At 45.0% G+C, this 71,846-nt stretch overlaps 3 protein-coding genes across 6 annotated transcripts; 1 reads left to right on the top strand and 2 right to left on the bottom strand.

Moving 5' to 3' along the window:
* Positions 1 to 16,557: 16,557 nt before the first annotated feature.
* Positions 16,558 to 20,219, bottom strand: Ubi-p63e (Polyubiquitin-63E). The gene is made up of 2 exons (XM_071780596.1): positions 20,056 to 20,219; positions 16,558 to 19,245 (listed from the first exon to the last, which is right to left on the bottom strand). The coding sequence occupies exon 2, from the start codon at positions 19,237 to 19,239 to the stop codon at positions 16,723 to 16,725; it is 2,517 nt and encodes an 838-aa protein (XP_071636697.1). The 5' UTR covers positions 19,240 to 19,245; positions 20,056 to 20,219; the 3' UTR covers positions 16,558 to 16,722.
* Positions 20,220 to 21,689: 1,470 nt separating this feature from the next.
* Positions 21,690 to 30,157, bottom strand: Zn72d (Zinc-finger protein 72D). Of its 2 annotated transcripts, none has more exons than XM_071780583.1 (11): positions 29,999 to 30,157; positions 29,477 to 29,640; positions 28,542 to 28,883; positions 27,580 to 28,146; positions 26,751 to 27,464; positions 26,384 to 26,678; positions 26,106 to 26,293; positions 24,907 to 25,055; positions 23,460 to 23,555; positions 23,260 to 23,380; positions 21,690 to 22,995 (listed from the first exon to the last, which is right to left on the bottom strand). In XM_071780583.1, exons 1-11 carry the CDS (start codon positions 30,046 to 30,048, stop codon positions 22,712 to 22,714), a joined length of 2,970 nt encoding a protein of 989 aa, XP_071636684.1. In that variant the 5' UTR covers positions 30,049 to 30,157; the 3' UTR covers positions 21,690 to 22,711. The 2 variants fall into 2 exon arrangements, with proteins under 2 accessions (XP_071636684.1, XP_071636685.1); XM_071780584.1 differs by having other exon boundaries at positions 27,580 to 28,035.
* A 139-nt stretch (positions 30,158 to 30,296) lies between these two features.
* Positions 30,297 to 64,083, top strand: LOC139814379 (N-acetylglucosamine-6-sulfatase). 3 transcript variants are annotated; one of them, XM_071780602.1, is made up of 10 exons: positions 30,297 to 31,304; positions 31,554 to 31,613; positions 31,693 to 31,899; positions 32,192 to 32,353; positions 32,655 to 32,825; positions 33,320 to 33,521; positions 33,950 to 34,248; positions 34,326 to 34,442; positions 34,523 to 34,676; positions 63,834 to 64,083. In XM_071780602.1, the coding sequence occupies exons 1-10, from the start codon at positions 31,185 to 31,187 to the stop codon at positions 63,926 to 63,928; spliced, it is 1,587 nt and encodes a 528-aa protein (XP_071636703.1). In that variant the 5' UTR covers positions 30,297 to 31,184; the 3' UTR covers positions 63,929 to 64,083. The 3 variants fall into 3 exon arrangements, with proteins under 3 accessions (XP_071636703.1, XP_071636702.1, XP_071636701.1); XM_071780601.1 differs by lacking the exon at positions 63,834 to 64,083 and adding an exon at positions 60,436 to 61,426; XM_071780600.1 differs by lacking the exon at positions 63,834 to 64,083 and adding an exon at positions 37,759 to 38,057.
* Positions 64,084 to 71,846: the final 7,763 nt, after the last annotated feature.

Genomic DNA, 71,846 nt, shown 5'->3' with positions numbered 1-71,846 from the left:
AAATGTATACAGATATTAGCTTTTATACATTTATAAATATCTCTTTCCCTCTATATATAAACGTTAAATATTGTAAATCACAGTCTGCGATTACGAGAGTTAAATTTTCTATTTGCTCTTTCACGTTCCACATATACCATCGGTATCGCAATGCGATCGCGCCCGCACAAGTACCGTACACCCTGACAATGCACGTACTCCGGCAGCCAAGTCCCGCCGCGTGAAAGGGGAAAAGACGTGTGTCAAGCACATGGGGGATCTCGCGCAAGCACGGTGTGTGGGACGCGCGCGGGATTAAAATTGAATAATTCCACAATATAATATACGGTCACGTCGCGACGTCCAGCGTGTGTCTGTGGTGTGCGGGGCGCGTTTCCGCCGCAAAATTTTTACCGTACCGGACCGCCGCCGGACGCATGGCGATGCGATGGCCGTCAACGGAGAGAACGAACGTGGCTGGCGTAAAATAAATCGTCCTGGCGCGGGGCGTCTCGCGAAAGCGGATGACTTTTCGTTTTGCTCGCGTGGGAAGATTGCCTCGGGCCTATCGAGAACTGCTACACTTTAGCGTCTGCAATGAATTCCGAGCCGATTATATTTTCTCGCGAAAAAAATCTCCAATTTTCGCGTTTTTAATTACGGAGACATTTTAGCCACGAAGGATTTTTAAGCGCAATCAATGATCTACAAAAGAGCTTCGCGCGATATACCATTTTTTGCAGATGTAGACGGATGATAAAGAGCTTCGTTTTATTGCCCTTTACGTAACAGAATTTCCACGTTTTATTCTCGGCAACAAAATTTCCGGGGAAAATTAAAAATTCTCGGTGAGAGAAATATAAATTTTCAAAAGTCCGGTCTCTCTAAAATATCTCTCGGTTCCTCCATAACTTTCATTGTCGGGCCTCTCGCACAGTCTATCGACCGTAGTGATAAAATGACCAGTAGTAAAACTTCGGGCAACTTGCGGTTTACCTGTCTGTCTCTCTCTCTCCCGCCATTACAAAGTGCATCGTAAATTGATGTAAACATACTGCCAACGTAGCGCGTCAGGACTTTAATTTTCTCTTATATTTAAATATACATTTAAGTTCTCTCATTAATTTATCCCTACCACGAGCAAGCTTGCTTTTGATACAGCGACGGCGACAACAAGCGACAAATTCTTAATCGAATGACCTGAATCTCTCGATTCGAGCTGAAATTTAAATCAATTGAATTAAATTGTTCGTTTTTATCCCTCTTAAGAAGCTTAGATGCGACTTTACGACGTAAATCGGATACTTCGTTAAATAAGGAGCGCAAATTCCATTTCCGAGTTTTAACGTTGAAGTATTCAGCAATATTCTTTGCCTCGGACCCTCATTGGATGGGGGCCCTCCCCCCCCCGCCCCTCTTATCTTCAAACGCGTTAAATCGCGCGGAGATCCAGTCGCTGTCGAAATGCCAACTTTCGCAAGGGTTACAAAACGTGACGCGGCTTTCCGCGGGATTAAGCGAAGAATTAAACGCTTAATTAAAGTAACTCGCGGGGCCTCCAATTTACGTAATTGACTGCCGGCGAGTGTGAGTCAGTTTCCAAGTTACCGCGTATGGGAACGGGCGGCGGAATAATTCCAAGTCACTTCGAGATTATTGGATTACCTCTCTGATTTGCATAGATCGGTAAATCAAAGGCTATACGCGAGTAACGCGAGGCCAAACAGCGCTAGATCAGCGCGCTGCCCGTCCTTGAACCAAGTCGAGGATCAATGAAACTTTACATTTCGTAATCTCGCACCTCTCGAGCGTTTTGACGCCGCGCACGGACAAAGGAGTAAAATACCGCGGCAAAATGAAATTTGTTCCCTAATTCGTCCTAAATTAAGCGAAACCTGCTCGACACGATATCGTCAGTCGTAACACAGGAGCGAAGCAACGTATCGCAATTTATACGTTTCGATTCTCGACCCTCTTCCGTTTACTTCGCACGTTTTTTCGCGCCTTTCCTTTTTCTTCTTTTTTTTCGTTTTTATTCACGTCTATGTCCATTGGTCTGCCTCATATTGATCTTTCCTCTCCCGAAACATCCTTCGGCACAGAGCCGCTTTCTTATTCGAATAGCTCTCGGTACCTATAGGCGTATGTGCCATGCGAACGACGCGCGCGATCAATGATCTCGACTCCTCCGGTGTCAACGACTTTGACAACCGCGCGCCGCGCCGCACCGCGCGAGGTAAAGGACGGTTAGTCACGCGCGTCCATTAAGGCCCCGTCACGATCGAAATCGCAGATTCGACGTATGTCTGCCTCTTTAACGATGTCCAACCTCGTGGCCGATACCGCCGGCCGTCCACCGTCCGGCACCGTCATGCCCCGCGAACACAATCGTTGCGGACGTCGGGCGGAAGAAGAAAAGCTCATCGAGACGTTCCGGCATAGAAGCGCGCGCCGGATATACTTTAAATAAAGAATCGACGTGCGCCTCGACGCGCACCCCTCGGGAAAGTTTTATCAAACGCGCTCCCTATATTCGGCACAGTCAGCCACTGAAATAATATACGAGCGCGCGACCGGACGGGAGAGCTGCTGCTCTTAACGTCCGACAGAAGTATGTGCAGGAATATATAACTGTCCGAAAGAGAGAGAGAGAGAGAGAGAGAGAGAGAGAGAGAGAGAGAGAGAGAGAGAGAGAGAGCGGAAACCGCGCACGCTACACACAATTCGATCTCGTCCTTTTACTTATTCAAAGCACTTGTCTTGTATTTTGAAATTTTCTCGCCGCTGGAAATTTAGATATCGACGCTCGGACACATAGTTGCTTTCCATTTACATCAAAACTCAGATAATTCTCACTTGTGATGTCATTCTGTCTTTATTATTCATTAATTCCCAAAAAGGATAGAACGACGTCACAAGTGAGACGTAGCTGAGTTTTGATGTAAATGGAAAGCACCTAATGCGCCTGGTGTGGAATTAAAATTGATTCGTTATTCATCGTCTATACATTCTCGCGATATTTCGTATGGAAATGCGTGCTTCAAATCGAATGCGCACGCGTGCTCTCGTGTTTGCGGTATTTATCGCGGTACTTGCTTTGGTAAATAAAAATAAACGCGTTTACTGCATATTTCATCGACCACGATTCGCTTATTAAAAGCCCGATGCGGCGCACAGAAGAGAAGTAATTAATTTTCGTAACTCGCTCGCATAAAAATCGATCCCTATCTCTCCTCCGGCAGCGGCCTCCCTTCGATTCGCCCTTCCACGGTCGTTCGCGAAAAAAAATAAGGGGAGGAAAAAAGAAAGGGAAAAGAAAAGAGAATAGAATACCTCCCGGTCTAAATTATTCGCGGCTTCCGTAAACAGCGATCTTTTTTTTTTCCCCCCCGAGGGAGATGGGCTTCCAGACGACGACGGAAGGAGATATCGGTCACGTCGATTTATTTGCGGCGCGCACTTTCTCGCGCCTTCGGACGACCGGACTGACGTCCTCGGTCGGCGGCAATCTCCGCCGCAACAGGAACAACGTTTTCCCATTTGGCAGTCCGAAACCGAAGACAGCGCGCGACGCCGCCGTCGTGTTCCTTTCCCCGTGAATTTTTCACCCGATAAATCTGTCGTCACCAGGCTCCGCGCTACGCGCGGGAATAAGTAATGACGCTCGCGGAGAAGAAAAGCGGCTTCGGGGAGAGGGCTTCTCTCTCCCCTGTCCCCTCCCCATCCCCCTCTCGGCTCGCTTATATACGCCGAGAACCGCGTGCCTAAGTTTCACGCTTGTAATGCCATGGATTTTCTATCGGCGCTTTCCACGAATCTCCCGATATCTTTTAAAACTTCGGCAATTATGCGGGAGATGGGCCCTATAAAGAAATGTCCGTCGCTACACCGCGATAAATAGTTTCGCGTTTCTCCTTCCTTTTTTATTCGTACATTTTACGCGACGTGAAATTTCAAAGAACTTTAGCGGAAGTCTAAAGTGAGCTTCAGATAATCTATTATTCGGGTCAGATTTCAAGAGGACAGAATTCCATTTATAATTTCATGTCGTATATTTTATTGCCTTTTGTGCTAAATGTATTTCGCGATTGTCAAACGTTTCTCTATTGTACAGCATGTCAAATTGTAAATAGAGAATTCTATCCTAAATATTAATTAATAATAATTAATTAATAATTAATAATTCGAGATACAAATTATGGATATCGCCTAACGTGAGTTTTAGGCTCGCGCGACCAAACGTCGTGATACAATTATTTCCTTTCTATCAACGAACGCTTTTGCACAATAATTTCCTAAACGCTTATTAAGATCCAGATTTTAGTTTTACGCTCTAAAAAAAAAGGGAGGAAAGAAATTGTGCAATTTTTCTCCGGTACGGAAAAGTTGCTATATCAGTACGTCCGATCTTCGCGACGCCCGTCAACCGCGGGACGGATCCCGCTCGGGGAGGAAGAGAACGATACAGTTCTCCGCGTATTTCATATACGAAGAGAGACTTTTTCCAGAAACGACGACGATGACGACGACGACGTCTACTCTTCCAGAAACTGCTTTTAAGACGGCACGAAGTTTTCCCCGCTGCGAGACGGGCACTGACACAGTTCTATCGAATTACTTATCAAAGCCGCAGAGAAGGCTCGCTTCGACCCAGCGACCGCGCCGCGACACGATCGAGCGTCGAGAGCCCGGGAGTACGACCCGATCGGGGAACTCGCGGGGAACCGACTCGCATATCAGGTTCGCGTGCCGCACGCACCGTTCGCCGTTTTATTATAACGGATATTAGCGACCGCAAACGCGCGACGTGTCTCTCTCGCTCGCCTCCTCGCGTCGCGAACGTGTCACGTCTTCGTGATCGCTGACATCCCGACAGATCCGCTCTCTCGGATCCCTGCAATCTGGACACCTCGATAATCGGCCTTTCGATCGGTTCATATTATGCAGTTCGCGGGATATTATAATAACCGCCTTCCGAGACATGCGCGCTGCGTGAAGACGCGAGATTACTCCTGAAATTACCGCCGCTGCAAAAAGCGATAAACAACCCTTCCCCAATCTTCCCATCATCCGGGATCGATTCCGATCTCGCGACGACCGACCGGGGGGAAAAGAGAAACAAATCGGCACGATGATTACAGGCGGTCGAGGAGATCGACGCTTTTAGTAATGGGCGTTCGAATCCTCCTCCTGAAAGTTTCTCCAACAATTCGATCGTATAAAGATTCCGATTGCTTCAAATATTATCGGAAAGCGGAGGTTCTGAAATTCTTGAGAGTCTCAAGTGTCTAGAAAATCTTTCCGTAAGAGTGTTTGCATATCTAAAACGTTCGAAATACTTGAAATAAAATTGTTATTCGTGCCCGTAGAATAAGGGACTGAATAAAGGGATTGAAACAATAACGTTAAGTGTTATAAAACGAAGGGATGCAGTTTCGAGATATTGAAGAGACTTTCGAGACTTTTAAAAGATATTATACTTACAAGTTTCGATTAATATGCAGAACAAATTGAGATTTCCATCACATGCTCGAAGAAATTCGCTCCTTGCGTCCCGCCGTAGCTAATCAAGAGACACGGTATAGTGTCTCGCGCCAAGTACGCGCGGGGCGAGACGCACCGTGACTTTTTTACGCGAACGCACGAGTTGCGAGTACCCGAGATTTTGAGATAATTACGTACCAGAAACTAAAGGCGTCTTTCATTGGGGGAAAAAACTCACTGGCACTCACAGTGTCTCAGTTTTTTGAATTTTTCAGAAACATTCTCACTAATTCTACCAATGAAATACGCTTCAAGCACTCAGTGCTGCCAGTGCCAGTGAGTTTTCTTTCCAATGGAAAACGCTACGAGTCATCATTAAGTTATGGGGCTCTGACGAAACACACGCGAGACAGTCGGGTCACGGCAAGAGGAAGCCGACTTGGCTCTGGATCGTTACACAATTTACGCACGGTGTTTATGGAACACGATGAGAGGACGGCAAATGAAAATAAGTCAGCTGCTCCGGTCCGCGACGCGAAGGAGTTCCGGATACGGAGCTCTGATTTAATAATCGCCCGGAGTCATCGGCGATTCTAAAAGTCTCGCCGTGATTGTGACTTCGAGTCCCGACCGTAATTTCACGGCTAATTTTGATCTTCGACACGCTACGGCGCACGCGAGCCGCGATACGTAATCTATATCCCGTCAATGTTGTTTACAACGATGTTATCACATTTTTTGATGAATTTAAAACGGTAACGACGCCTTTTTCATACGTGTATTAAATTTTTGAAGAGATTCTGAGGAAGGGGAAAAGGGGGAGAGGATCAAAATACATTTCCATGATTTAATTATCGAATTGCATTCCGTGTAAATATGGGAAATGTCGAAAAATAAATAACAAACGAAATATTGCCGGTGGGATAAAATGGGATAAAATCGCTCCTGCGATGCGCGCATTCGCATAAAACTTTATCGAAACAACAAACTATTGTTGACAGCAATAAATACTCTCTCGCGTCGGTATTGTTAAAAACCGTTTTATTGCGCGCGACGGGTCGCAAACGCGAATTTCTCAGAAAATTCGCGCAAAATGGAACTTCTTCCTGGGAAATATGCAACTGCGACGCACGACGATGAGACGCGAATTTTACTACACGCGATAAATTTAGCGAAATGTCGCCGAGCACGGAAATTAATTAATACACCGTTTCACACGTACCGGTTACAGCCATAAATAACGTAAGGCGTTCGAGCTATTATCATACCCCGCAGCGGCGGGGTATATAGTTCGGATTTCTGATATAAATTGGCGACTCTCTCTCTCCCCGTGAACAATGGTGGCCTAAAGCATTTTCGTGTTCGGTATTTGTGTTCGGGCAACAATGTAAAAGGGCTTCGGGTGAAAATGAAATACGCGTGCACGTCGGTATACCGAAAGTGCACGCATCCATCCAGGTTGCTGGTGCATGCATATGGAAATGCATCTCGCCGTGTACTCGCACATGTACTCGCATATATATATATATATATAATATATATATAACCGCATTGGTTTGTTCGATTGCAAAGTCATAAAATCGTGCATTGATCAGAAATGCAAATTTGATTTAACAAATACGAACACGAGTTCAAATGAAACGAAATCGATGGCAATTGAGAACCTTGGATCAGAATAGCGAAAATTATTAGCGCGTTACTACTGATTGTCAGTCGGAAAAAATAAGAATTACGTGCTCTTCAGTCCCTCGTATCCTCTACTTTAATGAGCTGAAATAAATAATATAAATAGTTATCTCAAAATCTTCCCTTTTATCTACTATTCTATCATTAATAAAAAATAATTAAAAAAAATTGATTTTATGTCATTTTTTGTTTGAAATATATAAAAATGTTCCAATAATCCATCGATAAAATGAGAGTTATAATCCCTATCAAACAATTCTTCACATGAGAAACAAAATAAATAAAAAACGATATTTCAATGTATCAAAAAAGTCCATCATATTAGATTTACCATATTAAATTTTAAAAATTGCGCGTGATTTTCAAAATTAGCATTCTATAAATCTCTTTGAAAAACGGACACATCGAGTTTTGAAAAAGGTAGTGATTTTTACGTCTGTCACATTCACTGTATTGTGCCTGCAATTTTTAATATTAAAATTTTAATATTAATGCCTCAAAATAATCACCCTTAAAAGCCCTTCGATCTGTGTTAATTTTACTTTCATATGAGCTTATGTATACTTAGAGGCAACCCTTTATATATAATTACCTCCTTTCAAGAACGATGCTGATTAAAAGTTATTTCACGTAATAAATATAATAGAAAAGACCTTATTTAGTATGAATGAAAAAATCCTTCATAAATTTTCAGCACATGTTCCGAGTATTTATATATTTACATTTTTCATGCGATTTTTTACGATTTCCACAGGAACGAAAATGAGTTTTCAAGAGGACAGAATATTTTTTAACATATCACAACATAAACTTTTTTAATATATCACCTCAACACACATTCCTGAACGAAATTTTTTAGATTATAAATGATACATATATATCTACCATCACGGACACAAAGGATTAACAAAAAATTATAAAAAATTGTTAGAAATGTAGTATTTATCTCCAACTAGCTGACGAGTTATTTGTCGCATTGTCGTATGTGAATGGCGGGGGTCTTCTCAAGAATTTATACAGTCGCACCGCGCGCGCACCCGGTGCGGTGCGGCGATTGCACTCGTCCGTGTCGCCGCGGGGGGGAATCGTAGACGAAACGAGAGATCGAATTTCGAGAGAGGGATACTTACCGACGTATCGCGGACACGCGTGCAATTACCCGCGAGTTTCAGCGGTGATATATCGCCCGTACGTTTCCGTTAAAGCAAACAGGGCGTGCACACGCGCGCGCGCGCGCGCCCGAACCGGCGTACACGCCCGAGTTACAAAACTCATTAGCATACGTAATGGACGCATGGAATTGTGCGGAAAAATAGGTCCGGGGTCGAGGAAAAATTCGAATAAAAATCCCGGCTGGATCAATTTGCGGGGTATCCGCGGGTATGCGCAAATTGCTCCGCTTGCCCGGCCCTCTCCCCGTTACCGCGGGGCACGTTTTATCCATTCGATCGTGCGCCACAAGCATTTTCGGATTGTACGCGCGTGCATTCCAGTGACTCGTAACCCGATTCCGAAGAAAAAAATAACAGGTTAACGGGCGCGCCGACGCCGCGAGTGAAAAAACATAGGGTCCACAATCGAAAATAATCACCGATAATTATATCAACTTCTGTCGCGTCGATAAGGAACGGGCCGAGAGGAAAGAGACGTCGTCGCTGATGAGTTATCTCGTCGGGGAGTCAAGCAATTATTACACTGAAAAAAGGAATATTCTTGATACGAAAAGATCTTGAGTTTCAACGTGGAAATCTGGAAATGAGATTATATTGCGTTAAAGAAAACTTGTTTAAATGAAGTCATTTTGTATAATTCGATCAAGATAAAAAGTTGAAATAAAAAGTTAAAATTCTTATATAAGATTATAGATTGTTACGTATATACGAAACAATATATGAACGCGTTAATATTTAGTTATTGAATGTATAAGTTTTGATTTGACACTTTTTTTCTGCGTACGAATCGATTGGTTCTTAAACTACTGATAAATTCGTCTTTGCAATCGTCTCGCAAGATATTTTTGCGATAATTATATTTGATTGAATTTCTTCTTCCATAATTTAATTACATAATTATAGAACTATATCTTTCGATCCAAGTATTTCCGAGAATTAAATGTGTCATGGGAAGAATCTTAAACTATTGATACGTTCGTTCATGCGACCGTCTTGCCTCAGGGATATTTTTGCGATAATTATATTTCAACCTCTTTTCCATAACTTAATAACATAATCATAGAACTGTCTATCTTTCGATCCGAGTCTCTGCGAGAGTTCAACGTGCCATCATGGGAAGAGCATCGTTATTATCTTAAATGTTTCACTACTGCCGTCTCTTTGCAGAAAAGATTCTACAAGAAAGGTACACTCCTAAAGATGAAACTGTCGCAAAAAGCGTCGAATTTTTAAACGGGCTCTCCACTTCCGTCCCGTCGCTCGTTACGCGGAGCGATCCAGTAAACTCGATGCTCTTACATTTCTTCCGTCGCGTGTCGCGGGAGGATTTTCTTCCGTCTCTCGGCGCCGCGACGACGCGGACGGCGCGGGCGGGCGGCCCGATAATCGCGAGTGAAGAGGCGCTTAAGGAGAACGACGGAAGAGAGGCGCGTGGAGTCTTTCGACGTGAGTCCTTTCTACTTAAAGGACGGCAATCGGCAACGGTGGGTGCTTCCGAGCTTGCACAAGCTCCCGCCGCGCCAGCTCGTGCAGTCAATGTCGGGCAGGAGAGAAACTGCTATGACAGTAGAGAACAGCGAAGCGGAATTTGGGGAATGGAGTCCGCCCGGAACAGCCGGTCCATGGAAGGAGCCAATGTACCGTGAGAAAGCGAACCCAGTCGAAACGACAGAAATGCCGATGGTGATTCCGGGAGGAGGGGGGAGCGAAACGAGAATTGCGGGTACGTTGCGGGAAAACGTACGATCGTGACGAGGATCTATAAGTACGTACGTATATTTTTCTTTTTACCCTAATTATCTATCATTTTCGAATTGATGTAAAAGAATAATGGAGAGACTCGCGCGGAAGTAATGTGCCGGTTTCCAAGATCGCGGAGCGGAGGGTCGCGTCGTAATTGAAGGAAAAATGGCGGAATAATTGGCAATAATGACAAAGAATGCGGAAAAGCGATAGTACATATATAGGGTATCGCGCGTTAATAACCGGTTCTTTGAACAAATTAAAAGCTAATTTTCTCCCCAACTGTAGCGCCGAGGCAGCAATTGTTCTCGCTTCGATGAAATTACGAAGGGGAATTAAAGTTCCTCTTATTTTTCCCCGAAAGTCCGCGATCGGTTTCCGAAATAACAGATCCTATTTCGGTCTGCGCGCTCCGCTCGCTCCGCACGCGGCACGGCGGCGCGGTACATACGTGCCCGAGGAGCAAGGTAATGTGTCCCGGAAAAGCCGCGCGGGAAAATTTAATAAATCTTCACCGCGTCCCAATTCCATGCCCGCGGAGTTGTGGCCGCGTGCGCGCGCCTGCCTCGAAGCCGAGTTTCTGCGTCTCGCGATCTTCTCCTCTATACGACTTCGTCTCGACCCTCGTCCGCTAATAGCGACAAGTTACTTCTGACCCGTCAGCGGGACAGACCCTTGCGACGCCTCTATATTTAGACCGGGTCGAACCACCAGAACGGCGAGAAAACACAAAAGAAAGCACGCGAACGCGAGAGCGCGTCCGCTCCGCGTCGCCGGCCGAGATGAAGACGAGAGAGAAAGAGATAGAGAGACGAAACGCGAGGAAGGATCGTTTCCGACGGCGATGTCTCGACGTCGAAAGAAATCGGATTATGTCCTCCTCGTGGACCTCGCGACTTCTGGCTAGCAGCTGCGTCACGGAGACGATCGCAAAAACGCTGTCATACTTAAAGAGCCCGCCGCTGCATCTTCGCTGTCCTCTCGACGTTCAACAATAATGCACAGGAGACAAAAAGTCTGTCAGCTTCTCGATCAGCTTCGAAGTTGACTCCCGGCAACTTTGAAACTGAGCGAGAAGACACCACGCGAGAAGAAGAGCGTGACGATTTTCAATTAATTAAACGTCAAGCGTGCGACGATGACGTAAAATCTTAATTTCACATTTTAACGTTGGCTTTAATTTTAATTTCGTTGAAAATATCGAAGATGAGAAAATATAGAGAAAAAAAATGTCGGTACTTTTATTATAACGGACATCGGACTGACCGGAGGAATTAATGGACGAAGGCCGGTGTGTTGTTGGACATCGCGGGGCTCGTGTGGTTCGTATTCGTTGCTCCGCGTATATACGGGAATCGGCTGTGGTAAGGTCGACGGCTGTATATTACAGTCAGACAATATGCGGCAAAGAAAAAGAACAGCGAATTTATGAAAGCGAGTTGAACACGACGCAGAAGCGTATTTAACGATTCATGAACCGTTTTTGTTCCTATATCTGGAGTTTAATTTCTGCACCGGTCCTTCGTCGGTAAAAGGTTTCGGTATAGAACGTACATACTCGCGGGCAAAGTCCGATAATTTGCTGATTTATTGATACTTTGACTTTCGTACATGCATTTTTTATATTTATTAAGAGTGGACATACCTATAATTTTCACGAACGTTTTCAATTAAAGAAACCGAGTGAGAGAGAGAGAGAGAGAGAGAGAGAGAGAGAGAGGAAAGGAGAACATGTTAAAATACAAATTCTATTCTAATATCGATAAAATTCTTTTAAATTACAGATTCGATTGTTATCTAAATATCTATTTGTTCTTTTTTTAGAAATAAAATTAATTTTATTTTCGACATAAAGTCGTTCTGCGTCAAATGTGCTCGTTATATATATATATATATATATATATATATATATATATATTTGTACGTTTATTTTGATGATTCTGCTGATGGCGCTTAATAGAAAATTGAGTTTCCCATTTTACCATCTGGTCAACCGTAATTGATAACAATCAAATAACGACGAGCGGCAGCTGCGAAAATTTATCTTTATGCGAGAGAACGCGAAATAAAGTCATCTCCAATATCTTAAGTTTCCTCGAATAAGTTTCCTTCGCGAAGAGAGAACATTGTTTCCAACTGTTAATACAATTTATACACTTAAAAGCGAAGAATATACTTCTTCGAAACTGTCGATTGAAAAAAATGTATCCCTTCGCGCAGTCTCTTTCTTCAGATACCTATGTACGTAAAACTTAAGAAATCGATCTTTGTCGAATACAAAATTCGACATTGACTCATTTTTGTATGATTAAATTCGTGTTTCAATCGACATTTTCCCCGTGTTCTAAACTCTCGACCGCGCATAATGCTTTCTCAGAATAATAGCAGACTCGCAATAATCTTCACGAGATGCTGCAGCGCGCGATTCGCTTCAGAACTCGAGGTGTTAAAGGTTTTCCCATCTCCGGTTAATAGGCATTTCTGACCTATCTCGCAACTTACCCGGCACCGTCGAGAGGAGTATCAAACAAACCGCCAGGCCGCTCATCTCCAGATGATGGATCTGTTGTCTCGCGCAACACCAGCTCGCTTCAATCTCCGTATCGGCGATCCTTCAACCTTCCCACCGTTTCATGCTTTATCAGCCCGAGTTGGTGGAAAAAGAAGCCGGATTTCCTTTCCAGCGCTTTCCTGGACCTCTAGATTACTAATTTGCCTTTTGTCTCCCTATTGATTTCGAGTACGAGCCGTTAAATAACGCGGGAACATAAGTCATTGGGTAAAAATGCTTACACGCAGATTTTTTTCCACGTCATTTCGACGACGTAAATTTGGACATTTCTTTTTATAGCGTCGTAACGGTGAAATAGAGTTGAACGGCCGCTAACGTATTACGTATTTCTAAAGTCTATTCTTCGGAGTAAGTATAGAAAATGACGGAATAAATTTAGTGTGCAAATTTACGTATTTCTGCATTTTACCTACAAAGTTACTTTACAATATTAAACACTGTAAAATATTAATGGACGCAATTCAAACTAATACCTTGAGTTAAATAACGTTTTTTAACTTTTAACTGCCATATGTATGTCGAAATTTATTATTTTAATTCTATTGGTTTAGTTAAGTTAACGACATATAGTAGTGTCAAATTATATTCAATTTGAGTCATTTTTAATCACTGCTCGATATATATCGTTAATTTAACTAAAACAATATAAATTTAACTAAACCAATAGAGTTAAAATAATACTGTTCGATGTGAAAATAAATTTCGACACACATGGCAATTTAAAATAACAAAATATTATTTAATTCAAGGTATTGATTTAAATTTCATCTTTTAATATTTAACAGCGTAATGTGATAAAAATTTAGGTTTTTTCCCCTCGCGGTTTTCCCTCCACCGAGGGATTATAAATGAGAAGCTCGACTATCTGTCTCCGTGGAGGGCCGCTTTAGCGAAATGACGCGCGGAGTGCGGATCTTGTGTATACCACTGTTGTGCCCAACGGCGTCGGGGGAGGCTTTATCTCGCGTCGTCAGGGAAGCGCACCGCGGCGGTGAAGTACCACGCGGCGGATGCTGTGACTGACGCCCGTCACGCTGCCACGCCAAGCACACGGGACCGCCGAGTTCGAGGACCGAGTTAGACTGAACGCAAGAGTCCGCGGTTCTCTCTTCGAGTTCTCTCAGCCCTACCTAAGGTACAAGGCGTACTGGGTATGGTACACACGGAGTTGTGCGGCACGCCCGTCTTTCTCTCTCCCCGTGTGGATAAGACGTTTTCTTCCATCATTAGCCGTACGCATAAAGACACACGCGCGCGCGCGCGCGCGCACACGCGTGACAGCTATACACGCTCACGCGTGAACGGATGATCGATGTGTGTCGCGTGTGTCCCGCGCCGAAAGCGGGATGATCGTCAAAGCGAAAATGAAATCGTCGGTAGAACGACCGTCGGGCTTGATTCGTTGAAGCTTTATTGGGAGATGAAATTGGGGAGTGTAATATTCCGTGAAGAGCGTCGTCCTCCAGGAGCTTCGTAGATCTGGAAAATTATAATTGAAACAGTCAACTTATATTTTATGTTCTCAATGTAATATTAACTCTTTCAAAATTACTTTTAGAAGAAAAAACTAGAAGATATTTCAAAGTTTCTCATCTCTGTGTTTATTGATTCGTATGTTAATTGCCCCAATTTTCTCGGAAACGCAACAGAAAATAATTCTTTATGAAATAACCAGGTCTTTTACAAATCGTGTTATGTGGTTTTATATCTGAATTCTTCAACGTGTATCTGAAAGAGGTAGAAATTCTTATTTTCTGGAAAAAAAAGATCGACACAAGATACATCCGCGAAAAGCATTAACATGATTCTATTATTTTTAGAATAAAGCTTATTCTAAAAACTAAGTTATTATACATATGCTATCGAATTTATCCAATAAATTATTACCGTACATTATATTTTGCACGCTGATTTTTATGCTAATTTAAATTATTTTGCCTTATTATCGTTTAAATTATTTTACATTAATTCTTTTATGTAGGTATGTATAGCTACATATGATTATACACAAATAATAATACAGAATTTTATTAATATCATTCTCACAAAATATATTTTTACTTATAATATAAAAAGATTTATAATAGAAGGAATAGAAGAAGTTTTTGCACATAGAAAGACGATAGTTCCTCTTATTGTTAGATAAATTGTTAGATAAAACCATTATTCAGTAACATTGTAATATAAAAAGCCTTCATAGAAGAAAACCTTAATATTTATTTTTTTTGCTTACAACCGTAATTTCAACATCGACACAAAATAATTAATTAACACGAGTAAAACAGCACGAGTAAATAATTAGCACGAGTACAAAAATAATTTAGTTGTCTTCTAACTTGAGATTTTTCGCGATAGTTAAAACATGCAACTATTTTTTTCACAATACTGAATAGGATGGCAGGCAGGAGTGATAGAAAAATATGTTATCGGTAAAGTTAGTAGTTACGTATGTTTTTCGCAGCGGGTGGTTATTGAATTCCGCGATGAAAAAAAATAGTTTCGCATCTCGCTGCCGTGGGAAAATTTTAATTCACTACTCGCCGCATCCGAATACGTTGCGCGCCCGTAAATAATAATAGTGAAACGCGCAACAACAGCACCGCTAACAATTACATGACGACCGTTTTTATTTCGCCCATCGGAAATACGAGATCTATAGCGATAACGACGAATCTTCGGATTTTTCGAAAGTAAAACTTATTTTTATTTTCTATTAATGGCTTTTTGTGTCACGGATATGAATAATTTTTGTGCAGTTAAAATCACCGTCCTTTTATCTATGAAAAGATTCTTTTTATTGCAAGCAAAAATATAAAAACTCAGATGTTCTTCTATGAAAGCTTTTCATACTATATTATTGAATGGTTTCATGTCAGAGAAATTATCGTCTTTTTATGCAAAAAAAGATTTCATCTATTATAAATAAAAATGTACCTATTTGTAAAAATTATATTAATAAAACATTGTCTTCAACACCTGGCTTTTTATATCCCGGTATTATTGAACAGTTTTTATGCAAGAGAAATTATTTGTCCTCTTTCACGAATAAACATTCTTGTTATAAATAAACACGTATACAAATTAAACTGTTAATTTTCTTCTACGAATGGTCTTGCAGATCACGAAATTATTGAGTAATTTTATGAAAAAAAGACCATTGATTTTCTATTAAAAACATTTCTTTCATTAAAATTAAAAGTATATTTATAAAAGTAAAATTTGCTAAAATCTTCGGAAAAAGAGATGTAATAAGAATTTGCGTTGCAATTTACCATAAATTTTGTAAAAATCAGGTTTAAAGAAATTACTGATTACTTTTTTGTAAAGTATATAGCTTTCTAATTTTTAAACTCTTATACATCAGATAAATTTATTTAAAAATACTATACCTACTAAATGTTTTATATTTGTCAGAGAAAAGCAATCAAGAAAAGACCTAGTGGCGCCATCAATTAATAATAAAGAAAAGTTTCTATCAAAATGTCTGGCCATTACTAACAATATCTTCAAGCGGTATATTCGTATAGTTCGATCTTAATTTATCCAAAATCATATCACGTATATAAATTAAAACATCGATATTTATTTCAAAACGTAGAATAAACAATCAACCATTCATCATGATAAAAACAAGATATAAGTGTTACACTACTTTCTGAAATAATTAGTTATTTACTCGTTCATGTTCTTTCTTGAAGTATTAAAAAACATACAGCTTATGTAAAAAAAACTCACTAGAAAAAATATACATTAGATATCATTAAACATTTGCACAAAGTTCAATTTGTATAAATATTATGAAGCAAATTTAATAAACTTTAATTTTTTCATTTTATTTATTAAATAATTGGGATATCTGTAACATTTTCTCATTCAAGGGGATCAAAGTATTAGGATAAGAAGGTTCTAAGAGACGAGACATTTTATTACAGTATGCAAAATTAAATTCCTTTATTCATCAAAACTCGGTACGCAAGATTTCCATGTGCGAATAAATAAAATTAAAAACTCCGGTAATAGAATTTATTATAAAAAAATAATTAAATAGTCTAATACAACGCGAATGCAGAAATCACAATTGCAGAATCAGACATCTCCGCCCCTAAGTCGAAGTACAAGGTGAAGTGTCGATTCTTTCTGGATATTGTAATCGGACAAAGTCCGTCCGTCCTCGAGTTGCTTGCCCGCGAAAATTAACCTTTGTTGATCGGGAGGAATGCCCTCTTTGTCTTGAATCTTAGCCTTGACGTTCTCGATCGTGTCCGAAGCCTCGACCTCCAGTGTGATTGTTTTACCGGTGAGAGTTTTGACGAAAATCTGCATACCGCCGCGAAGCCTCAAGACCAAATGCAGGGTGGATTCTTTTTGAATGTTATAATCTGAAAGCGTGCGGCCGTCCTCGAGTTGCTTCCCGGCAAAGATCAACCTCTGCTGATCGGGAGGGATTCCTTCCTTGTCCTGAATTTTGGCCTTGACATTCTCGATCGTGTCCGAAGCCTCGACCTCCAGTGTGATTGTTTTACCGGTGAGAGTTTTGACGAAAATCTGCATACCGCCGCGAAGCCTCAAGACCAAATGCAGGGTGGATTCTTTCTGAATGTTATAATCTGAAAGCGTGCGGCCGTCCTCGAGTTGCTTTCCAGCGAAAATTAACCTCTGCTGATCCGGGGGGATTCCTTCCTTGTCCTGAATTTTAGCTTTGACATTCTCGATCGTGTCGGATGCCTCGACTTCCAGTGTGATGGTCTTTCCTGTCAAAGTTTTTACGAAAATCTGCATACCACCACGTAGACGGAGAACCAAATGCAAAGTTGATTCTTTCTGGATATTGTAATCGGAAAGTGTGCGACCGTCTTCGAGCTGCTTTCCGGCGAAGATTAACCTCTGCTGATCGGGAGGGATTCCTTCCTTGTCCTGAATTTTGGCCTTGACATTCTCGATCGTGTCGGAAGCCTCGACTTCCAGTGTGATTGTTTTACCGGTGAGAGTTTTGACGAAAATCTGCATACCGCCGCGAAGCCTCAAGACCAAATGCAGGGTGGATTCTTTCTGAATGTTATAATCTGAAAGCGTGCGGCCGTCCTCGAGTTGCTTTCCAGCGAAAATTAACCTCTGCTGATCGGGAGGGATTCCTTCCTTGTCCTGAATTTTGGCCTTGACATTCTCGATCGTGTCGGAAGCCTCGACTTCCAGTGTGATGGTCTTCCCTGTCAAAGTTTTTACAAAAATCTGCATACCACCACGCAGACGAAGAACCAAATGCAAAGTTGATTCCTTCTGAATGTTGTAATCAGAAAGTGTGCGACCGTCTTCGAGCTGTTTTCCGGCGAAGATCAACCTCTGTTGATCCGGAGGGATTCCTTCCTTGTCTTGAATTTTGGCCTTGACGTTCTCGATCGTATCTGATGCTTCGACTTCCAATGTGATCGTTTTACCGGTGAGCGTCTTGACAAAAATTTGCATACCACCACGTAGACGAAGAACCAAATGCAACGTGGATTCCTTCTGAATATTGTAATCGGAGAGTGTGCGACCGTCTTCGAGCTGCTTTCCGGCGAAGATCAACCTCTGCTGATCGGGAGGGATTCCTTCCTTGTCCTGAATTTTGGCCTTGACGTTCTCGATTGTGTCAGAAGCTTCAACTTCTAATGTGATAGTCTTTCCCGTCAGAGTTTTAACGAAAATCTGCATTCCACCACGTAGACGAAGAACCAAATGCAAGGTCGATTCCTTCTGAATGTTATAGTCGGAGAGTGTACGGCCGTCTTCAAGCTGCTTTCCGGCGAAGATCAACCTCTGCTGATCCGGGGGGATTCCTTCCTTGTCCTGAATTTTAGCTTTGACATTCTCGATCGTGTCGGATGCCTCGACTTCCAGTGTGATGGTCTTTCCTGTCAAGGTTTTTACGAAAATTTGCATACCACCACGTAGACGGAGAACCAAATGCAAAGTTGATTCTTTCTGGATGTTGTAATCGGATAGTGTGCGACCATCTTCGAGCTGCTTTCCGGCGAAGATTAACCTCTGCTGATCGGGAGGGATACCTTCCTTGTCCTGAATCTTCGCCTTGACATTCTCGATCGTGTCCGAAGCCTCGACCTCCAAAGTGATGGTCTTTCCCGTCAGGGTTTTGACGAAGATCTGCATCCCACCACGCAGTCTGAGAACCAAGTGGAGAGTGGATTCCTTCTGGATATTGTAGTCGGACAAGGTGCGTCCGTCCTCGAGCTGCTTTCCAGCGAAGATCAAGCGCTGCTGGTCAGGCGGGATGCCTTCCTTATCCTGAATCTTCGCCTTGACATTCTCGATCGTGTCCGAAGCCTCGACCTCCAAAGTGATGGTCTTTCCCGTCAGAGTTTTGACGAAGATCTGCATCCCACCACGCAGTCTGAGAACCAAGTGGAGAGTGGATTCCTTCTGGATATTGTAGTCGGACAAGGTGCGTCCGTCTTCAAGCTGCTTTCCAGCGAAGATCAAACGCTGCTGGTCAGGCGGGATACCTTCCTTATCCTGAATCTTCGCCTTCACGTTCTCGATGGTGTCGGAAGCCTCGACCTCGAGAGTGATGGTCTTTCCGGTCAACGTCTTTACGAAGATCTGCATGGTGCTCTGTAATAAAAATTTCGCGTTAGAAGGTTGTCTCTTGAATATCATATACGAAAATAAAACCTTTGAATCAGTTCGATTCTAGTTATTTACGAAGTATAGACACGGACAAAGTCAAATCACAGACCCAGACAGGCCTAATAGGGGATGAACCGTGTTCACCTTCGTGGATAAGAAACCGTACAAAAAAAATATATAAAGCGGAGAAAATGGCCTGCTATATATATATATATATATATATATATATATATATATATATATATATATATATATATATATATATATATATATATAACAGCTTACATGATGCAGTGAAATCAACGGCCGCCATTTTATCGGTCGTCTGGATTGCCAGGGATTAACGAGCACTCGACGCCATGTTTCGTACCATTTTACAGTTTGGCAAAAACGCGTAATAAACAGGTAATATTGGAATGATCTGAAGGTTTTTCACGCGTTTTCTACATTTCTTCTGACGCCGATGTAGATATTACTCGACTATTCGACCGAATCTCCGAAATATACCGTTCAATAAAATATGCTAATTGAAGTGATCCCACAATCCACTCCGCCTAGCAACAGGCCCGAAACAACGATCGATATTGCGCACACCTGGAAATGACTCATTCGTGGCGAAAGCGTGACTCTTGTTAAACGCGGCGTATCGACGGCTCGTCGAGAATATTCCACGATGATTATTAATATTATTATCTATACTCCGTTTGCGCTAATAAAGAATACTGAATTCTTGGTTATGAGCGAAGATTCGAGAGCTAAGAATTTGTATCGGCGAGTATGAAAAAAAAAGCGTACCTTTTGTTTGAAAGCTTCTCGCTTGTCTTTCTCGTCTGTATTTCACGTAGGACGACTTGAGAAGAACAGTCTTGGAAACACGAATTTCTTCACTCTAGCTCACAGAAACTAATGGAGCGGCGAGCGATGCGCACCTCGCTTTTATACCAAGCGTGTGACGCGCGTGACGTATGACTCAATCCGCGCGCCCGATTGGCCGAGCTCCGTTGAAGACGCCGCCGATTGGCTCGTCGGTCGCGCACGTCACCGGTCGGCGTGACGTGCATTTTGCGGATCTCGTATCGACTTGGTAACAAAGAACGCTCCAGAACGTTCTGCCGTGATGCTCGTGCTATATATGCATGCATACAGAGCGTGATAAAATTAATCGCCTTATTACTCATTTCGAGTGGCGAATATATTTTTTACAAAATATGAAAGAATTCGTATATTTAAAATGAATGTACATATGTAGTACATCAGAAATAATAATTCGATCATTAAATAAAAATAATTTAATTATTGATATGCAAATTTTACTGATAATTTAGAAAGGTTTTGGCTGCGCGCATAATTCTAAGATTGATTCGATTTAATACTTCGAGGATCCAGATGCTCGTATGAGATGAGCGCGAACGAATTGCTACGTGAATTAATATAGCACGTGTAAGAAAATGCTGAGAGCAAGAATTTGCGACCGCTTGTCAGATACAATATTTCTGATAATTTAGACAATTTTAATTAGTAGCTGTTTATAATTTGTGTTCTTACTCCAATCAATTTTCAAGATGGATTCACGAAGGAAATGAGGCGACTAATTTTGCGACATCCTGTACACGCATGTGCTCCCATTTATCGAAACCGTTATAATTTCCTGCTTGAGCTCAGCTTTCCAAAACTATTCTCAGATTCATCCTCAACGATGTACCTCTCAACACCGTAAATAAGACCGTTATATAAATCACGCGAAATGATGCAATTCTTTAAATATTGTATAAGCTGATTATATAAAAATAAGTCCTTGATTGAGAAGTCATTTGCAACTGAATATGATAAATTATTCCTTTGACGATAATGCTCAGGAAGTTTCGATGAATTCCGGGATGTTCGTTGAATGTTCGTGCTGTTTTGGCTGCTTCATCGGGGGAGGGGAGGGTATTTTCGGTTTTCACTTTATAACATCGGACGTGTTGGTCATGAGGTCGCAAACAGACGTCGCAAAATTAAATTCGCAGAACTGCCGAGTCACAAGCGCAACGTCGCAGTTCCAATGACTCGCAAACTGACGCAACACTATCGCGCACGGAAATAAGATAGATAACGCGTTAATCGATCATATGTATATCATTCTCTTCGGAGAACGTGCCTATCATTGTTTCGAAGATAAAAAAAATGCGTCTCAAGCAATTTTCCTTTCTTTTCTAATGAAATTATCGTATGACGATCAGCGGAGAACATAAAAGCGCGTATACTTAAAGATACTTCAGGTTCGAAAAATATCTGATAAATCGCGGATATGTTGACCTTTATTCTTAAACTTAGATTACTCATTGCTTGAATTTTTCGTAAACAAAACATCGAAGTTGGAAAGGAAAGGAATACCAAGGAAACTGGTATGTTAATTCTTGCAGGCAGAAGTATCGGTAAGCTCACAGTTGCGCCGTACACATGTTCGTTTTATTCAATGATCAAAAATATAGAACAGAAAATCTACACAAGTCAGAAGAAATTCATGGAGGGACAGTTGTCTGACAAGTTGAAAGATTCAAGTCTCAACTCGACTGGGGTCGCTTAAAATTCTGCAAATAAAACCAACTGATTTAGTTTGTTAAGAAAAGAAAAAAAAAAGAACGTTAACACGTGCACTTGTTCCGCGTCGGGTATCATCATCAAAGCGTCCAAATTGTCGAGTTATAAATATCTTCGTCGCTATTTTCTGCGTGAGTCACGTACGTGACAATAGCATACATCGTAATGCATCGTAAATGGTTGTCACTTTGTGCAGAAGTGAGAAAGAGAGAATAAGGATATAGTATTTTCTACACGTACTTACTACACACACAACATACACACGAAATCTCAATACGATCTATTGCCTACGCTTAAACTTCAAACTTATAAATGTTCGTCGTATTTTACCACTCGTTCGCTCAGATTCTTCCTGCTCGTATATCCGCCGTAACCGAGATGTGAATCTGGCGAACCATCCAGATTCAGTAAACGCGTCCGTCAGTTTCATCGATACAAATCTAATATCAGAACTAATCGCGCATCACATTCGTCTGAGAAAATTAGCCAAGTCAATCGAAGCATTGTCTAATATAGCACTATCTTCTTTTTGTGACACGCTTATTACATGATGTTGAATACATCGTGAGGGGAAAAAAAAACGATTATCATTGCCATGAAGTAAATAATTCGCTATAGAGACATAGAGACAAATAGCGCCCGTTACTCGACAAACGTGTCTCAAGTAATCTGCATATAACTTTTTCTTTCCCAGATTACGCGTATTCCTAAAAGTCATGACAAGCATCAGCCTAGCGTTGTCCTTATCCGAAGATGTCTCTCCTCCTAAACAAGCAACTGACACGGCGGGGAAAAAACTGCTTCCTTATGCCTAGATAAGTTAATAGATAAATTCGTATATCGCGGTACGAATCTTTTGGTAGATCTTCTACTTGGAGTCTGTCTCCATTTTGATCTCCTCCGCCTTTTTGTCCTTCTTCGAAGCCTCGCTGTCCGTGCCCTCTCCGTTGCTGTTGTCACGTCTTCGCTTTCGGGCGAATCGTCCCTTGAATTTCGGCGGCGGCAGTTGCTCCATACCTAGGACTTTATGAATCTGGCGGAACGCCACTAATCGCAACGCGTGCTGCGCGGACGCGGTAATATCTTCTCTCTGTTGAGACGTCATGTTTCCTATCGCGTCAACTGGCTCCTTCTCGCATGGATCGGATAAGCCTGAAGCGAAAACACATTTATGAATCAACACTTGATTCTCGTACATTATTTTTAGATCAATAATATAGCTATAATTTAGATCAGTTTGCCATATCATCTGCGCGTATCGCGGAATGTATGATTATGATACACGAGAACAAAATACTTGTACTCGAAATCAAAAATCACCTCCACAATACGCTCAGTCTCGTCATCTTTTTCATCACTTCAAGATAGAAAATTAGTTAAAATATCAAAACGACAAAATAGATTTTAAAAAGTTACCTGGACTACCCGGTAGCAATATTCCTCCAGCTACACATTCCAGAAGTCTTCTCAAAGCTTCACCGGGACTAAGAAGACCTCCTGCGGTGCTAATCACCTTCTCAGTCAATAATTCCAATGCCTATATGCATCAAAAAGCGTGTTATTGAGGGTCGAGAAATCGAGATGACATAAGGAGAGATAACACGTTGTATACTAACCCAAGAATTCAACGGACCCCATGTTGGCACACGATTGCACAGGTCGCGCATTATACGGATAACCATAACGCAGCTCTGCAGCGAGGTAGCTCTAGCCTGTTGAACAGGATTAACATTAAAAAAACTACGATTTAATATACGCACTAGATGCACTGGCTCTTCTGGAGACGGCCTAAACTACCCTTCGATTGCTTTGTGTGGGCTTTAGCTATCCTCCCAGCCTCGTGCCTAATGCCCCTAATAGTATTAGCCCATATCAATATTACCGGGTGTTTATCGATCACTTTTTCCTAAGACGTTAGTACCTATCGCAATAATTAAAAAAAAAGCTAGAGCTCATATCTCAAGAGGAAAGTGTGCATATATGTATATATGTATATATCAGAGAGCAACTCTAGGACTCGACTCGACTCTAATCTACAGAAACACCCGGTACACTTATGACTCGCTACTGTGTGTTTGTGCTTGTCTGTCTCTTTAATCTCCAAAGCTGTGCAGTTAACGCACATAAATTGTTATAAATACAAAAATGGAACGAAATACATAAATCTCACAAAAGCTGAGTACTGACGCTACATGTTCGATTTGCTTTCAAGTTAAGACAGACCTAGAACAGACGCAGCCTAGGCTACAACGCATTAAGGACGATCCAGAATAATGAATTTATGCTTGATCGTGAAGCAATCGAGCGGTCTGCGTTAGTAAAGAAAATAAAGAAAATCACATTCATTCTAGGGAGACAAATTAATTATACTCGAATTGCGAACGTCTCGCAGAACAGTTCCTATTATTCTGGATGTTGGAGATTCAAAGCGAAGCAGATGTAAATGCATCTAGCAGCATTCGCACGTGACTGTCGAGATAAACATTTACATGTTGCTTACTTGCGAGATTTCTTGCCTGATAATATATCTGATCGCATGTTCGATGTGCGATTAACTTTCTCTCCCACGTACGGACGATGCCACTGTTAACCCATTATTTCGGAACTCGTGTATTTCGGAATCATAGCAATAAACTCGACAGTCCGAAACGTAAACGTAAAATCTAAATATTCCGAAGAGAATACAGTGGGCAAAGCCGACTGGCGTGTGTTCAAAAAATTCAGCGGATATATGGAAACGGCGAACATCGAACGTGATCAAATAAGCAATTCAGACAGAAACGTGTCGACGGACGGGTCGGTTAATGATAAAAAATAAAACCGTCACAAGGCTGGAAGTTTCTAAGACTGCTTTCTTCTCTTTTTCTTTCTTTCTTTTTTTTTTGTTTGCTTTGTTTTGGCTCGAGAGAATGCTTTAAGAGAGAGAGAGAGAAAGGACAACTTGCACGCGTCTCGCGTTTTGTCAGGAGAAAATAAAAGAAAATGCTTCGTTACATAGCGCCAAACAAGAATGTGGCACCGACAATTCGAGTTTTCTTGAACTGAGAGTTGATGGATTCAAACCTGAAACCACTTGGCATGCCTGAGTGCAGCTAAAGCCTCCAAACACTTAGCCTTGGGAAGTACATCTGGTGGATCTGGTTTCGTCACGGTGGGGGCCGCGGGCGTTGTTTGCAGTTGAGCAGCTTCCTGCTGCTGCTGTCCAGCATTATCTGAGATTCCAACAAAGAAAGCACAACACGCTTAGACAACACTTAGAGTGTTTGATCATGCCCAGAGATTTTAGGTATTCCCTCTCTCTATTAATATTCGTTTCAACTTAAGCACCTTTAAATTGTGGGCTATATTCGTGATATAAATGCCAACGTGAAAAAAGAAATATAAGCCTGATCGAATGTAGTACGTTTGCAATGCACCGAGTTCACACCCCCGTTAAAACGTTCTTTCTCGGATGGTTTCTCTTTTGCCGCTCAAGAACGTCCGACGATTCTTATCAGCATCGGTAGTGTCACCTCTATCCGCTTAAAAGGTAGGTAGCACCGATGCCGATAGAACGGTCGGTTAAGATTCAGAGGTACGTAATGCACATCGCAGAATGTGCGTACAGCATTCGATAACAGTTAAGAGGGATTTTCTGTTCTTTTTTTATGCATGATCAAAAAGTCCATAGTTTTAAGATTGCCTCAGCGTTGTTTCCTCCTATCGCAAGCGTGTCCACGTTCAATGAAATCTCTCGTTAAGTATCGTTCGTCGATGGAGACTCTAGCCTCGAATATTCATTCTCGAGAAAGTATACAAATCGCTACTGTAAATGAGAAGTAACGCGTGACAATGGAAACTGGTATCTAGCCGTATCATATTTTACGCTCTCCTTTCTGCGAGTTTTATCTCAATAACGTTCAAGTATTGCTTTGCGATATACTCTTGACAGTCGAAAATGAATTCTACAAAGAGGACTCTGTCGTGGACACACTAATAAGACACGCAGCTATATCGAAAAGGAAATTAACTTTATGTTAGAGCGTATGTACACTGGCAACCGGCGAATCGTCCTTGGCTGCCCCGCATCGTCCTGGTGCTTAAAAAAACTTACAGAAAATCTTCCGGGCCATGAAAAGAACAAACTAAATGTACAAATCGCAGAGTAGATCAAGAAAATGACATGAAAATAAAAGAGGTGCATAATTCCGTAAAAAACCCCGCAATGCTTTCGTAGTTATCCTTTTCTTGGCCACTATAAAAATGCGAAACAATGAAATCACCTGCTGCAGCAGTTGACTTGGGTGTCTCGCGCATCAAGGGACTGGTGAGTGTCACGCTGACGGTGACCGTGCCACCTGAGACAGTCAAAGCCGCGGATTCCGGATGCTTCCCGACGTTGTAGCTCTCTTCAGGGGCTACATTCTTTAATTCACCGGGTAAAATCTCCGCAACCTTATTGAGCAATGTCCTATAAAAATGAACAGTCTCTTGTAAGTTATGATAATAAAGTATATGTGCGATTTCTGTTTACCCCACAAGGAAATCATCTGAAAAATACCTGGTAGGTTTCTCCGCGCACAAGACCACAAGACAAACGTGATTGTCTCCGGATAACAAGAGTCCTTTAGCCAAGTTTCCGACGCGCATAACTCCACGAAGTATCCTAGAATCTTCTTTCTCCTTTTGAAATGAGAATAGATTCCCGTCGCTTCCATCTTCTTTTTGTGGTGTGGCTGCTGCTTTCTTCTTGTCAGCCTCTTCTTTCTTCACTGCAACTTCGGCGTTCATCTGCGGAGTACCGGCTGGTATTGCTGCTGCAGTAGCATTGGCATTGATAGGAGTGTTCTTTTTACCTGCAAACAATGCACCTGTGTTAATCTATATAATGAAAGTTTGCGAAAAATGAATGAAATAAAAGTACTCACCAGCTTCAGCTAAAGCATCCGACACAAACTTCAATGCCTTCTCGGTATGAGAAACTATTTTCTGGACTGCCAATAGTTCTTGTTCCTTAGGATAAATAGTTGTATGATGCGCCAATACATGTTTGTCGTCTGACGAATCCGGTCGTCTTTGTGGTCCTGGGTACATGATTATGGGTGGTGGTCCTTGGAACGGACGCGGAATCGGTGGGGCGCCCGGGCCACGTCCGTAACGTCGATACCATTCATAATATTCACATTCCTCCTCGTAGCGGCGCCTCTCTTCCCAATACATCATCTCCTCGTCCATCATGGGTCCCATAGGACCCAACTGATTGATCTCCTCCCTGCGGCGTAGATACTCGTCACGCATTTGTTGCCTACGTAGTTTTTCCTCCAACATTTTGCGCTGTTTAAGACTCGGTTTCATGTCAACGACCAAATCAGGATTGACTTTCTTCTTATAGGCAAATCTGTGACGGCGGCCCTTCATATGCATGTCTTTGGCATTGGGATCGTTGAACCGACACTCGCATAGCTTACAATTGAAACTTATAATCTTCCCGTCCTCGGATTTATTCTCCTCGATGTATTCCTGGCCAACCGGCTGAATATCCTTCTCATCGACCGTAGCCTCTTCCACAGTTTCTTCAACAACTGGCTCTTCCTGCTTAACTTCTACAGTTTGATTTTGGTTCACCGTGCCCAAGTTTCCAGCTGAAACATTTGTAGAAATGCAAACGCGTGAATATAAATTATTTATAAATCTTATAAATGTTCATAAAATACCGCTAGATTCTGATATTTTGTAACATAAAAAAAATTTACTTACAGGCGACAAAGTTAATTTTAGGCGTTGCTGTCACCGTCGGCTTCTTGGTAGCAGCAGCTTTCGCAGCTGCTGCTGGCTTTGGATTCAGAACAGTTGGATCCGCACTTGGTATGGGTTTTCCAAGTTTAGTATGCAGTTTGACGACCTTCTGATGCTTAGCACCCCTGATGTGAGCGGCGTAAGCATCGTTTCCGGTACAGGTTACATCACAAAGCTCACAGCGAAGACTGTTGCCTGCTCCACGCGCTGGCGGCTGTTGCGGCACCTTCAGAGAGGCCTCCTTCTTCTTGTGCTTCTGACCCTCCAGATGCTCACGATAAGTCTGTGGCCCGGCGCAGCTGATCTTACAGACATCGCAATAGTGTAGTTGCTGAGGCTTAGGTGGCTGCTTCGGCCGCATTGCCTTCATCCCTCCCCCGCCAGCTCCGAATCCCTTCCGTCCGTAGCCCTGCCAACCTCCAGTCTTCTGGTTAGTGGAATTGCTGTTTGCACTCTGTTGGGCTACATACATAGTCGCAGCGCTATATAGCGCTGCGTCGTAGCCGGAATACGTTGTACTCGCCGTTTCTAAGGGAAATGAAATTGAAACCTCAAACTTTGGAGGGGCCTAAACCATTCGTACTTTAGCGCGGCACAAAACTTTTACTATTACTCATTTCGAGATGCATCGAAAGACCAACTACGAAGACTCCATGACGAAACATCGGGAAACTGGATGTACTCGAAAGTGTTGCTCCACACTTGGGAGCGGACAAAAAGAAATTTCTGACTTCTGCTAAATCCTCGAACTGTTATTACGATCGAGAATGCTAGCAGAGTTTTTGCAAATTTTTGTCTCTTCGTTCATACGTGTCGTGAGAGGATCAATTTCATGTTATTAGTTTCTACGTCACAGTTAGTGGTCGAGAGAGGACCGAAAATATTTAGAGATATAAATGCATAAAAAAGATCAGTACACTTACTATTTGTCGCGGTTGACGGAGTAGCGGCAGGCGTTGCTGGAGCTGTGTATCCCGACGTATAAGTAGCGCTCTGCGTGGGATTTGATTGTTGATAAGCTGTACTAGATGCTTGATACGTCTTAGCTTGCCCAGTGGTGGTGGCTTGTCTGGCAGTGCCAGTATAAGCACTGGTTGTGCTATAAGCAGGTTTTGCAGCCTGGTAGTGTGTTTCAGTAGTGGTGTAAGTTGCTGCAGCAGCCGCTGGTTGCTGGTAGTACGTCTTGGTCGCGTCGTAAGTAGCCGCTGGAGCAGCTCGTCCGTAGCCGTAATCGTAAGTCTGGGCTACAGTACCGGGATTAGCAGCTGTAACAAAAACAGTATACTGCAATGACGCAGCTGACGTTATCGCACTTGGAAATAATTATTTTAAGTATTGATGACACGCAGTGGAAAAGTGCTGTTTAATTCAGGTATAGGGAATAGAATTATCTTTAATTTAGTGCACCAAGCTTCTTTCTCTTTCTCAAAGACAGCCAAATACTAAAAATACATTGAAACTTGTGGAAGAAAAAGCTTGGTGCGAGCGCAGCTCCACTCGCTACACCTGAATCAGCATTTTCATTTTCCATAGATAGGGCCGGTATCACAGTCTCCGATTAACGTGATTTTCTGATTAAACTCACTCTTTGTCTCTTTCTAGAGGGACAGTTAGAAAGAGATGCAGAGTGAGTTTAATCGGAGGATCACGTTAATCGGGGGACTGGGATACCGGCCCATATTCATCGATATTTATCTAAATCATTGAAAAAAAACATTCACGTTTGATAGAGAGAATGGATAAACATTTACATAAAGTATGTCAATACAATTGGTGTATACTTTCAAATTTATTAAATCCCTCTCCCGAAGACTGATCGCCGAGCATGACCAGAGACCTGTGTGGAACTCGAACTCACCTGCGTACGTTGTCCCGGTCGCGGCTGCAGCCGCAGCGGCTTGATAAGTCTCGTAGCCAGTCGCAGCAGCGGCAGCCGGTCGCTGTGTGTACGTGGCAGCGGTCGCAGCCGGGGTAACCGCGTAACCCGCCTGCCCGGTCTGATACGCCGCGGCGCTGGTCGCCCTGTTCGTGAAACAAGGTTCAGATAAAATTATCACGGTCGACATGTGGCGGAGTCCGTCGAGCGTCCGCGCGAGGAGTTGCGACGCGCGACGGCGACGCGGACGGCAATACGCCGTCGGGGAATTTAATCGGGAGTGAATTTTTCCCCGGGGAAAAAGACGCTCGATGGAGACGCTAATCTCTCGGCGGCGAGTGATAATGGCCGCCGAGCCGGCTGGGTCTCTCAGGCGGCGTGCCGTCGTCGGGAACGCGACCGGTTTCTCATCGCCGCCGCGGACGCGCGCGTCCGCGGCCGCGAATCCTCGCGCGGCTTAACACTAGGTACTTAGCGATAATGATAATGCAGACGATTTCGTACCCATATTGCGTCCCGCCGTGGGTAAATCCGAAATAATTGTTCTGAGCCATCCTTCCTCGCGGAGAGAATCTCGGAAAGAAGGACAATGGAGGAAGTCGTAGGGCGTGCCACGAGCGTACTCGATAGGACGGAACGGCGGCGGCGCTGGCGCGGCGCGCGCGCCGATTGGCTGGCCGGCCGCGACCGGCGCGACCTCAGCGGCCGTTTCCGCGTCAGGGCCGGCGGCGCGCGGCCCGAGCTGCACTTCCGCGCGAATATACAACGCGCCCGCGCGGTTCTACACCTGTCGTCGTCGTCGCGCGCTACCTGCCACCCGTCCGGTCGCCGAGAGCGAGGCTATGCGTCGCGCGAGAGATAAGATGAACGGGGAAAGGATGGCGAGAAAGAGCGAGAGAGCGGGCAGCGCGGGGAGAAATGACCGGGCCGGACGGTTATGCGGTCTTATTCGAGCCTGACAAAACTTACTGCGTGTCTCTCGGCTATTCTCCGGGACGCCGGGGGGTAGGTGGAGAGCGTGGATAGTGCGGGGAGCTCGCCTCCGATAATAATCTCGCGGCTGGTCGCGCAGCGGCGCATCGAATAGATCGAATATACGTACGGCGTGCACGTGGGAAAGGGCTCGACAAGCTCGCCGGTGAGGGAACGTGCGTCACGTGCGTGCGTTCTTTGGCGTGTGCGTATGCATACAGCACGCCGCGCTCTCGTTTGTTAATTGTTCGCCGTGCCGTATGGCGTGCCCGAAGGCGCGAAGCGAGCGCCGAAGAAGCTCCGACTTTCCTCCCCCGCGACGCCCTCTGTCGGCCGCGAGGCCTCGCCGGCCGCCACCGGTGTTTCGCGCAGGCCAGCTGCCATCTAGCGACGTACACCAGAACGATCGACGAGCGACGTCGTCGCGTGTTTTTACTGCGCGGGCTCGCGGCACGTTGCATGATAACCGCGCGTGAAATTGCAGCCTTCATTAATCTCGATTAGCTTCGACTGCGTTGTTGCTTTTATTCGCGTGTGCTGTGCGAGGGATTTATGTGAGGGCTGACTTCCGGCGTATGCCTCGCGAATACTTGGCGAGACGCCAATTAGATACGACGGCGATTCTTAATTCTGTCGCGACCGGCGATTGGGAATTAATTAGAACATACGCCGATTTTTCGACTCCACTATTTTCTGTATTTCACTGGCTGATCTCGCGATGCCGACCAAGATGCGCCTGACGTCTCTCCTTTTATTACTGAATTACTTGGCGTTAGTCGCATGCAAGAATATCGTGCTGATTGTTACCGACGATCAGGACTCCGTTCTGGACGGCATGGTGCGTCTTCAACTTCGTGTCCTTCAAACTATAAATAAAAATAAATAAATAAAAACTTATTCTAATATATATATGGACAAGTTTGCTTGAGATGCAAGAAATTATAAAAAAAAGATTCCAGTCCATTCCAGTTACTCTGATTCAGAAAAAAAAGAAAATGTGTATTTTCGAATGTTTATGTCGGTTCTGATTTATTCGTAATGTTTTAATTTATATAATTTATAATTTAATTTTAATTTATAATTTTAGACGCCAATGACGAATACTCTGAATCTGGTAGGACGTCAGGGTGCCACGTTTACTAATTGCGTAAGTTTAATTTCAATAAATCGAAAATTATCTTATCGTTTCCGGCTAGGTACTCAAAGAGCGAAAATTCGCTGTTCAGTTTGTAGCTTCGCCGATTTGTTGCCCGAATCGCGCGTCCATTCTGACCGGACGGTACCAGCATAATCATCTAACGGTGAACAATTCTATCGCCGGTGGTTGTAGTAGCGCCCAATGGCAACGATCACGGGAGCCGGCAACGTTCGCCGCCCTTCTGCGAAACGTCGCCGGATACACGACGTTTTACGCAGGGAAATACCTGAACCAGGTAGACATCTCTTCGACGATCGCTCGAATCGACTGAAGACAATTTATTTCCGCGAACAATTTATATCAAGTTATATGATATAACAAGTTATATCAAACACGATTTTGTTCGAATTTTACAAAAGCAGTTTTTATTTATTTCAAAATTTAAGGTAGAACGTTTGAAGTAAAAAAATTGAACTTGAAAATTTTTGCTATTCTTCTATTACAATTACTATTTGTAAAAAATTCACTTTTTTCTGCAAGTATTATTTGCGATTAAAGCGAATAAAATAAAATAAATGTACAAACAGTATGGAAACAGGAAAGTCGGCGGCGCGGCTCATGTACCAATGGGATGGGATTGGTGGGCCGGCCTTATAGGAAACTCGAGGTATTACGATTACTCGTTATCCATAAACGGTACCGAGAGAAAGTACGGTGACAGCCCGAGCGATTACCTTACCGACGTGATTGTGAGTATATTCGGAAACGCTCGATATACAACCGAGAGCAAAAATCTTGTTCGGAGCTAGTAAAACTGCATTTCTACTGATTTTTTTTTCCATTTCTTTGAATAGTTTATTAAAGAATTGCTTTACCGAGCCTTTTCCTTTATTATCTGTTAAAAGAAAATTTGAATCAAAAAGCATTTTTGCTTTTTATCATGCGCGAGAATTTCAAATTTTTTATCCTTTATTACAATTTGAACTCGTCGCGTAGAATTTGCTTGTTAATAGAAAAAAAAATTAAAAAAGCCATGTATATGTATTCCAGAATAATCTGGCTGTAGATTTTATCAAAGGGTATTCCGGCAATCAACCCTTCCTCATGGTGTTGGCACCGCCAGCTCCTCATGCGCCATTCACACCTGCCGATAGACACAACGGCAAATACAACGGCACGAAGGCGAAGAGAACGCCGAATTTTAATATCCCCGTGCATCAGGTGATTATGTCGAATTTTTCTCGAAATAATGCGGATCTCTAAAGATTCCCCGTTTTAGACAGCCCGTATAATTCGTATCAAGACGGAATTCTATTTATGATCTTATACGCCGTGTATTACGGAGAATAATTGAAAAATCAGGACGCTCACATGTGTAAAATACATATTAAGACGGAAAGGCAGACGTCGGATCACTTCTAACTTCTAATCCGTAATAAAGTTTCTCTTGTATGTGTTGCAAAACAAATTTTTACATGAGAATGTTATTTACTTGTTACTCACTTACTTGCTTTTTTTTTATGAGCGCAAGCCTCCTTGAACTTAGTCTAAACTAAAAAAAAATAGAGTCAAGGGATCGGTCACGAGTGATCCGGCATCCGCCTCTGGGTGATTAAAATACACGATATATAGAATTATGAATAGAATTTCTATTCCGAAATTTGACGCAAATATAGATTATCTAAGGTTGGTTTTATTCTTAAAAAAAAAAATAGGACAAACATTGGCTAGTTAGGGAAAGTCCAACCCCTTTGCCAGACAATATATTGCCAAAATTAGACAAGATATACAGGAGGAGATGGGAAAGTTTGTTAGCGGTAGACGAGCTCGTTAAGAACATACACGACTTATTGGAGGAGCGGAGTCTCTTGGACGACACATACTTTATTTACACGTCCGATAATGGATATCACATTGGTAGGTGATTTATAACGATGCATTCGATAATGTTAAATGTTAGGCACAAACGCACGGAGGCGCACTGAATATTAGGGAATAAAAAACCGCTGGATTCGCCAGAATCTTTTTTTTATAGTCGCTCCAACATCGAAAGATCCCCCAGAAAATTAAAATAATTCAATACCAAATAATTATGATAAATAAACTGTTTATTCAATTGTCGTAATGACCACTTTATCATTTACACGACGAGATGATTTCGCGCTTTTGTCGTGTTTCCAGTCGATAATGATGCCATCCTAAATTTTCATCGTTAATTTTGAGAGCTCGATATATAATATATATTTTTTTAATTACATTCTTGTCTTGTATTAATAAATATTGGAAATTGTATTATATTTGTGGATTTACTCTACACGTTTGTATGAGATGTGTATTATTTACAGGACAGTTCAGCATGCCGATGGATAAGCGTCAACCTTATGAAACAGATATACGAGTCCCATTACTGATATCCGGCCCAGGAATCGAGCCGTCTACGATTTCCGCGCCAGTCAGCAGCGTAGATATCTTCGCCACGCTTTTAAACATAGCTGGCGTGGAGTATCCATCGGACGGCACGACATTATTTAATGCAAATCGTAATTTATCTGGAGATCGCACCGTTTTGATAGAATACAGAGGAGAGAGGTCCAACAAGCCGTCGTCGTCCGGTTGTCCAAGCGATAGCGATTTGAATGTCACGGCAAGTCTCAAGTATTTCATTGCTTTAAAATTTGTTTATTTGAATTTCTGCGTTAATTGCGTCGTATGCCTTTTTAGTTATGCGCGAAAGAAATGGCGTGCAAGTGTCAAGACGCCGCGAACAACACGTTCAGTTGCATTCGTCGCGTTTCGTCGAATTTCAACAACGTCTTCTGCATCTTCGAAGACGATCAGGTATCGCGTTCTTTTAACACTTGAGAGCGTTTCGCGCGCTATTTTCATTATCTTCCTATAATTGTTATTATCTTCCTCAGAGATTCGTTGAAGCTTACGATATGAATGTCGACGAGTACCAAATGGCAAATATCGGATATACCATGAAGAAAGGATTGAGACATAGATTCAGGAAACGTCTCAAGAGAATGGTGGTGTGTCAGGATGCGCAATGCGTTTTCACAGGACCGGACAGTGAGTCTTAATAATAATAATATACATTTATTATTCTCTACCGTTATTATTTATATGTATATCGTCATAAGTGTTATCAAATATAATAATAATAAAGTATTTTAAATCAACGTATCCCATTAAAAGAAATGACACTTTAAGATATATGTGAATTTATTTCTGTTTTCGACTAAATTGTTTCATCTCTTGTACATTATGTTTTCTTAATATCAAGAAGTTAGCTTTTGAGATTTAAAATTGCAACTTATTTTAATCGAAATGACCTTTTCCGAAAAGCGCGAAATTTAATCGGATTTAGTTCTTGTTATATCTTTTATGGAAAATAATTCTGATGATTTTTGCACTAATAGCTATAGTGATTTTACAAGTGTATTTTGACTTTTGTCTTCGGAGTCGACGAAATAAGTCGACGGAGGGTGGGAAGAAATGTTGGGATGAATAGCTGAGAATACAGAACTCATACTAAGTGCGGGTGAATGCGGTCGCGATTGTTGTCCACCCGAGCTGCCGGGCGAGTGATGCTGCTCATCTTGATGTTGCGCAGCTTGCTGCTGTTGTTGACAGTGCGACTGTTCGAGTGTTTCCTGCTTAATCTCGGTAGATTGAGACGCGCTGGTGTTTTGCATAGATGGTGGAGGCATGGCTTGCTTATTTCGACTTTTATTGTCAGAGGAACTGCTATCGGACACACTTGAATTTAACGGTGTTACCTTTACCTCACCGGTTTTCTCGTATTCTTCGATATTTAGCTTGCCATGCTGTCCTTTGCCACCACTTGCAAATGCTGTCGTAATTCTTCCCGCGACGTCGGCTGATACGTACCGTATAGGCACGTAATTTCTTCTTGGTCATTCTCGGCCTCGGCTTCCGGTTCTGGATCGTTGATCTTAGTCGATTTAAGACAAGTTTATATAAATAAAAATATTTTAGTGTCATTCGAAATAACATAGTATAATTGGAATATATATGTGTGTACGTGTATAATTATAAATGAATAAGTATATATAATTATAAACATATATAAAATATTATATATGTTTAATTTATTATATATATCTATATATATAATTGTAGCCTAAACGATCAATGTTTGCACAACTTTTTAAGCTTGTTTCTGCTTCTAAATTTACCCCTCTGAGGTGTTGACATATACCTAATTAAGAATCATTCTATTTAATTTCCGTTCTAGATCTCGGAAGTAAGAGCGCCGAAAGTTGTCTTATTTCGAATTATTGCATTTATGGAAATCGCCGTCGGAGAATACGCCGCGAATCTGGATATAAGAATAACTCGCCTTGCGCTCGGGAGGGAGGGGCGCACCCCCCGCGACGGAACTGTTTTCTAAGCAAATATTTTTATTAAAGCCCCGCGGAGAGAGTCTCGAATATCTGAATAGTAATGGCGATATTCGCGGAGAAAAAGGTGGGGGAGAAGGAGGAGGTGGTGGAAAAAAGCCGTGCATCGAAGACAGAACGCGGAGAGGCTATATCGAACGTGTACATATTTATATTACTAAAACGTTTCTAGTTCCTCCGAGGATTTGCCACGATGCGCGCGAAACAATCCTCAGTACTCGATGTACTTTAACTTGCTCGCGCTATTATTTTACGTGTAAGCGATATAAGCCATTTTGAATCGCGCATGACAGGTGAACGTAGAGAAATAATACGGCGATATACGCGATTTATATTGAAACAGATGAATAATTAAAAGAAATGGTAATATGTAGACAATGTAGAGAATGTTAAACATAAACGCGTCAAATTCTTTATTTTTATTATATATAGATACTTTTATATATATATATATATATATGTATATATATATATATGTATATATATTTTTTCTATATTTAATTAGAGAAAATACCAATTACAGTCCGAGCTGGATTTTGGTAAGCCTAATAATAATATTGTGTGAATTTTGTATACTTTTTCTAAACTCAGTAAACTGTGCGTCGATTTTTTGTTGGTCTTTAAACACAGCTCTTTGTTTGTGATTTAATAAGGGTGTTTATTAGCGTCAAAAGTTAAATCGATTATCGATTTAAATACGTGGATTTACTGTTCCAACAAAGAGCTGTGTTTAAAGACCGACAAAAAATCGGCGCGCAGTTTACTGAGTTTGGTAAAAGTATACAAAATTCACACAATATTATTATTAAGCTATCAAGATCCACCCAAACCTAAATAGTATTTTCTCTAATTAATTGTATATATCATATTGGGCCTGTTTCACTTATTATTATCTTATATATTATTTCTTATATGTATATGTGTTATACACAAAAAAGTGGAACCATGTATCTCTCATTGTCAGTGCACATGCGACCGAGGAATGGTTAGATACCGGCGCATGCACGAATATTCTTCAAAGTGCGACGAGGCTGGTGAGTGCCGTGCCGGCTCACAAAGCGTCCCTGGATTCGCCCCTTTCGGTGTCAAGAAGCGTGAGAGACGCTCTTTCACGTAACGTGAATGAACGTCAAAATGTTTGTAGACTGCGGCGGTAGCCACGGGCCCGTGGGCCCGTTTAAATCGTTTGCACAGATGGCATTACGACGAATCTATCGGCCGCGTGCGCGAAGATCGTCTTTGAGATTATTCGTTAGCGAAGTTGCGGCCCGTTCTCGGCGACAAAGCCGAAAGGGAAACCGGGACTTATTCCGCAAGATTTGCATTTTGCGATCCGCCCGTGGAAAATGGATGAAAATGAGCCGCGAGAGGAATTCGATTTTTGTGTGAAATCGATTAGATAAATACGGGATAGAAAGGATTTGAGAAACGACAGTGTGAGTGAGAAATTCTAATTTTCGAAAATCTGTAGTTTGCGAGAGTCCGCGATATATAAATTTTCTTCGATCATGTTTCTTCCGTAGAACATTTCTTAAAATTGTACACGTTATAATCGTTTCGAAAAACAGAGATCCAAGAAGACCAAATCTTTTTCGTATTTACAATAAACCGTTCTTTCAATCTCTTCCCGGATTTCTGCGAATCGATATTTCATTGACATACCATATAGTAGTCCAATTCGATACAGTTTGCGATCTGCATGTAACTTAGTTGTATTTTCCTGACAGGGAGGGCCAACGCGGGCGAAGCGATACCATTGTACGGGGATTTTGGCGGATCATTCGATCCTCGATCGATCGCTCGATTGGGCGTGTTTAGTGATCTTCGTTACATCGCTGCTGAAACGTGTAAGAGTCGGCTTGCGGACGAGACCTTTTATTCCGTGTTTATTGATCGTTGGAGCGAACGATCGCCTCCTTGTTGGCAAGGATCAATGGCTTTCGTTGCCTTTCTAGCCGTAGATCCAGGCTTTACTTTCGTCCCCCTTTCTCCCTCTATCCGGGGGTTCTAGCAGATACTTATGCCAAGTTGCACTTATATCGCAGGGAGAATTACAAAAGGGATCGATCTATCTTGAAAAGATCGCCGGACGATGGTATACGGGTCTTCTAAAAAAAGATTTACATATATTAAACACATATCATACAAATTTAACGTAAGAATATACTTAGCGTGATGCTTTAATTTAAGAAAAAATAGTGTTTGTTTTTTAGTTGCTATTTTTATGTCCTGTTAATAAGCCATTCTTGATATACATTTGATCGCCGAATGTCAATCTGTCGATTGTTACCTAATGGTATTATATAATCATAATATTATATAATAATTATAATATTATGTAATGTTAAAACGATTTGGCGATCTGCGTCGTTATCGCGATAACAGCTGCAAGATATCTCGGTCTCGTTCTTTTTAAGATCGAAAATTCGTTCGTCGGACGCATTAAAAACTAAGCAATTTACAATCTCGAGTTTCCCGGTGATCTGTCTTCAAATGGCGCCCCTTGTTATTCGATAATTAGCCGTTCCCTCTTTCGGTGTAACCCCGGCGCGAAGCGAAGCGTGTCCTCTGATTTTCCTTTGGCCGACTCGCGCCTTCTCCTCTCTGCGACTTCCACTTGGAGACCGGCAATGTGGAAAATGCGAATTTACTGTAAATTAGTGAATTGGAAAATAACGGGGTGGAAGCGCTTCTTTCCTGACGGACCTCACAACGATCGCGCTGAACGCGTAACAAGATCCGAGACCATAAATCATAATTGCTGAAACGGCGAAATTATCAGAGTCTGTCTTAAACAGTCGGCGACAAGTAGGAATCTTCAAAAACAGCTCACCTGAAATTTTTTACTTAAAAGGATATAAATCTAGGCTGTTAAAAGATGAAAATACGGGAAATAGATAGTAGTAATTATAGAGAAATATGAGAAATAAATTCCTCTTTCTAAGCTACAAGCAGTAATTTTTTGACATTTGACTTTAAAAGCAATATTAATATATAATTATAATTGTAATTATACCTTCTTTGCTGTTTTCTATTTTCTGTATTCTTCACTTTTAGTAGCATAGATTTATGTTATCATTCTCTTAATTGAAAATTTTTCTGAACCGTTTTTATCGAAGATACGCGCATGCTAAAGTTCAAGGAAGCTGATTTTCACGCTACCACGTGCTTATTCGTGCGCGGCGCGTTAAACGACGCATTGATTCCGCCATCAGCTAATTATAGCCTTACCTAATTTTCCGCGTGCACGATACTAAAAGGGGGCAAGGGAGGGGGGGGGTCTTTAATTACCGATCCATTTCTGCATAAATGCGCCGCGGAACGCCGGCCCCGCCGCCGCCCGGCGATGAAACTCGCATTACCGGTGCCGGCTTATACGAACTACAGTAGTCTAATCAAACACGGAGCTATTAACCGGGTCAACATTTCGAGTTTGGGGGTACTTAGTGCCAAAGACTTCGCGGTACCTATGTCAATGACGGCGCGCACGCACACGGATACGCGCGCACTCGTCGTGGAGTACTATACCAAACGGCGAACGAGTAGCAATGCGGCCGTGTCGGGCGGCCTTAAATAAATATCTAATGTGCCCAACCCCCGGCTGAAACCCCCCTCCGGCCGGTCCCCGCCAATATTGTTTTAGGCACGGCGGGGCACGGCGAGCCGAGTTTTGTAACTTGAGAAACGAGCGCGACTCGCGTGCAGAAGCGGCGAGAGAAGACGGCATAATAGCTAGGTGTTCGAAGATCTCGTCAAGTACTTAAGCTCGCGGATGCTGCTGCTGCTGCTGCTGCTACTGCTGCGCCAGTATACCGGTGCTTTCCTCGAGATTTAGAGTATATAGATTCACCCGAAAGAAAAATATCGGGACCCCGATAGGGCTGGAGGGTGTAATCGTCTGCATTTCGCGAAATAAGCTTCAAAGATAACAGACGGGAAGAACGTATTTTCTCCCGTAATTGTTGCAATAATATACCTATTGATGTGTACAGTAATTTTTATATCATAATATACATTTATTTATTTGTTTATTTTAATATTCAGCTTTAAACATATTTGCGATCAATAATATTTATATCCCGGTTCTGCTAAGAACACAGATGTGTGTAAATCGGGAGAATAAGTTCCCATTTCACCTGGTTATTTCCACGAGCAAAGATCGATCGCGAAGGTGTTTAAAGCGGAATGTTGAAAAATTACTAGAGAGGCGAGATTAAGGTTCGAGGAAAATCTACTCGGATATGGTCAAGAGATTTGTAAATAAAAATACGGAGAACCCGGGGGGATATCCTGTATACGTAATCGTATGTGTTCTACTCCGTTTTTCTCACACTCCACAAGCTCTTTTTCGCCTCTCGTAGCTCGCAGCTGCTACTTCCGTAGCTGTCCGTTTGCCGCGGAAAGTGCCACTTTGTTTGCGGAAAGTGCTTTTTCAAAGAAAATCATGCGGACGTAATACGCGTAATGCCGCTCGCTCGGAACACCATCTCCCTTCTTCAGGATGGTGCCCCCTTAAAGTCCAGTAAAAATGTCGCGCTTCTTCGCACGCGCCTCTGTCATTGACATTATCACTCTGAGATGCCGCTCTGACTAATTTCTGATTAGGAAATTAGTCAGAGCGGCATCTCAGAGTGATAATGTCAATGACAGAGAAAATATCTGCGGCTCGATACCGCGTTTCCTCGTTCTTCCTTTTTTTCCACCGCCGGTCAGCGTTTAAAATTAATTAAATAATTAATTAAGAGTAGAAAGCTTGCCCCCTTCCCCCCTCGTCTTCTCTTCTTCTCTCTGCCGTCTCCTTCCGTTCGTTTCCCTCACGCTCGCCTTCCGCACGCTTCTCTCGCGTCGCCCCACCGACCCCTCCGCCCCGCTAACTCATAATTGCGCTCGCCTCTCTCGCTGCACCGTCGTACCCTTTTGCCCGGCGCTACCCTTATTACCGTGTCGCAGCTCGGTTAACGCGAGCGGGTTAATGAACAGCTCGGGCAAATATAGAATTTCTCATAAAAACTACAAATTACTGCTACCGCGGGTTGTTCGTAGCGAGCAACGGCTACAGCGCGGCGTAGCTACGCGCGTTCCCGTTTTTTTTTCCGCTCCCGCGAAAATTATACAACGCGGGTATAATACGGTGAGAATAGGGAATAATAAAATCACACCGTCCGCGCGCGCACTTTGAAGATTGTGCCAGCGCCGTCGCCGCTGCCGCCACCATCACCGCGATTTCCCGAAAGGCTGAGTTTCGCGGCGGATAATACGGCGGGTTAAAAAAAAAATCCGCCCGAAAAAGAGAGGGAACCGAGCGCTGCGTCGGAGCGCAAAAAAAAAGCGTGCGTTTCGACGGAGAACTCGTTAATTGAAAAGGAAGTGGTCCGTACGTGCTGGTCCGAAACACAATCGCGGTTCTCTGTGTGTGTGCGCGCGCGCGCGGTCAAACCGCGCGAGAGACAGCCGTTTAATTATGTTCGACGACGGCGAGAGTCTCGATGGATAAGACAATTCCCGAATCCGTTCGAGATATCTGCTCGATGGTCCAGCGCACACGCGCGATATTCACGCGCAGCGCGCGCGTACCAACACATACATACGTACCGTGCTCACCCACGAACACGCATATTCCACCGTCGTTGCTCCGCATTATATTATTACACTCGTGCTGCTGTTTGTCAGCTTAAAACCGGGAGCCATTAGCAGGTATTATTTTAGCCGTGATCCACTGTTAACGCGGAACAATGGCGCCGGCACGGTCGACGTCCCACGATATTAAATGAAGCGAAGTGATACATTTCGTAGGGGGATGGGAGAGCGGGCAAATAGGGACGGCGTCGCGGGGGGGCACAGGCGTTGCGACGGGCGGGGGATGGTGGGCCGAGGGAGAGAAAACCCGGGGCTCTCTCTCGCTCGCTCTCTCTCAACACCGAGAGACCGAGATGAGGCTGGGCTTCCGCGCACGCGGAACTGGGACGGGGGGGAGTGGTAAGACGGGGCTCGTCGCGTATTACGTTACGCCTCTGGCCTGTGTAAATACCGCAGCGCTGTAATCTAGAGTTAATGGTGCTCTAGTGACGCGAGTATCTATCGAGAGCACTATCGTCCCTCTCTTTCTCTCTCTCTCTCTCTCTCTCTCTCTCTCTCTCTCTCTCTCTCTCTCTCTCTCTCCCGCGTATAACTTGCAGCCCTTCGGGAGTCCCGCGGCGCGCGAAGCGAGAGAGAAGTCTTCCGGCGCGGCCGCGCCGCGGACGGGGGCTTTGCTTAATGATGTCCGGGAGCTACGCTTAAATTTCATTTCGCGCACACGGCTCTCTCCTTTATGCCGGCTTTAGCTGGAGCTGATTCACCTGGAACTTCCCAGTTGGTCTTTCCCCGGTGGTTACGAGCTCGCGCGGAAATTAGTTCGGGAGATATATGTCCGGGGATATGCGCGGCCACGGATGTAAAACGACGCCGGTGATAACATTTTCTATCGGCTCTTATCCGTCGACGATTACGGTAATTGGCGGAAGAAACTAAAGAGATAGGGGGATGCAAAGTAGAACGAGTAGAGAGCAATGACGCGACCAACGACGACACGAACTCCTCGGAATTCAGAATCACGATTGAAGAGAGAAATCGAGGGAATATATAATTATCCGTCTTTCGTTTATTTCACGCGACAAACCTCCTCCGATTTTTCCCGAGGTATCGCGTATCAACGTTCTTTATCTCTCTACGACTTTTCTCGTTCATAAATCTCGGATGGATTTGATATGCAGCCCGTGATTTGATTATCTCCGGCGCATCGATCCGGCGCGGCGTGGAGATGAGCCTGCGAGCGCAGATAGTAATCTGGCGAGAAGCCGGTTCTGGGCCGCGCGCTATATTATGCATATCGTTATCTGTAATAGGGACACTGTCGCTGACAGCGCAATTATCGCGCCGTCTCGCGCGCGCCTCTCCTTCTCGACGTCGGCGGAAGCGACGCTTCACGCTCCGCATCAGGCGACGACGAGAGATCATCCAGCGTGATCAAAACCCTTTCATCCACCATCGTTAAACCTTCAATTATCGCGCGAATACACGCCCCGATCGTGGAGAAAACACCACCACCTTCAGAGAGAAAGAATTCCGAGCCGTGCGAGCGTCCGAAACGCATCTCAAAATCTTCGAATTGTTCTTCAGCCTCGGATTCTCGCGTTAAGCTGATGGAACATCGTTTTCGCGCTTGATGAATCTCGCCGACGGCTCTGATCGTCGGGTTCTCTTTCCTTCCCCCCCCCCCGACATGCGTATTAAGTTAATCGTCCTAATTAAATGGCAGCCTTCGGCGAGGGGGAGGAGAGTGGGGTGTTTGAGGTGGCCGGGGTGAGTTACTGAGGGGGTGAGATCAAACGGCAAAAAACACGACGGGTGAGAAGCGCGCGTGTTACGCGCTCACGCTTACGCGGACGCGCGCACCTGTCAGAGATCAGAGTGTAATCGCGAAAATCAAAGAAACCGTGGCCAACGGCGCGGAGAGACGCGGGACACATATGTATATATTTGCAGCGAGTGACAGCCAGAGAGTGAGAGTGAGAGAGGGAAAGAGGAAGAGGGAGAGAGTGAGAGAGAGAGATTTTGAGGGCGTTACTAGGCAGGAAGCCATTTTGGGGATCAGTACTTTTGATTAATGAACCGCCGGAGAGTGTGTATACGTTCTTGGGCTTTGTCGGCGGGAATAATAAACGGGAATCCTTGTTGGAGTATCAAATAGGAATCAGCTCTCGCGTCGGATAATCGATTAATAGTGGTCCGGATAATGCGTGCATACGTCGTATGTGTATACACCGGATGCGCGATGCCCTGCCGCCGCACCGAGAGAGCTTCCGTAATTTCCTATCCGTCCTATCTGCGCTCCTCTTTTGTCTCTCTCTCTCTCTCTCACGTTTGACTCCGTTTGACATTTTTCAAATATTCTTAAACTGCTTAAACTGTTCGATTAACCCTCGAATTGCTCTTTAATGTTTTACCGCGCCGCGAGAGCAAGTTTCACGTGCGAGGGACAACACGGGCATCAATTTCTACGCAAAGTAAGGGAAAAAATAAGAAGCTCGTTTGCTTAAAGATCAACGAAGAAAACTAGATTAGGGGTGGAACATATTTATTTCAAGTTTTCGATTCAAGATAGTCTCGAGAGAATATTAGAAAGAACGTCCTATCGAAGAACAATCTACGATGTAAAATTCATGTATTCTGCGTCGCTTTTAAATAATAAAATTATATTGTTCTCAATTTTCTTAGTATTAAATTCTCTTCGCGATTTGCTTTACGCGATATATAAAATAATAAATAATAACAATAATGCTGTTCCTTCGGCGTTATATCGCGAAAATATAAAAACACTATTTTACTTGTCGTAAAGCTCATTTTAGACAATCTATAATTTGCATCAGAGTTCAGAACAGAATTCTATTTTATGTGCCGTGTAAATACATTTGATGTGTGTGAATCAGAATTCATACCTATATATAAAATATATATTAAAATACACACATAAAGCACATGAAAATTACGAACAAAATTTTATCCTGAAATCTGACGCGAATTATAGATCGTCTATAGTTGGCTTTATACGATTGTTAATTATGTAACGTATAAAATGCTCTGGTGTTTACCGAGGGCAAGCTGCTTTTCGCTTGAAAATATCGGCGGATTCTCGCAGTGACGGCGAGTAATAAAATCGAGAGGCGGCCGCTTTTCGGGGAGGAACGTCCGGGGGAGGAAGGGTGGCGCGAGGCGTATCGGGAAGGGTGCGTATACCTATAACGTGTATACGAGGACGCGTATACGGAGACGCGTTTTAAAACCTTAAATTCATATCTTCTGCGACGGCTGGCGAAAGCCAGCCTGATACACAGTGACAACTTCCGGAATAGCCGGCAGCCCCCCGGCGTCGTCGCGGATGCGATTGGCCGTCTCCGGAGATGGTGGGTGTGGCCCCCACAGCCAGACCGGTAACCATCATCCCTCTTGTCGCCGACACTTCGCGGAGTGAGTCCCCTCTACTTTCCCATCTCACCCGGGCGAAACGTACGGCTTACCCGCTAAACGAATCCTCTCCCGACCCCCGAGCGCACACGGCACGGAGGGGGAAGAAGACTCCGAAGACGTCCTTGGAGGGGAAGATGAAGACGGATGAACGGAGGGAACGCGGGGAAAGGGCCTATCCGTGTCAAGGGACACGGATAATCGGCTGTCGTTACTGTCCTGCTCGTAACGACGTATATACGCATCCGAATGCGAAACTCTCCGAAAGGACTGTGTCGTCGCCGGAAACGAAGCCGTTTGTCTCCGATTTTATGAGAAGGCGACAAGGAGAAGGGGGAGAGAGATGGAGAGAGAAGATGAGGCGAAAGTCACGGACGGCAGGAATAAAACTGAGAAATTGGGCGACGATTCGTAAGTAGCTCAAGCCTCGTAACTGATAAAAAGGAGAGACTGCTTCGAATTTCCGATGTTCCTCTCCCTAGATTAAGTTTTTCATTTGGATTCCAAGTAAGATTTTTCTCGATAGCGAAAGAAAGCCGCAACGACCGACTCGATCTCCTTATAAATGTCCTTAAGTGTTAACGAAGCATCGCTGGTTTGGGAGGGAACATGAGATACCGCTTATTTTAGCTAAAACAACTATTCTAAAAGCGTAAACATGCTGCAAGCTTCATAGAATTGATCCACTTCTCGAGACAACCAACAACTGAGAGGATCATTTTGCGAGCTATAAGGACAGCCTTGCGAAAAACATTCCCTTAAATGTTTAGGAACATAGATTTAACAGATTATCAGGCAAATTTCTTTTCTACGCTGTAGCGATTTGAACAATTTCCCGTTCTTCCAGTCTGTCTTTTGATGGTCTGTTGATTCGAAAAATGAAAATAATCTTGTTTCCCATCCGGTTCCACCTGAGGGAACAAGGCCCGGCATTGAGAGCGCTATCTTTGCATTTAGATTAACGTATCGCTGTTTAATCCAAATAACCCAAAACGTGTGTGGTTAAGAGATTTCCTACGCCTTTTCCGCGAGCCGAAAGAAACCGGAGATAAAGAATGGAGCGACAACGCGCCGACGACGTCGGATTCGCTTCTCTTAAGGGTACGAAATATATCGACAGTGCGGAAAATATACGTAACATAGAGTACAGATTTTCAGTTCTGTCAGTACGTTTCGGAACGTACCTAATACATACCCTTGGAATCGCGAAGGCATTCCTGCGAATAATTCTGCCAGCGATACCTGAGGACGGTTAATAGATTTCGTGGGAATGATACCTCCTGATCCCGATAATGCCTTCTCGCAACGGCGTTTCCCGGCGCGTCCGCCAAGGGTTCGAAGCCGCGAACCTCGGAAGGCGAGCCGATCCTTCCCGCCCGAGTAAGGAGTCTCCTTCCCGCGCGTCCCCCGTGATCTGGACCCGATCCTCCCCGTCGCGGGCAAAATCCGTCGGGATTTCACGCGTCGCGTCGCATTATCGAATCCTGTGTCGAGTTTAGACGGATTAGAACGCGCCGAAGTAGGTTCCGCCTCGGAGCCGGACGCGCCCCGCGCTCGGAGAGGTACCCTCCTTATCCTTATTATTTTTATACGCCGTATGCGAATGCGGTACCCGGTGAAACACCCTGTTTCTTTCATGTCGCGTAACCTCTTATTCTGTATAGTCCACAGAGCCGAGTAAATGTTATCCGAGGAATGTCGACGAAAACGTCTTAAATTACAATTTTAAAATGTCCTCTTTTGGGCGTCTCCGCGACGTCATTCGATATTCGCGGCGATTCGTGGGCAAATATGAGGCTCGTAAAGAGATCGCGTCGAGCCGGAACTCTTCATCGCCGGGAGAAAAATCAAGCGGGAAAGTAATCGGGCGCGTATATATCGGGGGCGGCGAAGATTCCCTCCCGAGATAGGATGGGAGGATGGAGAAGGGGGGGAGGGAGGGAACGATGGTGTCGTTTCGCGGTAATTCGATCCACGCGCCGTCACGTGACCCAAGTGTACTTCCGTCCGAAGCGAGGGTGACTTGCGGCGCGGTGGAGCGGCGCTATCATGGCGCGGCTCTCTCCCGAGGTTCGTGCAGCTGACGGCTCAATTATCTCAGCGAGGGTCTCACACAGTCACGCCTGCGATCTACGTGCCTATCCCCTCGGATAGCCGCTCGGCTCTCGCCGGTCCCGGGAACTCAAGAGAGAATGCGATAGAGAGAGAGAGAAAGAGAGAGAGAGAGAGCAGTCGCGCAACCCCAAGCCCATTGTCCTCCAGCTATTAACCGCCCGCCTCCTTCGTAACCGAATGAAGGACTCATTGCCTTCGAATGCTTTGACTCCTGTCAGGCGATCGGTGCTAGTGACTGCTCCGTTGCGTCCGCCTTATTGCCGGCTAATCTCCTTCCAAGTTTGTTCTCGCGACACCACGAGGCTCGACTGCGCGCAGCAGTCTCGGGAGAGCGGTAGATCGACGAGGAAATTTATCGAAATTGAAAATGATTAAAATTAAACTATGATATATAGAGGCTCTGAATCAAATGAATTTCAGAGGAAAATATAAAGTTATCGGGCTATGGAGTCTAATGTATTAAATTCGGTAACCAAGTTTTCAATAGTATATTGTCAAAACATATATGTGTAATCTATACTATACATATAAACTTTATTATTGAATTGATATTTACAACGTTTCGTGATCGCGGTTTAAATATAAGTCTCTGCACGGTGGATTTTATTAGCTCTAATCGCGCCAAGTACACATCGTATTTTCGAAATCATGGAAAATACATTTCTAAAAATATTTTCGAAAATTGTTCCGTGTTAATTAAATTGGAACAGATATAAATGTAAGTGCGCGAATCGCTTATCGCCTATTACTCATATCGTGCAGGTCGTTGCCGCGGAATATCGCGGTTCCGTCGTGTTACTGACTCGGCGAAAGGTCAAATAACGCGTTTCCCGTGACGGTGTTTCCTATTAGCAACCGTAGTGTCTTAAATTCAAGGTGTGTGCTCGGTGAACCATTAAGTTAATTGAAACCGGGAACTTAGCATTCGCTTCTCCTTATGACGCACCGGTAATGTCACCATTAACGGACGCTCCTTATCCTGCGAAAGACAAAGATTTTACGTGAAAGCAATTTTTAAAAGTATCCTTCACGCAAAGAGAGAGCAACCGCGTAGAATTTTCCTCATATCCGTTCCCGTTCGCACGTCCCTAAATTCGTAGAACCGTCAAATATGAGAGTGTATACCATAAATTAAGTAGAATTTAGTAGTAACGAGAAAGAGATACCGCGCGAGAGCGTCGTCGTCGCTCGAGAAAGGATTCCTCGGCCTTCCTCGACCGGAATGTTTTCTTCGTTTGAGTTTCTTCAATGCGCTAATGGAAATGAAATCCCTTAGGATGAAGACTACGGATCCCGACAAAGGCGGGTTCAACCAACCCTAAGGGCGAATCTCACCCCTGGCGTTACCTGCCCACGCCCTTGCTCCGTCGCGTCATTTGATTATATGAAAACTGCGAGAACATAATGAGAGCCCTCGGACCCCGGACTTGCTCGTTATCCGCGACTTAATCAACTTATCGATTAACGTTATCGCGTGCTATCTCGGCAGTCGATTTTAAACGAGAAACGCCGCCGTCGAAGTGACATCGGCCAAGGATGTCCCGAAAAGGAATATAACTTAAGTCGCGACAAGTCAATCATATTCAGCGAATTTTATTCCGAATTAATTTCCATACTTTATAAATACTGAAATACGATTATCAGTAACGTGAGAAATACAGTTTTAATTCGTACGAATATTGATAATGTTGATAAAATTTTCGGTTAATGACAGTTTAATAAAGGCGCCTCGTACCTCTAAGCGCGAATGCTAAAATCGCATCGCCATTTCTTTCAAGACGTACATTTTCACAGTCGATTCACGGGGGAGGGGGGGGGGGAGTTGCGACCGTCCTCTCGCGGTTATCCACCGTCGCGTTCTTTGCCATTTTGTCGTTGGCTGCATGGAAAAAACAATCTGCGCGAATGGAATCGCACTCGTTAGCCTATAAACAACGGCTGAGCGAAGAAGGAACGAAGGGAAAAAGGAGGAAGTCGCTTTCCGCTTGCCGGGTTGCCTGCTTTGCCGTGTTGCAGTGTTGTGTCTCGGGTGAGGTTGCTCACGGCTCCCTTGTTACGCGTCGTCGTCGTCTCGTTATGCACGAATGAGCGTAAAGTTACGCGCAGCGAGAGGTACCGTGTACGACGCTCTCTTTGACAAAAACCGATTTTTTGAAGCTAAGAAAGAGTAAAGGGGGTACCGGGGGTGCGCTGTCGCGAGGAACTATCTTATTCGCGGGGAAACTATTGCGAGACTGTTTCATCTGAGGAACGAGTCTTGGTGCGTTGAATCGTATAGATCCCGCCCGACACTAAATAACATCTCATATAAACGAAGATAAAATTTTTTCAAGCTGCTTCTGCAAATAACATCTATTTATCTCGCAAAATTTACTTGTACGCTGTAAACAGTTTTGTAAATTAAATCTGTCCTTATTATAGTGTCAAATTTGACAGAATCTCGAAAATTCTATTAATTCATCGACAATTCTTGAAGAAAGTCAATAGAATAATAGCTATTTATTGAATCTTTCTTATCGTTTTAGATTACTGATAATAATGTCAAAGTATGCAAACAGGAAAATAAAGTGCCAGTGTTTTTAAGTATGGACTATGTTGAGTAAAATAAATTGTAAATCGTGATGCGACATGGAGACCCGCTAATCTTCGCCGGTATTCCCGAGTTAATTCTCACGGAGAACGACGCGAAAGAGAGACGAGAGGCTAAAGATTAGAGGGAAACGAGAGAGGAGCGGTACATAAAACGTGACGATGTCGCCAGGGAAGCCGACGCGACGGTATCGATAAGAGCATCGTCGTTGACATCGGCGACGGAAGCACCGCGCCGATGGAGGAGAAACTCGCGGAATCGGAATCGCTCGTCCGTGTCGTTTCGTCGTATTGAATCAGTTTTCCCGGGGGGAGCAATAAAACACAGTCGGAATGCCGCGTTTCAATCGTCTCGCATTGTGAGGCCGGAGGGAGGTTCGAGACGACGACGCGAGACGCGACGCACGCCAAAAGTGCCTTCGCGTTTGTACGTTGTACATACAATCTCTCTCTCTCTCTCTCTCTCTTTATCATGTGTGCCCCGCCAGCAGCCGGAGCAGCTTCCCTTTGTCGGAGATGCGCGCCTCCTCCGTCCTTTCACCCTTCCTTCGCCTTTCCACCCTCCTCCCCTTCCGCGCGACGCGAAAATAACAAGCTCGGAATACTCCTCGCTGCAGGGATAGTAATTTGCAATTTTATTGAATTTCAACGTGACGTTCCCGATATTGGTATTGCCTTTTTTTTGTCGTCGGAATACGAAGTTAATGCCGCGGTACCATAATGCTGAGTATAATTGCGCGATGATCTCAGATGATGAGATGCGAAGTATGTATATGCTGGGAGAAAATGGTAGATATCTGGATACTCGGTTCAATGGATTAAAAGCTAAGCTACGCTACGCTATTCTATAAATTATTCTATTTTAGGCAAGAAAAAAGCGTTGTTTCGAATCGAAATTCGACGATCGAGATTGCCGATCGACGTCGAGACGATGAGAGGGCGAGCCGGTCAGATTCGATGAGTTAACGATCGCCAGGTTATTGTCACATGTACACGTATCCGCGTACACACGCACTACCGGAAACCATTCGTCCTAGCAGTGGCACGGAGTGTGTAAACACCCGCGGACCCCGAGAGCCCAGTCTCTCTCTCTCTCGGTACGAGGTTACGAGGGTGCACGGAGGACGGAAGGGTGGTGGTAGCGGTGGCGGTGGCGGCGGCGACGGCGGCGACGGCGGCGGCTGCGGCGGCGGAGACCAGGGGGTTGATTTTCGTTCGGGGATGTGGTAACGTACAGACCGGGTGCAGAAATCGTGTGGGTTTCTATCCCCGCGGGCTATATCCCCGGAATCAGCTGCCAGATTATTCTATTACCGCGTATCAACATGGGGTTTGTTTGATCTGAAAACACGGGCCCGCCACATTGTTTCACCCAGATAAAGAATTTAACGTCGGGTAATTAAAAGGACTTCCCTCCTTCCTCCCTCCCCCCCCCATCTCCTTCTCCGTCGTCCTTCTCCATCTCCGCCTTCTCTTACGCGCGGTACGCGGAGCGGAACGCGGCGGAAGCCGGAAGACACGCCGCGCCGGTGAGACTCGCGGTCTTTAATTTTCTTCCGACTCGTCTCCGATGGTTTGTCGCGCGCAAATCCCTCCTGGGGACGTTTCGAACCACTTCGCGGCACGAACTTGGAGCACTCGCCTATGGCAGTATGCATCACGCGGTTGTTCGCCTCGTGACACGCTCGAATTTTTGCTCCGCCGAAAATCTGATCGATAGAAAGAGCCAATTTTAATCTTTTAGACACACGTCTCAGAAATCTTTCAGGCTAAACAAAATCCACGAAGACTGAGACGCATAAAGATTCTTGAGAACAACGAACACTTGAATTATTTAGAATCTAAAGTCTGCTAGATATAAAAAAAGGATGAACACAGGTACCGACAATATGGGTTGATTATTATTCATCCGAGAAAAGTAAGTTTTTAATTTTTTTAAATGTATAATAAATTTATATAAAAATGATTAATTACAAATGGTAAAAAGATATTAAAAACATATTTTTATTAAAAATAAATTTATTAAAAATATATTATAAAAACGTGTTTTTTTACCACTCGCACACGCAGACAACGGAAAAAAATAGCTGGACATTTCGTAGTCTTGTTCGATCTTGTTAAAGTTAAACGGAGAATTATACACCCTTTTTCTCATCACGATTGAGATACGGTCGCAGCGCGGTCCTCGCCGCGGGATCTTGACGGGATCCTCGGCAAGATAAGAAAGCGGCCATTGGACTAATGCCGTCGCCGTGGCGTGTTGCGTCTCGCTTTTACGCGGATGATTAAATTCTATATCGAAAATGAATCGTTGAATTATTGACTAGTTTAGTGTGCGTTTTGTGTAACCGGCATTCGCCCTTGTTTAAGCAACGCTTTATTATATATTTAACCGCAACAAATTCATACTCGCCTCCCTTTTCCGCCGGCGATATTACGATAATTTAATTATTGTAATATTATCGAACTCTATCGCGACTGCGCATTAGTAATGACGTACAAATAATTCCGCCACCACCGCTGCCGTTACAATATATGCGCGGCGTGTGTAGGGCAAAATAGCTTAATTCGTTCGCACCGGTGCGGCCTTTGTTATTTCCTCGAATAATATTACGGCTCGTTTGTAAATTCAATACGTCGACTTTTTAACTCCTCGCCGACTGTGTGTCGAGTGCCATCGATCGCGGCTCGTTTCCCGGCGTTCAACAATCATCGCCGTTATGGCCGCCCATCCGCATGGGTATCGTGCCCCCGTCCGCCCTCCCCCTCCCCCTCACTCCCCCCCCCCCGGACGCGGCCCCTTCCCGTAACTTACACCTTTCCAATTGCGTAATTCTAAAGAGATCTACTTTGCGCGATATCGCGCGAGAGGGAAAAATTCAACGTCGCTATATATCATTTAACGCGATAATGATTTTTTTTAAACATTGAACTTAACAGCGCCCGTCGTAAAGTCCGAGCAACAAATTAACTCGTTTTCTTCGTGAGAAAAATGTAATTGATATGAAGATAATGCTAAACCAAGAACTTATTTTTCTCAGCTGGATATTGATCATCTCATCTTATCAACGTCTCTTTTTTCCAACTCTGTATAATGTTTTGCAGTGAAATTATTTTTTAAGCGGAATTTCTACAGAGGATTTTGAAAGATTCTCATTTAATTCCAATTTTCAATTGAGAAAAGATTGAGAAAGCATTTTGTTCCGGGTATAACGCGATTTTTTGACAGTGTTTTAATTTTACAAAGCGTTAGAATAATTGATGCAATTGGTCGACTCGTCGATGTTTCTTTTTCTTTTTGTTACTTAGACGCGGCATCGGTCTAAAGTAATAACTCGGGAAACTTCGAGCATTTCGAAAAGGAACGCGGTGTCCATTGCACAGGTGTCGCGTCGCGGGACGTTGAGCGTGGCGGAAATTGTCAGCGGCAAAATTACGGGCGACGGTCGATTCATCGACGTCGAAACAATAACAATCGGCGTTTGCCCGACGATGCGGTAATTAAAATAAAATTAATTGGATTGCCCGCGCGCGCACTCGCGGCCGAATCTTTCGAAGGAGATGACTGCACAGCCGTAGGGGTGTTTTGTGCGTTATTGCATATAATGCACTGTTTATTTTGCACTCTCTCTCTCTCTCCCTCGCCGCTCATTCCCACCCCCTCCCCCCTGCTTTCCGATCCTCCTTTCGGAACAAGTATATATTATACATGAATACGTAGGTATATGTACATGTTATGCGTACGGGCAATCCGCTTCTCCTCTCTTCACCCCTCGGGACCGCGAGCCCCCCCGGAACCCTCGATACGTATTTACGCGATCTTTATATAACAATTTTGATCAGTTTACGAGAAAATATCTGTTCAGCTGTGCATCAAAAATACGAAAGAGAGCGTTGAATGTACGAGCCTTGTAATTATCAAGATTTGTTTTGTCAACACGATGGGAAATGGGATAGTTGCATGCGAATTTCCTGACGGGTAAACCTCGAAGTTTCCGTAACGGTAGGAGTGGTATAGGACAATAATTATCCCTCGCGGCCGATCGTGATTACCTCCGCTTTAAATAGCGGTCGGGGGACTTGACGATTCCTACGGATCGGCTGTCGGAGTCCTCGACGTGCGGCTCGAGGAACCCCCGTACGCAATAAATCGATCGCGATAATTCATTGATGTGTATGCGTGCTCCCGTGGTTTAGCCGCGCGGCGCGGCGCGACGCGGCGCGCAAGCAAGCAATCAATCAATCCGTCCCCCGCGAAGTTTACGTCTTCGGAGTGTCTCCGTGAACCTTCCATTAAATTTTCACCGGGAATTGTCCTGATCTTCGACTCGTCCCCCTTCTCTCCTTTCTTCGGCGAGCTTCCCTTCCTCGGGAGAACTTCTCCCGCGGAGACGTGACGCGGCCGGAGTCCGACGGCCGAGGATCAGACTGATTCTCGAATTCCACTTCGACTTTGTTCGATGCCCGGGATTCCCACGGGATATTCTCCGGCCATCCGCGCGAGAAAGCTCCCCCGTCGTACCACGAGGAAAATCGGCGAGAGCCGTCGTCCGTCGTTTCGATAGTGTATTTCCGTTCGACGTCAAAATACTCCGCAGAATGCCGGCAATACCGCGGCGTTAACGGCGGCAGATGCCCGTTTCTCAGCCGCCGAGAAACGAAATACCACGGTACCCTTCCGGTCCGTGCCCTTTACACGTTGCCCGATTCATTCGGCGTTAAAAACTTTACGGCGCGCTCTCTCGCGCAAAACCGCCTCGCTTTGACCGTCGGCGAAACGCAAACCTGCAAACAAGCGCGTACAAAAGCCGCCGGATATTAATTTCGACCGGCGCAACATACGTATTTTCCTTCGGTTTTTACAAGTTGTTACCCCGTTTTTTTTTTCGCCTAACGCATATCGGGGCCAAGCTCGGATAAGCGATTTTCGTCGAATATCGAAAGCTCGAGCCGCAACTTTCATTCGTTCAACCACAGAGAACGTTAGTGAAAAATAAAATGAATTTTTGCGCCTTAAGCTATAATCTATAGAAGTAATAGTACCGGTTAACATTGCAATATAACTATACATGCCCAAATGTACATGTTTCAAATGTGGCAATATTTGAAATAGGGGATTGAAATATTATTTTCATGACTTTTCGACCAGAGCGCTCGGAAGTATTTCGCGGTCGAGCGATTCGGATGTTTCGAACTTTAATCTTAAGCTGCTCGGATCTTTCGGGTCTGACGGCGTAAACGCGTCTAGAAAGACGGCAGAGAGAGAGAGAGAGAGAGAGAGTGTCTATAAAGCTCTTTTCGGCGCCGAGAAACGATCTCGGCACTTCCGCCGAGATCGCGAAATCGCGAGGCCGCGACGGCGCGGCGCGGTGCGGCGCGACTTTGCCGCATTCAAAATACGATTTATTTGTTCGTCATCCGTGCACGAGCGGGGCTCCCAAATCCAATAATGATTTGAACACCGGGCGGGCCGGTACGATCGTACGGTTTCGCGTTATTTCGGTCGCGCGCGGCGGCGGTATCGCGCGCGCGCCCCCCGTAATTTTATAAACACTTTGAAAATCTTGCGTCACCGGCGGGCTTCGCGCGTTCGAGATTGCCTGCCTGTCGTTCCTAGGGCTTCGTCTGCGCCGGCAGTAAAATAATTACAAAATCGTACGCGAAACGAAACGAGGATAAATCGAGGCTGCGCGGTTCCCCTCTCCTCCCCCCTCGCCTCATCGGTCCCCCCGCCCGGTATTTTTTCAGCTTCAGGAAGCCGTCCGCGTTTCTCTCGAGGAGCCCTCCTGTGTCCCTTCGCGCAGTCTTCCAAGGGCCCTATACAAATTCGAACCAGCCATTTTCGAGTGTTTGCCCCCTCTCCTTTTTCTCTCACTTCGAATCCGGATCACATCCGAGCGGATTTGTTTCAAAAGAAGTCCCATTGGAAGATACAATAGACTACGTTTGGATCCTCAATTGTTGCCCGTAATAATATTATCGTAAATTCATAATTACGTGCATATGTTTCTTTTTTTTATTAAGGGTATATCAAGCGGATCTGAATCATTGACATAAAGAGGATATATATCTAAATCATAGGTAGCTCTCTACTCTACGTATATATACGTATTGTGTGAATCTGTCTCTGTTGCATGAATATATGTTTGCATATATCTCTGTATAAACGTATCTAGATGTTCAATTGGATTGCCGCGTGCGTAATATCAAGAATGCAAAGTTCACGTACTCGCACGGCGGTTATGTCAAAATTGCAAACGCGTGGTATTTTACATCGACATTAACATCTCCGTTGCACCGGCAACGGCACATTTCAAGTCTCAAAAGTCTGAATACATACGTTGAATTAGCCAAGTGGACACGCGCAAAAAGATATGAGTCCCCGCTACCGCATCCCTTAGCAAAACTTAACCGCGTAATCTTATAATTAAAAAAATTATGCCGTAAGATCGTTTTAATCTACATTCGCTGAACCATGGCGGAACCGGAGACGCAAACCGAGGATGAGACGGTAACCAGCGAAATCTTGGGGGAGGCTAAGACGGAGACCGACACCGATGTAACGGAAGTCGCGACGATCGAGAGCGGTGATGAAATATCTACCAAATACACCGATTACGAAAGCGAAATGAAGCTTAGGAAGGAGAGATTTTGGATTGACAAGGGGTGGGCTTATGGAATGAAACTACAAGGGACACGCGAGACTCCTCTTGCTCAATCGCGAACGTTATCTTGCATCTAGACAGACTGATGAACGAAGCATCGCGCAGATACGCGGAATTGCGGTTGAAGCCTGAGCAGGAGATAGCGTTGGACGTTGCGAGACTACCTGACGCGGAAGCCGTCGAGACGACACTTCCGCTTCGCGAGTATCTTCCGCTCGGCGGTTTCCAGCTTGAGCATAAGACTAGGACGACCGTTGGACCAGATCGACGCAGGAGAACGCGAATCTGGAGAAGCATGAGAGGGAAACAGCCGGTTAGAAACGGCGCAGTTACAATTGCGCTCGAATTATTCCCCATTTAACTTAATTCACGTATTTCTGATGATGTTTCTTTATCATATCCCTGCGAAAGTAAAGTCTCAGTAAGATATGTGTAACGATTGTGCGAAGATCGTGCGTTGTTCACCTTATTTATTTATTTCTCTGCGGATGCGCGCACGATGTCCCTTGCAATACGAATTTACGATATTTTCGATAGACTAGAATATTTCGGAGGAAACCGAAAGAAGGATGGAAAAGGCGCAGTGATGTTTTTCCCCGCGACCCGCCGGACGAGGAGTTTCTTTTGCGCGAGCAGAAGAGCGACTTCGCTAATCGCAAGGAGCTGGGCCATGCACGCGCGCCCATATCGCGTCCGGAATCGAGGCAGAAGTTAATGGTAGATCGCTCGGCTGGCAAACGTCTCGGTTTGGTAGACGGTGAATATGTCATCCTGGAGCTGCCGTTCGATCGTGTCTACGCCAATGTGGTTCTTCACGGGCAAAAGGGTATGCATGCTCGAGAGATGTACCCGTCTCGAGAGCGCAGGAACACTTGGAAGTTCTGTTTCTATCAAGCGATCGTGGCACTGTTAGCGAAAACTCAGCTAAGGTATCAATATGTGTCGAAGCAAGATAATTGAGACGGTAACATAAAGTATTTTAATTTCTTTTCGACGCGATTTGACAATTTTTATCTTTACTTTCACTTAGTTTATTTTAAAGAATTAAATTATTTAGATTCTCTCTATCAATTCAAGATTTGCTTCTTCTACTTGAGATTTGTTTGGAGAGAAAACTCTCGTGAAGGTAAAGGAATAAGCGTGTGTAATTTCCGCGTGACGTAATTGTAACATCTCGCGTTGGAAGAATGAAAATTCGGCTGTGCTGTACTTTCACGAGAGTCAGGATCCAGTCTGAGTTGTCATCTTTTTTTAGAAAAAATAAAAAGTGACGTTATCCTTATGATAATGATACAATACAGATACAAATACGTATCGAGCGACAATATCGATTACATCTACGACCATGCCTGGATGCTTTACACCCACATCGGCACGATCAACGTGAAGGCGAGGCAACGGCTGGACGACGTCGTTGTGTACAACTATAAATACAGCGTCGAGATAGAGTTGATCGACAAAATGGAAGATGTCGTGGCGCGGGACTTCGATGTCTTCCACAAGGAGAATGGCCTGAAGAAGAGGATTCCGTTAACCAGGAAGGATCCTCTGCGTGTCAAGGTGGAACTCGGTTGCGAGAAGGTGACGGATTCCGGATACGTGTCCGCGCACGAAAGCATGAAACACTTCGAGGAGTGGCTCCTCAAACTGATAGCGCAGTATCGCGATTGCATATTGCGCACGACCAGGTTCTCGCTGGCGTTCTGGCAGGACGGCCTTTTCTGGTACGTGTACAATCCCTATCGGTGCGACGAGTACGGGATGTGGGACGAATGGGGTTGCGGCGCCTGCATCGTGAAGTTCTGCTCCGCGGACTCGTTACGGAGACACCTGATGATCCTCATGCTGAGATGCCACGCCGAGGTGGCGTACGAGCGAGATAAAGATTTCTCCGATATCGGCGAAGACGAGCTGTACGTTCGTTTCGACGTTCAGCTCTTTCACGTGACTTTCCACTGCTGTCAGCTGGACAATCCAAAGTTACTGCAACGGCGCGTGTCCAAGCAGCCGCGACGCGTCGACGACGATCCGTCGTATTCGCTCGAGATCGAGGACCTGGAGGACGAGACCGATCGTGAGGAAGAGGACGAGGAGGGCGATCAGAGAGAGCCGAGGGAGAGAGCTACGTGGCTGAGGCGTTGCCGGGTGACGACCTGGGGCAAATACGCGCCCGCGGACCGAGAGAGGCCAGACTCGGCCGAGATCACTGCCGCTGACAAAGCGAGATGGCATCAGTACTACGTGGAGGAACCCAACAGACTGTTCTCCCTGTGGGGCGACGTACACCCTACCGACGATATGTTCGACGAGGCAAACCGCGGCATGCAGGCGTACGCCTGTTACGTGGTGTGCGCCGGCATGACCATGATCACGGCGCCGGAATACTGGAGCCCGAACATTCTCGACGCGATCGTCATGTGCGGAGATCGTTATTACACGCGTAGCAAGCACGAGGCCGAGCTCAAGTCGGTCGACGACAGGTACGGTGCTGCGAGTCGCTCGTTCAAGTATCTCTCCGATCGCTTCGAGATCGGCGAGATTCTGTTCGAGGCTCGGATGCTGCCGGCCGTTCGCGGCAGATTGTACGGCGAGTCGAGCGAGTGTCTGTGGAGAATGTTGGAGCGAGTGTTCTCGAGCTACAACTTCGCCGTACTGACGTGCGAGAGCGCCTGTCTGGGCCTCTTCAAGTTCTGCGGAGCGTACTACATGTGCGACGTGAATTCGTTCGGCCCGCCGCTCTTCCGATACGGCCACGGCGCCGCGTATCTGCTGAGAGCCACGTCCTTCCGGAAATTCGTGACGGTCCTGGTGTTGACCGTCGGCTCACCCGACCGCAGCCGATTCAGCCTGAATCCCATCGAGATCCTCAGGATTGTCGAAATGGACACCGAGTCTCGTGCGAAGACGCGCGAGAGAAGACACCGTTTCCCGAAAATGCCGGGAAAATTGCCGAGATTCGCGTCCGATGGGCAAAAGAAGAGGAGAATGAAAAAGTAGAAAATCCGAACGTAATATATCATAATCGCGTGTAACAATCGAAGATGATAATCGAGGATTCGGTTAAAAGAAGCTATAAGTGTGAAAAATAAAGAATAAAAAATAAATTTTTTAAATTCCATTTTAGACAAAATTTAAAATAAAATTAAGCATTATTCATATTGAAGCAATTATTGATACAATTGACTCTCCTCCACGCCTTCCAAGCTCTCTTTTCCTGTATTCGAAAGTTTTAAATGCGACCGTTTCAAAATTCCTAAACGATCGATGGGGCTTTAATATTTATGCGTGGAATATCGAAGCTCCGTGTAAACGTTTATATAAACGAGAATGTATTTTCCACAACAGCGAAGCGATTTCAATAAGAAAATATTGTTGTAAAACCGGGTTGCGCTCCGGGAATAAAAATAAGCGTGGAGAAAGAGTGTCGTGGGATTTAAATTTCTCGCTATCTAAATGGACACCTCGCTGCGCACTTATATGTAAATCGGAGAATCTCCAATAAAGGTATCGCATTGGAGGAAAATTGATACTGCTCTCTACAGATTAGACTGAAGGTCAAAATCAGTCGCGAAAAATTCGAGATCGATGAAGTGAAATAGATTTAGCTCGATTTAATTTCGATCTATTAATTAGATTGTGAATCAAGAAATAAAACGTGCATTTAAGTCAAAGTAACGACAAAGTAAGATGGAAGACGGACGAAATTAACTTTATAAATTAATTTTATAATCAATTTTACTCTCAAAGAGATAATTAGAGTGGAAACGAAAGGAAATTCGCAGCGACTCGGTTATTATCGCGATTTCCGAATATTTGACTAGAATATATACATGCAACGTTACATATGTATCCCGTGTAGCATCATGAGGCTACAAGATTCATTTTCCTAACGCAAAGAAGATATACCTTTCGCGGATGCATCGTAACGCGCGCAAGAGGGACCAGAAACACCGCACCTCGTGTCTCGATGCAATAATTTATTTCGGTATTGTACACATTCATCGTTAGTCATATTTACAATGGTATTTACAGCGCAGTCACGTATGTACATGCCCGTACACGTCGTCGATAAGAGCGCGAAAGCACCGGGCCGTCTTCCATCGTCCTCCTCGACCTCCTCGATTTACCGATGGGCGAGACCGCCGCGTCTCGTCGTCACCACGGCCGCACTACGCTACCTCGAGGTCGGAGCTGTCCGTGTCCTGCTCGAGCTTCTGCTGATGCTGCTGCTGCTGTTGCTGCTGCCTGGTTAGCCCCAGACGATCGCCTACCATCACCGTCGTCGCAGCCCCGCCGTCGTCGGTGCGCTGACGCTGCTCCAGCTGCAGCTTCCGGATGCGGTCTTGCTCCTCCCGCTTCTGCTTCCGCCACTTGGCGCGACGATTCTTGAACCATACCTGAAATGACAATTCAACGTGCCGTTCAGAGAGACTCGTGTAAATTAACCGTTCATTCGGGGAAGTTAAAGTCCAGCGATTCTCTTTCGGACGATTAAAAACGTATAACATTTTCCCTTTGTGTTTAGACACGGCTGATTTCTACAAACTTTATCTTTAAATTAGTAAGGAGGCGAGAAAAGTTAAATATTGCGAGAAGCCGCGTTATATATATTGTTTAGAATTCGATTGTAATTCGAGCAAGAGTATTATAGGGAGTAGATGGGAAGATCAAGTTGCTTGTGAAAGCAACATTACCAAATGAAGGATTAAATAGGATTTATTTTGTCTGCGGGTAAAAGTGTAGTTAGATTGATGTAAAAGGTTTTTTTTCAATCAAGCTTTGCATTAAATAAAACTAGAATTCTTTAAAAAGAGGATTGAAAAATTTCTCTCGAGATAAAAAAAAGTGTATACTGGCCCATGGCGGTAAATTTGTTTCGTTTTTTTGCTCAAAATTTATTTTCAACTTTATTTGTTATAAGATATAACAAACCTTTTGCACCAATCTAATGAAAAATAATGAATAAAGTTTATTGATGCTTACTTTTACAGTCACAGAACAAATTATAAGAGATATCTATATCTATAAATAAATATATAAATATAATTACGTTTTTTTTTTTTCAAAAATGAAGACGCGATGCCATCAATTTTTTGTTAATTGAAGTGATCGTTTATCAAAGACCAGTCTTTGAGCGATACAAATATAGTTGAGAAATATATATAATGCTTTCTAAATCGTGTGATTACACGAGACACATCAACACGCGTGCTGCGAGATATCATTTAACGAAGTAAGAAAAGACGCGTGAGAGACATCAAACGAACATTCCCGCCGTACTCGCGGGACACACATTTGTCCCTCACGCCTGTCTGAATCAATCCGAATGAAAACCGACAATCAATATTCAACCCCCTACTCGCTCGTTCGTTTTGCTGCATTAGCCATTGTAATAGCTTAACCCTCGTTCACTTTGAAGAGTTCTCTCAGCTCGAGGACGCCGGATCCCGCGAGATGCGAAATTAAATCGCGTGACGATCGCGCGACACGGTGGATCAAGACGCCTTGTTGTCGCAAAATTTTAATGACAGCGGTGTCATGAGCGCTATAATTGATCAATCAGTGTTGCGCACGCTGATTTTTTTTTCCTCCGAACAAAGTGTGGGAGCACCGATAATTTCCGAGCTGTTGTTTTTCCTTGCTTCGGGATCCTCGGGATCCCAAGTCGAGTCGACGTGATCTTGGAAGCACACAAAACAGTGCCTTAGGTTTCTCACTCCCCCCCCCGCCCTCCTCCCCTTTCCTTCCTTCCCGCGGGTCGACCTGTTTCTAGCTCTTTCTTTGTCCTCTCTCCCCGTGCTCCCTCCATCGGGCGCACCAAGAGTCGCTATTCTACTAATTCTGTGCAAACACCGTGGACTCTCGCTCCGAGAGGCGGCCCCGGGTACCAGACACGCAGGTATATGTTGTTCCCGTCTTTAAACAACTCTCGAGACTCCGGGGACCTTTCTTTGGCAAAGCCGACGCGACGCGGGTGGTCCCACGCGAGTGTCAATGATTCTCAGAGTCCGTGATCGCTCGACGGAATTGTCGTCGGTCCGGGGATTTCGTTTCGGGTGTCGAACGAATTTTACGCAACTCGTCCGCAATCTTCATCTTCGCGATTCCGTGTTTTCGAGACCATCCGAGATATGGATACTTTACTTTTAGAGTAATCGCCCACGAGACTTAAGTCTATTAATTGGGCACTATTCATTTGAGCGTTGAAAGTCGGCTCTAACATATTTTAATATACGAGAAATCACTAATGACGATTTGATAAGTCTTCAAATTGATAGAAAGCGAACGCGTTGAAGTGTACAAAACTGTATAAAAGGATCCTGCTTTCAGCCGCGATGCTGTGTAAAAATCACAGAAATCACAATATGTCGCTCGTCGCCAGATTGAGAAGCTAGATCGTTAATTACTGGAAAAATAACGCTCGATCGACGACACAATGAGGTTATTGAAAGGTAAATTTATACGAAATTAACGCTACGCGGAAACCGCGCGTTCTCTCTCTCTCTCTCTCTCTCTCTCTCTCTCTCTTGTCTGCGGAGAGTACACCACTTTAGAGATTATAATTTGCATGACGCGCGTATACGCGCTATCCGGCACGCGTGTGCGTGCGAACGAGAGCGCGCGCGCGCGCGCGAGCGTATGTATAATTGAAGTAAACACATTATCGCTAAAGCTTTTAATCTAGCATGCAACTTGTTAGCTCAAGTCGACCGAGGCCCCGATAAATACCCACCGCGGTAAATTTTAATGACCGCGTTAAAATATTATGGGCTTTTATGCATTAGGACGACAAACACAGGCCGTTCCATCCCACTCAGGAACGGCGGCGGCGGCGGCGACGGCGCGTAGTTTGCCGACATTACATTACAAATTGTGCGTGCGGACCCGGGCCATCCGGACGGTCAATGTTTGTCGATCCGAAATCCAATATTCCGTTCACGGCTCGAGAAAGTAATTTGTCATCGGCAGGCGGCTTAAGCCCGCCGCCTCTGCGCGATGTAACTTCGCTGCCGTTTGGTACCTCGAAACGGTAGCCGGTCTTCTCGGTTTTTAGAAACCGACCGTGGACGAACGGAAGCCCGTAATTGTCAACACACGCTATTTTCTTTCTTATCGTTCTGCTGTTCCGGCTAAACCGGCGTTTCGCAACGTGGTCGATCTCGTTTCGCGATCGACGCGACGGGAGGAACGTCCTCGACTGTGATTTTAACGACTAGACACGACTCTCGCTTCAATTCGGGTGTATTTTAATTTTTTGAACTCGAAATTTTATTGTAAGCTGATTAACGTGATACTAATGAATCGTGATGACTTATCAATGTCGCGTAAAATTGATTCTTCGTCGAAGATTTAGTCATTAAAACAAAGAGAATTCAAACGAGAATAATAGACTGTAAGATTCGACTAACCTCGATCCTTTCTTCCTTGAGGTCGACCTGGAGGGCCAGCTGTTCCCGCAGGAGCACGTCGGGATAATGTGTCTTGTCGAAGGTGGCTTCCAATTGTTCCAGTTGCTCCTCCGTGAAGATCGTTCGATGACGACGTTTCCTCTTCGCCATCGGGCCCATTCCCGGATTGTTGGGATTTATCTGGTAGGGATGACCGGTGTGATAGAAGGCCGGCTGTCCATGAAGGGAAACGCCGGCGGCGGCCATCGCCGCCACGTATCCTCCGGGATACAATCCCGGATATGCCGCGGCTGAAATTCGAAAATGACAAACATAGGATGATAAAAGCTCGCCCCGGCTATTTTGAAAATTCGCTACGAGTTCCATCGAGCTACATCCCGAGCCCGTCCGAAATGACAATAAAGATTATCCGCGCGGCGGCCGCAAACGCGGCCATTTGAACTTTGCGCCGGCATTAAAGATTCAAACGTCCATTCTCGCGGTCGCGATTATAACATTTGGGGGAGGACTTGGGGATCGATTGTGCGACGAGCGATAATTGTAACAATCGCGGTAATTCGGCCACTAAATCGACGGGATTGACAAAAGGATTACATCCTTTGCGGTAGCAAAGGTCAATCCCGATAACTCGCGATCGGCGATCAGCGATCGGCGTTTCCAATGGTTCTCCCGGATCGGAAAGTTAACGGATGGACGGTCGGAGGCCCGAGGAACGTCGCGATACTATACGAATATTACGAATACTCGCGGACCCCATTCACACCGCATGCGCTCGGGATAAAGAGGTCGCCCGGCGCCCCCGTCCCGGGGGACGTTTTACTTTAAAATCTCGAAGAAAGCTGCTTAAACGCGACGTTGCGTATGAAAATGCGGGGACGGTAAAAATTTCTTGCTTTTACCCCGGGTCTCTCTCTCTCCCTCTCGCCCGTTCTCTCGCGCGCGTTTGCATGCCTTCCTTTTCACGGTTCTCCGTCTTCTAGCGGGATTGCGGAAGGAGCTAGATCGTTCATGCATGATCGAAACGGATTGCGGATTTCATCTCGCGTATCCCCAATGCGAGAGAGCGCGCAAGTTTTCTTGAGGGAAAAATACCTAAAGCTCCCTGCGGGCGTGAAAGAAATTTTGGCGTGTTTCGCACCGGAGCGGGAGCTCTCTTAGGATTTCGCGCGGGGTCTTACAATTTTTGCATTGTAAAGTGTTAAACGTCTCTCTGTTGGAACGAAATACGTTTACCGAGCCACAGAAAATTGACGAAATGCGAACGAATTAGATTCTTTACTTTGTAGAAGCGAATGAGATGAGATAAGGAGCGTAGCCTGCGGGAAATAAGAGGTCGGCGGCGCTGACAGAAAGAAAAACACTGCGCGCGGATTGAAGTTCCACGACTTTTATAATTATTTATTCATTGTGATAACGAGTTCAAAACTGAAGATACTAAGTGTCATATACTGATTTAAACTAGATACGAAACGCGATCTATTAATGGCAGTGTAAAATTTAAAGCACGAGCGTTCAAAATGTTCGCAAAACAAGAATTTCACTATCGTGCGCGCTTAAAAATTCTATGTGCGAACTGATAAAGGAATATAGTTAAAAAATATATAATCCGCGTGAATCGGACAAAACGAACGATATTTCACGCATCATAGATGCGAAATAGAATCGAATAATCGCTCCGATGCGCGTTTTAACGTTTTATAACTTGCCAAATTTTTTCCCCTCGCGTTTTAGAGTTAATAAATAATATTTTTTTTCAGTTTCATATATCGCTTCCGTGCCGGGAGAATAATTTACCAATTTATTTACGGAATGTGAAAGAACGTGGAGATTGGACTCTGTCGCCGAGTTTTCGATTTATTATGAACGCTGCGAAATTGACGGCCGGCATTCTGAACATTATCGACATTCTCATTCGTATTGCGAAAAAGATTGCAAAGAACGATATATTGCGCCGATGTCGCTTGATAAAACTGTAATGTAATCGAATAAATGCAATTAACATTTCCACGCGGCACAGCGTAAATTAATCGTTCGACCTCGCGTAATTGTTCAATACGAGCGATCCCGAACGCTTCATTTGCCGGAGCGTGTTATCATTACTACCGGTCTCTCGACGCAACGCGGAAACTCCATTTACCGCCGACTTGTCACATCGTAGGAGTTTAACGTATAATGTATAATCCAACAATACGAAACTTAATTTGTTAACGACTATGGGAATCGCGAATTGTATGCGAGCTCCACTTAAGATATACATGATTATAAACGGTATATAAGAGATGCGCTTATGGGATTCCAGAGAGACTTCAATGGAGCGACGTTAATTATAATTTCATGCATAGGAGAACCCGAATGACAGAAGTTCAAGCTCAAAGTGTAAAAGGGCGTCCGTCGAAGAAGTCTAAAGGATTAGGGCGTCTTTTAAGGCGCCGCGGCCCCTTTGACAGACTCGCGGAGAGAGAGAAGAGTCACGCCGATCCTCCGGAGGGGGCGGCGGCGACAGTGCTGTATACCCACCGAGAAAATCCGCCGAGGTGAACGCCAAGTGGTGCAGCTGCTGCTGAAGCGGATGCATCGCCGCGGCGGTGGTGCGTCCGGCCGCCGACTCGATCGTCTCCGGCGTCTGGATCACGGATGCGGCGACGGTGGTGGTGCTCGTGGGGGCGACGACGTTGCAGATCGGCCGCGGCGCCAGGATGCTGTCGATGGTGAAGAGTGAGGTGGGGGACGACATGGTGGAGGCGGAGGTGCCGCCGGTCGCGGGTCTCGAGGGGACGACCGGTTCGCCGTGGCGGTGATGCCGCGGCATCGTCTCCTCCGTGCCGATCGGGCTCCTGGCGAACGCGCGCTCGTGCCCGCCATCGGCCCCCGTCTCGTTCTGATTGTTATTGTTGCGCCTCGTCACCGCCGATACGTGATTCTGCGCGTCCGGCGAGTAGCTGTACAGATATCTGTGGCCGTAGCCGGATATCCCGGGACCATCCGAGTGCAGCGGACTCGACGGCTCCGTCATGGGCGAGCGGGATCTCGGCGAGTCGCTCGCATAAATGCTCTCTACCATGTTACGTAACGGCCGGGGGGGCACGAACTCGCGGGTGTATACAAGTGGTATCGGCGACAAGATGCGCGTCGCGCGAGTCTCCAGATCCTCGAGAGATGCGAAAACGAAGGATGCGCCTCGTTCTATCCTCGTCCCCCGGCGACGTTACGTTCTCGCACGCATCGTAAAACGCGATTCCCGATCTTCTCGCGAATTTCAAGCACCGCGCGCGAACTTTGATCAATGGGGGATCGCTGCCTCTGTTCTATCTCGTTTCCTTTTTTTTTTTTTTTAAGTTCGCGCGAGATCCTGTTCCGGATTCTGGTGCGGATATACGAGGCTCTCCCGCCTCGCAGAGACGATCGCTCACCGACCTCGAGGCATCGAGATGGGAAAGGCGCGCGAATCCGATCTCCACCGGCGGGAGATCCGTGCCTGGACCTTATTACCCCCCGCTCGCCGTCGCGCCGACCGCACTTTATCCACTTCGGACCGGCCGTCGAGCCGCCGTCGCGGGGCGCCTAGCCTAGCGTCGTGCGTCGCGGACACGGGACTGACATCTCCCCGATAAAGGATATACGTGGACTAGCCATAACGGTGGCCGCCGCGATGCCGCGTGGACGCGGTGCGCCGCTATCTTCCTACCCTACCCGTGCCGCTCCGTTCCTCGCGCGCGCACAGCCGACAAAGCCACCCCCGTGGGCCCCCGTGATCCGCGCCAGCCGCGTCGGTGGCGGACAGAGGGACACCCTCGGGTGCCGCGTCGGGTTGGCGTGCGTTGTCCGCGATCGGGGCGTGGCCCTATCTGGCTCCGTCCACTTTTCCACCACCCGGCCCGCGCGCTCTCTCGCCGCGATGTAGCTCCCTCGCATCTCCCTTCCCCGCGCGTTACGAAATGCGAGCGCGAGGGAGGGCGAGAGAGAGGGCGAAGCGGAGGGTCGACGACGACGACGACGACGACAACGACGAGGACGAGGACGACGAGGACGAGGTTCTCTCGCGCGGAGGGTGCGATCGCGTCGCGACGCTCAGGGGTGGGGGAAGCGCACCCCTTTCGGATGCCGCGCCGCGGCAACAGACACACGCGAGGCAACGCGCGCCTGTGTCGGGAGAGGGTGGTCGCGAAATAACCCTCTAACAGAGAGAGAGAGAGAGAGAGAGAGAGAGGAGGCATCGCGGAAGCGAACGACATATTTGTCGATGCATATTACGAAGGTTACCGAACCTCTCGCCCCCTCGTTGCCGTCGTTCGAGCACGCGATCGAATCGAGGAGCTTATTTTTGCAAACCGTCTTAAATCCGTACTTTTCGAAAATGGAGACGGGGCGTTAGAAAGCATTCCAACGACTTCAATATGTAATCTTTATTCATAAAAAAAGTATTTAGATATTTTGAAAGAGATTCTGATTTAACTTTTGTGAGATTTATAAGACACTTATAATTTACAGCCAATGAAATTATAATTTACTGCAATCTATAAAATCATTGTAAATGATTTGAAATCTTTCATATTACCTTTGAAATGCCCAGATATCAAACTAAATTTTATTAAAGTAAAGCATGGTCCGATTAACGTAAAAGATTTGTCATCTTTTTATCAAACAGAGTTGAAAACGAAATTTCAACAAAATCGAAGCAAGTTTACCGCCACGGGCTTCAATGTAGTACTCTTTTTTTTTTTATTTAGAGAAATTTTTTAATCCCCTTTTCAAAAAAACTTTGGTTTTTAATTTTATTTGATATACAAAGTTTGATCTTTTGCATCTACCTGACAAATCTCTGTTATCCATTTTTGCTTCCCTTAAATTTAATTCGCAAAGAGCCCTGCTGTTTCATGCACTACCAGCAAAAATGGCGGTTTGATATTTTTACTATAAATCTACTAATAAAAAAGAATTAAGATCGTAGGTGTTGGAATATAATGCACGTTTACATAATTTTATTATAATCTTGATGATCGTATGATTATAACAAAATGACCCCTCTGTCAATGCATTTGGTTATTATCGTCTCAATGTGCACCATTCTTCGTTCCGCCTTACTCGCAGCTTGCGTTTAGAATATCAATAATCAGCTAATCTTATGGGTATGAGCTAAGATTAGAAATTTGCGACCAGTAATCTTAAATAATCGAATCGATTTGTCGACGTTATGGGATCAAATAGCGAGCGCAAACGCCAATCCGAACGCGATGAACCCCACGCGGAAACTCAGGCGTCGGTAGATCTGGATTATGGCGGTTGCGCGCGACCAGAGAGGGAGAGAGAGAGAGAGAGGAGGGAGAAAAGGAGAGAGAACAATACCTACCTATCTAGCGAATCCGCGCGGATCTGTTCAATTATTCAAATCCCGGCCAATGCATCCGTATTAATAACATAAAACCGTTGTAATGTGCATTGACTGTCGTCTCCCCCCATCTCGTAGCGAGCGAGCGAGCGAGGGCACCAGGAGGGACCGCGGCATCGTGATACACGAAGAATCGAGCGTGAAAAACGTTTTCTCTCTTCCCCCCCCCTCTCTCTCTCTGCCTTTCTTTTTCTCGTGAGGGGCGCGCACGTATCCCGATATTATACATATAGGTACCCCGCGCGCGCGGCCATCCGTGTCTACCCCTCGCGACGAGCCCCTCCTTTCGACCCTCCTGGCCGAGGTATCCGGCCTCTCCCCGATGCTGCGGTCCGCCCGGGCGCAGCAAGATCCACGCCGGAGCTTAATCCTAATCCGTACGTTAATCGTACGCCCGATCCCGGCGAGCCGGATCCCACATTCTGCGCGATTCGTGTACGCGTATTATGTCCACCTATCCGCCTGTCTACCTACTTACCTACCTACCCGGTTTAGGTCCGTTGTCGAAACCAGAAGAGAACGGCAGACTGCTTGTCTCGCGCGCGCGCACGCACGCACGCGAGGATCCGCGGAAGAGAATTCTCGAGGAAGGAGGGCCCTGCATGCTTTCTCCCTTCTTGCAGCGGACACGGCCATTGTTCGCCGGTACGTCGTGAATTTTATTAGAAACGAACTGGGAACCGGCCATCGCTAATATATCTCTTGATCTGCCGATGGTCTTTTTGCGATTGCTCGATCCGCGCCCGGCGCGGCGCTCCGCTCTCGCGTTCGGACCGTTCCCCCCGAGAGAGCGAGAAATGGCGAACGATGAAGCTGGACGAGTTTACTATTTCGAAATCGGTATACAAGTCCGGCCTTCAAATATCATGAATTGTAAATGAGATGTCGCTTCTCTTTCCGGAGAGAGAGAGAGAGAGAGAGAGAGAGAGAGAGAGAGAGAGGTAACAAAATTAAATAAGTTTACTTTGACCGCGGTCAGTGGGATGGACCGGGGGGAGGGGGAGGGCACGTGTGGGGTAAGTCGCACCGTCTCGAATGCGCAATGAATCTCAATCGTGCGCGCGCGCGCGGCGTAAACTGAAAGAGAGATGTAAAATATCGCATCCTTCTCGCATATGTCGTTCGTTTAGCGATTCACACGAATCCTTCGTCGACAGCGTCGAGAGTTCGTCTCCCTCTCTCTCTCTCTCTCTCTCTCTCTCTCTCTCTCTCTCGTTCTCCCGGCAAAACCTCTCTCGCCGTAAGGAGCGCTCCCGGCGGGGCGGCTGCGGCTTCCACGAAAAAGATTACAATTTTCCCCGGCAATCACGGGGGGATGAATCCTCGGCGCTAATGCAGCGACAATACAGATGTTTTCGCGTCTAAGCGGCGTGCTAAGTGGATCTCGCCCTCTTCCCCCCTCTTCCCGCTTTTCCCTCCCTGTCTCTCGCTCTCGCGCTCGCTCTCGCTCGCGCGCCCTTTCGTTCCTCGTGAGGGCGAGAACACGCTGGAAAAAGCAGCCGCGTCGATATTCTTAAAGGCGTAGCCGCGGGGTGTCGGGCGGGCCGATACCTGATCTTCTCCACAGCTTCCGAAGTCTCTTCCCGGCGCGGCATCTCTCGCTTGGACTCGACACGGTCTCTCGGTTACATTTGACTGCATGCCTTCCTGCCTTCCCGAATAATTGGAGCAGAGCTACGATAGGACGCGGCCGAACACGCTGTTCGTCGTGAAATATTCAGACGCGCCATTTTCCCCCGGCGCGCGGCGCGGCGGGGCGAAGGGAGGACTTCGTATCCCGGTGAGACGTACCTTCTTATTGATAGGTATCGTTCTCGCCGAGACGAAGAACGGCGTGACGTTGTTGACGTCTCCGGCCTAAGATATTGTTCGGTTCGCATTCTGAATGATTATTCCGGGCCTGCTGGTCGATTCTTTCGGAATTTCACGCTCGTTTACTTCTTATGCTCTCGAGAAAGTGACGAGCATTGAAATGGAAGGCAATTATCGGCCGTGAAGCGTTCGATTCGACCCTTGACTCTCAATAAATGAGGGACGTCCTAAATCGTCTAGCTTTAAAGTATATTATATCTATATATGTAAAAAAGTATATAATTGCACGTTACATAAATTGTACATTTTTTTTTACAAACAATTATATTTTCTTTGCACCAGAGTTGATTGAAATTAAATCAAATCGAATTGTATGATTTCGTTTAAGAAATGTCGATGTAGATACACAATAACGCATATAACATACAAGTTTATCATATTATCTCTCTAAAACTGTAAAACTAATGTCAAACATTTTTTTTCCAGGAAACATTTCGTTAGCTTTGAGAGAAAAAAACATTGTGTTAAAATAAATCATCTTTATATGACTCGGGATACATATGAGCGGAAAGTATGCTTTATAAACAACAGCGAAGGGACTTTTGCGTGACAAACGCAACTTAAACAATTACATAATTAAATCCCAGGAAACTTTCTCGCGGGGAGCGAAGGGCGATGCAGTTTTAAAACCGCGCAGCCGGAAGATGAATGCGACTTGGAGTGCTCTTCACCCGCGCGGTTCTTTATCCGTTAATCCCTCGACAGTTCGCGGATTGGCGCGAGTAGTTGTAAAAACAGCGGGACACCGGCGTGGAAAAATGTTGTAAGCGAGATTA

This window comes from Temnothorax longispinosus, chromosome 6 (genome assembly GCF_030848805.1).
Source record: "Temnothorax longispinosus isolate EJ_2023e chromosome 6, Tlon_JGU_v1, whole genome shotgun sequence".
NCBI classification, from domain to species: Eukaryota; Metazoa; Arthropoda; class Insecta; order Hymenoptera; family Formicidae; genus Temnothorax; species Temnothorax longispinosus.
Note: the sequence above shows the minus strand (reverse complement) of the source record. Positions and strands in the feature narration are given on the sequence as shown.

Excerpts from the sequence above, each read along its gene's own strand:
- Ubi-p63e (XM_071780596.1), bottom strand. The coding sequence starts at position 19,239 with ATGCAGATCTTCGTAAAGACGTTGACCGGAAAGACCATCACTCTCGAG.
- Zn72d (XM_071780583.1), bottom strand. The coding sequence starts at position 30,048 with ATGGCTCAGAACAATTATTTCGGATTTACCCACGGCGGGACGCAATAT. Across the intron at positions 25,056-26,105 it reads CAAGTCAACTGCTGCAGCAG|ATAATGCTGGACAGCAGCAG; the intron begins GTGATTTCATTG and ends TTGGAATCTCAG. Across the intron at positions 22,996-23,259 it reads ATTGCTACCGGGTAGTCCAG|GCTTATCCGATCCATGCGAG; the intron begins GTAACTTTTTAA and ends TTTTCGCTTCAG.
- LOC139814379 (XM_071780600.1), top strand. The coding sequence starts at position 31,185 with ATGCCGACCAAGATGCGCCTGACGTCTCTCCTTTTATTACTGAATTAC. Across the intron at positions 34,249-34,325 it reads ATAGCGATTTGAATGTCACG|TTATGCGCGAAAGAAATGGC; the intron begins GCAAGTCTCAAG and ends ATGCCTTTTTAG. Across the intron at positions 34,677-37,758 it reads CGTTTTCACAGGACCGGACA|GGAGGGCCAACGCGGGCGAA; the intron begins GTGAGTCTTAAT and ends TTTTCCTGACAG.